At 41.1% G+C, this 54,791-nt stretch overlaps 3 protein-coding genes across 3 annotated transcripts; all 3 read right to left on the minus strand.

Annotated features, from left to right (window-relative positions):
- Positions 1–2,255: 2,255 nt before the first annotated feature.
- IFIT1 (interferon induced protein with tetratricopeptide repeats 1) lies at positions 2,256–13,830 on the minus strand. Its single transcript, XM_003255202.4, has 2 exons — positions 13,472–13,830; positions 2,256–3,973 (listed from the first exon to the last, which is right to left on the minus strand). The coding sequence occupies exons 1-2, from the start codon at positions 13,474–13,476 to the stop codon at positions 2,539–2,541; spliced, it is 1,440 nt and encodes a 479-aa protein (XP_003255250.1). The 5' UTR covers positions 13,477–13,830; the 3' UTR covers positions 2,256–2,538.
- A 7,172-nt stretch (positions 13,831–21,002) lies between these two features.
- On the minus strand, positions 21,003–28,277 carry IFIT1B (interferon induced protein with tetratricopeptide repeats 1B). Its single transcript, XM_003255199.2, has 2 exons — positions 28,095–28,277; positions 21,003–22,889 (listed from the first exon to the last, which is right to left on the minus strand). Exons 1-2 carry the CDS (start codon positions 28,097–28,099, stop codon positions 21,470–21,472), a joined length of 1,425 nt encoding a protein of 474 aa, XP_003255247.1. The 5' UTR covers positions 28,100–28,277; the 3' UTR covers positions 21,003–21,469.
- Positions 28,278–42,856: 14,579 nt separating this feature from the next.
- On the minus strand, positions 42,857–43,630 carry LOC105739486 (interferon-induced protein with tetratricopeptide repeats 1B-like). Its single transcript, XM_030804320.1, has one exon. The coding sequence runs from the start codon at positions 43,628–43,630 to the stop codon at positions 43,205–43,207; it is 426 nt and encodes a 141-aa protein (XP_030660180.1). The 3' UTR covers positions 42,857–43,204.
- Between the last annotated feature and the right edge of the window lie 11,161 nt (positions 43,631–54,791).

A 54,791-nucleotide genomic window follows, 5' to 3' on the forward strand; every position in this document is an offset into this window, starting at 1 on the left:
AGCCCAGCCGGCTTCACCTCTCAATGGGATGATCTGTTGGTGATGGGATGATCTGTTCAGCAAACCACCATGGCACATGTTTACCTATGTAACAAACCTGAACATCCTGCACATGTACCCTTGAATTTAAAATAAAAGTTGAAGCAAAAAATGTATTTCCAACGAAAATTTACCATTTGATGTGAGATGTGCCATAATCTCTGTCCTACCTTCTTAAGGACACTGGATGAAATCAATATCTACTGGAAAGAGTAAAAATATTAAATAATTGAAGCAAAATGGATTGGAAGCCCAAAATTTGGAGATTTTCTTGGAGTGCTCTGTGGTAGTAAGAATAATGCCCCCCCCCCCCCCACATCGTATCCATGGCCAAGTCTCCAGAACCTATGAACATGCTACTTTACATAGCAAAAGGGACTTTGCAGATGTTATTAAGTCAAGGATTTGGGGATGGGGCGATTATTCTGGATTATGCAGGGGGACCTGGTGCGTCCTTAGAAGAAAGAGGCGAAAGAGTCAGAGGAGAGAAGGAGATGTGAAGAAGGAAGCAGAGAGAGAGCTTTGAGGCTACTACACTGTTGGTTTTTAAGATGGATGAAATTCAGGCAGCCTCTGGAAGCTGGAAAAGGCTATCTGCCTAGAGCCTCCAGAGGAGTGTAGCTGCATCAATACCTTGACTTTGGCTCATTGAAACCCATTTCAGACTTCTGACCTCCAGAACTGTAAGAAAATAAATCTGTGAAATTTTAAGTCACCAAGTTTGTGGTAATTTGTTACAGCCACTAAAGGAAACTAGTATATTCTCCCCTAAAACATATACAAGAATGAAAGATCAATAACATTGCTTCTTTATTTTTTCCTTCTTATAATATTATTTGTTGTGCCTTGCCTTTCAATAAAATGTGATTATTCATAATCAAAGGTGATTGTTACCCATGATCTCTGATTTAGCAACATTTTCATGTAATATTTCTTGATTTAACTAGATTAATATCAGCAAATGACTTAGTAAATAGTGTTTCAAATGAAATGGCATAAAACAAGATAAACTCCTTGGAACCCTTTCACATTGAATTAAACTTAAAACATCTTCATGAAAAAAACTAACCTTTAATTGACTGTGTACTGCTATCTGTGTCTCTCGCTAGATTGTAAACTGCATGAAGTTTGGGAAGAATATTTGCCTGTTTATTACAGTATTTTTGGTTTCTTGCACGGGAAGCTATTTATTGATAGTGTTGACATAAAATCACAAGCTGTATACATTTGGAGAGAACTTTTTTTTTTTGAGACAGGGTCTCATTCTATCACCCAGAATGGAATGCAGTGGCAAGATCTCAACACTGCAGCCTCGAACTCCCTGGCTCCAGCAATCCACTCACCTCAGCCTCCTGAGTAGCTGGAACTGAAGCTACAGGTGCATGCCACCACACCCAGCTAAGTTTTTGCATTTTTTGTAGAGATGGTTGATTTTGCCATTGCCCAGGCTGCTCTTGAACTCGTGGTTTCAGGTGATCTGCCTGCCTCGTCCCCTCGAAGTGCTGAGATTACAGGCATGAGCCACTGCAGCCTCCTCTCCCGCAACCTGCAGCTTGGGAAGTAGAGCCTACCACAGCAACCAAAAGCAGGCTCTTGGAGGAAGGGAGGGTATTACAGAAGTTTTATGGTTGGTGGATTGGCTAGACACACATATTTAACAGGTTATGGGGGGCTATGAATATTCATGAGGGGCAGTCACACAATAGTGGTATGTAAACATGTATGTTACATGCATTCTGTGTTCACTTTGTGGTGGAGACTTAACATTAAAATGCAGGAAAATTAGGCTTTCTATGTCAAAAGGTGAAACAAAGGACATAGAGGCACCCTGTGTGCAGCCTCCATGGACTGGTCAGAACCAGTCTGTGGGCGATGGTCACTTATCAGGAGGGAAGGCTGATCAGTTGTCATGTGGAAACTGCAAGGGGGAGGGGAGTCTGGCCGTGGCATTAGGTGGAGTGAGCCAGGTGAAGTCAGCCAAGGAATGAGTCTTTCTTCTTTGTTTTCCATGGGTTTCTGTTTAACTCAGTGGAAAAAGTCCAATGGCAGTTAGCAAGGGAGGGAATATAATGAGGTGTGAATTATCTCTCATCTTATCATGGTTGGGAAACAGGTTTTAAGGTTTCTGGGGTCTCCTTGGCCAAGAGGGTCTGTTCAGTTGGTGGAGGAGCTAAGGATTTTATTTTTATTTCACAATAAAATGAATGAATTAAACATTTAGTGTAAGTCCAACGTTTTATTTCTTGCAAAGTTACCTAACGTTTTTTCTCTACTACATAGCACTCATACAAATGATTTCTCTCTTTCTTGCATGCACACACACATTCTGTTTCACTAATTGTTGAACGCAACTAATATTTTATCAGATTTGAGTAATTATTCAAGAATTACATCATTACAGTGAATTATAATGTTTCTGAAAACAGTAAGCAGAAAAGATGATTAGTAAATGTTAGCATAAAATGAAATGAAATGTGAAAGTGGCTGATATCTGGGTGCCTAAGGACCTTGTCTCACAGAGTTCTCAAAGTCAGCAGCAGCCAGTCTCAGGGCCCGCTCATAGTACTCCAGGGCTTCATTCATATTTCCTTTCAATTTGTAGACGAACCCAAGGAGGCTCAAACTTTCCAGATCTAATGCATTTCTCTGAAGTTTCCTTAAAACCAATTTCTTCAAAGAATTGATACTTTTATCCCTTGCTAATGTTGCCTGTTCCATTTTTATAGCTTTTAAATAATGGATAATTGCATTGACATCAGATTTCTTTTGAAATTCCTGAAACCGACCATAGTGGAAATGTATGTCTTGCATTGTTTCTTCTACCACTGGTTTCATGCATAACACTTTTTGAAAAGTCTCTTCAGCTTTTCTGTGATTGCCTGCTTCTATATACATTCTTGCCAGGTCTAGATGAGCCACCTCAAATGTGGGCTTTTTTTCCACTGCAGATTCAAAATGAAATATGGCTGATCTTATCATTTTGTCTAGCTTTTCTCTATTCTGCCCTCTAGGCTGCCCTTTTGTAGCCTCCTTGATTTGGATCATTTGTGCCCTGTAGCAAAGCCCTATCTGGTGATGCAATAAGACAGAAGTGGGTGTTTCCTGCAAGGCCTTTTTTAATAACTCAAGGGCTTTATCCACTGAGCCTTTTCTTCGGTAAAACTTGGCTGCATATCGAAAGACATAGGTATGTGAGGACATGTTGGCCAGAGCTTCTTCAATGTACTTTTCTCCTTCAGCTTCCTGTCCTTCATCCTGAAGCTTCAGGGCAAGGAGAACCTTAATATATCCATTGTCTGGATTTAAACGGACAGCCTGCCTTAGGGGAAGCAAAGAAAATGGCTTGTAATATTTTGTGGCTAATTTAAAGCCATCCAGGCGATAGGCAGAGATTGCGTACCCAGCGCTGGATTCAGGGTTTTCAGGGTCCTCTTCAAGCACCTTTTCAAAGCAGGCCTTGGCCCGTTCATAATTCTTTCCTCCACACTTCAGCAAGGCCCATCCTTCCTCACAGTCTATTTCTGGACACTCCATTCTATAGCGGAAGGGATTTGAAAGCTTCTTGCAAATGTTCTCCACCTTGTCCAGGTAAGTCTGGGCTTCTGCCAGTCTGCCCATGTGGTAATACACCCAGGCAAAGTTGCCCCAGGTCACCAGACTCCTCACATTTGCTTGGTTGTCATGTTCTTTCTGCATTAAGTCTTCAGCTTCTTTTAAGCTCTTCAGGGCTTCCTCATTCTGGCCTTTCAGGTGTTTCACATAGGCTAGTAGGTTGTGTATTCCCACGGTGTATTTGGTGTCTAGGAATTCAATCTGATCTAAGACTCTGTTTTCTAAATCAGGCATTTCATCATCATCAATGGATAACTTCCATGTAAAGTGACATCTCAATTGCTCCAGACTATCCTTGACCTGATGATCATCACCATTTGTACTGTAAGAACAAAAACAGATTTTCTTTGTTAGGTGAGGAAGAGCTAAAAGAAAAAAGTCAGATAAAATACTTTGTATTTTAGTGCTTATCCTTGAAAGGATCAACTTACTTAGGTTTCATTAAAGTTAATGTATTTTTAAGTTATTCATGGACTGTCGATATTGTTTGCTTGGCTTCATATGCTGGCTAGAGCAATTTCCAGCCAAGTAACTATTCTGTACTTGTGAGTCCTATTTATAGAATGGAGATAATGATAGTATTTATCACACTGGGTTTGGTGAGGATTAATAAACTTATATGTGTAAAGCACTTAGAGCATATTATATGCTATATAAGAGTTTCTTATTTTAATATTAAGATAATTAGGACAGAGGTCAGTTAGAAATGCAGAACCTTAGGAAACATTGACTTTAGGACCTTACTATGCATGTAATGCAACAAATTAAGACCACATGAAAGAGATAATATTTGACCAGGGTTTTTTTTTTTGTCATTTTTTTACTTGGAAATAATTATAGATTCACAGAAAGTTGCAAAGACAGTACAGAGATCCAGTGTATCCTTCACCCAATTTCTCCAATGATTATATCTTACACAACTATAATACAGTAGTTCAAGACTAGAAAATTGACATTGGTACAACAATGCTTTTGTATAGTGCTATGTCATTTTTTTCACGTGAGCCTATGAGACCACCACTTTGATAAAGAAACGAAACTACTCTTCACTACCACGTCTCCCTCATATTACCCCTTTATGGTCACATCTGTCAACTCCTCACCTGTACTCCCCTAACCCTTGGTAACCACTAATTTGTTCTTCATCTCTGTAATTTTGTCATTTCAAGAATGTCATATAGGCTGGGTGCGGTGGCTCACACCTGTAATCCCAGCACTATGGGAGGCCAAGGCAGGCAGATCATTTGAGGGCAGGAGTTTGAGACCAGCTGCCCAACATGGTGAAATCCTATCTCTACTAAAAATACAAAAAAAAAAATTAGGTGGGCATGGTGGTGCCTGCCTGTAGTCCCAGCTACTTGGGAGGCTGAGGCAGGAGAATTGCTTGTGCCTGAGAGGCAGAGGTTGCAGTGAGCTGAGATCGCGCCACTGCACTCTGGCCTAGGTAACAGAGAGAAACTCAGTCTCAAAAAAAAAAAAGTCATCTAAATGGAGACTTTCATATAAAAGGATAGTTCAATATACAAAAATTAATCAACATGATATACCACATTAACAGAATGAAGGGAAAAAATACATGACCGTCTCAATTGATGCAGGAAAAGCATTTGACAAAATTCAACACCCTTTATGAAAAAAACAACAGACTACAGACTACTAATACAGGGGAGCTATCTCAGCACAATTAAAGCCATATATGAAAAACCTACAGCTAGTATCATATTCAGTGGTGAAAAAGGGAAAGCTTTTTCTCCACGATCAGGAATGAGGTAAGATGCTCCTTTCACCACTTCTATTCAACATGGTACTGGAAGTTCTAGTCAGAGCAATTAGGAATGAAAAAGAAATACAAGACATCCAAGTTGGAAAGGAAGAAGTAAGATTATCTCTGTTCACAAATGGCATAATTTTATATGTAGAAAATTCTAAGGATTCTACACATTAACAAATAAATTCAGCAAAATTGCAGGATACAAAATCTACATGAAAAATCAGTCATATTTCTATACAGTAACAATTTAAAAATACCAAAAGGAAATTAAGAAAACAATCCCATTTACAATAGCATCAAAAAGAATATAATATTTAGCAATAAACTTAATCGAGGAGGCAAAAGACTTGTACACTGGAAACTATAAGACTGCTGAAAGAAATTAAAGAAGCAATAAATAAATGGAAGGACATCCTTTGTTCGTGGATTAGAAGACATAATAGTAAGGTGTCAATACTACCCAAAGTGATCTACAAATTCAACGCAATCTTAATAAAAATCCCAATGACATTTTTTGCAGAAATAGAAAAATTCAACCTAAAATTCATATGAAATGTCAAGGGATCTCAAATAGCTAAAGCAATCTTGAAAAAGAAAAAGTTGGATGTCTCACACTTTCTGATTTCAAAACTTACTACAAAGCTACAGTAATCACAACATTACAGCATTGGTATAAGGACAGATGTATAGACCAGTGAAATAGAACAGAAAGCCCTGAAAAAAACCCTTACTTATCTGGCTGTATTAGTTAGCTCAGAATGTCATAACTCAATATAACAAAGTGGGTATCTTAAACAACAGAAATTTATTTTCTTACAGTTCTGGAGGCTAGAAGTCCTAGATGAAGGTGACAACCAATTTGGTTCCTGGCAAGGAATTTCTTCCTGGATTGCAGATGGCTCCTTCTTCCTGCATCCTTAAGTGGCCTTTCCTCAGTGGCAGAGAGAGAGAGAGTGAGCTTTGGTGTCTAAGGACACCAGCTCTGTTGGATTAAGGCCTCGCTCTTACGATTTTATTTAACCTTTATTATCTCTTTTTAGACTCTATCTCCAAATAACAGTTCAACATAAGAGGGTTAAGACTTCAACATAAGAATTTGGGGCAGGAGTGGGTGGGGAGTGCACAATTTAGTCCATAACAATGGTGGAATGATTTTCAATAAGAATGACAAGACCATCTAATGGAGAAAGGATGGTCTTTTCAACAAACGGTGTGGGAAAGCTGGATATACGATGAAAAAGGGTAAAGTTGGACCCTTACTTTATGCCATATACAAAAATTAACTCAAAATGGATGAAAGACCTAAATGTAAGACCTAAAATTATAAAACTCAGAAGAAAGGAAAAAGCTTCACAACATTGGATTTGGCAATTGGCAATGATTTGTTAGATATGATACCAAAATCACAGGCAATAACAGTAAAAATAGTTAAGCTGGACTTCACCAAAATTAAAAACTTTTATGCATGGAAGGATACTATCAACAGAGTGATAAGACAAATCACAGAATGAAGGAAAATATTTGCAAATTATATATCTGATAAGGGATTAATATACAGAATAGATAAAGAACCTCTACAATTCAGCAATAAAAAACAAACAACTGATTAAAAAATGGGCAAAGGACTTAAATAGACATTTCCCAAAAGAAAATATACAAATGGCCAACAAACATATGCAAAGATGCTCACTATCACTAATCAGTGAAATGCAAATAAAAACCACAATGAGATACCACTTCATGTCTGTTAGGTTGGCTATTATTAAAAAAAAAAACAGGAAATAACAAATATTGGTGAGAATCTGGAGAAATGTGCACTGCTAGTAGGAATGTAAAAGGGGGCAAGTGCTGTGAAAAATGGTAGGGTAATTCCTCAGAAAAATTAACCATAGAATTACCATTTCATCCAGCAATTCCACTTTTGGTTTTATACTCAAAAAGAAGTGAAAGCAGAGACTCAAGTAGATATTTATTTGTCCATATTCATAGCAGCATTATTCACATAGCAAAAGGTGGGAACAACTTAAGTGTTCATTGATGGATGAATGGATAAACAAAATGTGGTATATACACACAATGGAATATTCAGCCTTAAAAAAGAAAAGACATTGTGATACATGTTACAACATGGATAAACTTTGAAGGTATTATGTTAAGTGAAATAAGCCAGTCACAAAAGGACAATATTGTATGATTCAATTTATATAGGCTACCTAGAGTAGGTACATTCATAAAGACAGAAAGTAGAATAGTGATTTACAGGGACTCGGGTGCCAGGTCTGTCCCATAGACCCTGGCTGATGGATGAAATGAGTACTCAGACACAGGTATGCAGTGTAAGAGCAGCTAGGTGACTGCCTGGTTCTAGTGGCCAGAGAACTTCCCCGAGAAGCTGGAGCTGCTTACTTTTATTCAGTGCAGGCACAATGCCGAAAACCTGGAGCCAACACAACCTGTAGGGAATTAACATATATTGTTCCCCTTTCAGGGAACATCACGAATGTGGATGATCAAAGGTCAGTTCCTGGTCAACATAAATAAACAAGCCTGTTTAAGATACATTCCCCCACACTCCCTTGTACCTACTCCTTGCCCTCTGCCTCAGGGTTATAGAACAGCTGCCTTCAGCTATTCTCCCCCAGGGCTCTGCAGAACCTTCTGACCTTTCAGAAGGCTTGCATTCTTTCCCTATAGTTTTTCCCATCACTCTGACTGATCCTCCACACTGGGGGAGGAAGGAATAGGAAATTATTGTTTAATGAGTACTGAGTTTCAGTTTAGGAAGATGAAAAATTTCTGGAGATGGATGGTGGTCATGGTTGCACAATAAAGTGAATGTATTTAATGTCATAGAACTGTACACTTAAAAATGGTTAAAATGGTGGATTTTATGTTATATATGTTTTACCATAATAAAACAATTTATGATTTATTTATGGCAAAGGTGCTCCAAACAAAGTAAATAGAAAAATAATAAAAACGTGGAAAATGTTTGTAATACAGAGAAGATTCTCATCTGTAATATACAAAGTGTTTTTGTAAATTGATATAGTTCAACAGACCACTGGAAATCTATATGAATAGATAATTTGTAGAAGAGCAAATATAAATGGCCAATAAATATGAAAAAAATGCTCTGGATCAAGACAATGACTCATGCCTATAATCTTAGCACTTTGGGAGGCCAAGGCAGGAGATTTGCTTGAGGCCAGAAGTTTAAGATCAGTCTGGGCAACATAGTAAGACCCTGTCTCTATAAAAAGAAAAAAGATGCCCTAAGCCTCTAGCCATTAGAGAAATGCAAATTAAAGAAGCAATAATTTATAACTTTATTCCACTCAGATTGGCAAGAGTTTAAATGGATGAGGACACAATTTCTGAAGCCATCAATTATTATGGCCTTCAAGATCAATCTGATGAGTCATGAAAATTGATAGTAATTAAAATTAAAATTTTAATTTTAAAATCAAAATTAAAATTAATGATAGTCATTAAAATTACATTTCCTTCAACAAAGGAATTCCACTCCTCAGAATCTATCTCCCAGAAAAAAATAACCAGTACATAAGGATGTATGCTCAAGAATATTCATTACCAACACTGTATATATTAGCAACAAACTGGAAATATTAATAGGGAATGGTTAAATAAATTAAGGTATATCTATACCATAGAATATTATGTAGCCACTAGACTACATGAATTAGATCAAAACTAGTTGAGTTTGATGGACTTTCATAATATACAGTTAATCAAGAAAAGTGAATTGTAAAGAAGTGTCTAAAACACGACCCTATTTTATGAAGAACCAAATCCTTATATATTTGTATGTATGTGATTACTCATGTATGGAGAAATCCATATAAGTATACTTACAGCTCATCAACAAAAAGATAAGCAACCCAACTTAAAAATGGGCAAAGGACTTGAGTAGACAATTCTCCAAAGAAGAATCACAAAGGACTAGCAAACACATGAAAAGATGCTCAACATCAGTAGCCACTAGAAAAATGCTAACCAAAACCATGAGATATCACTTCTCACCCAGTAAGTTGGCCACAATAATAATTTTAAAAAAGGAGAATAGGTGAACAAGTATTGACAAGTGCTATGGTTTGGATAGTTTGATTGTCCCCACCAAATCTCCTACTGAAATTTGATCTCTAGTGTCACAATTTTGGAGGTAGGGCCTAGTGGGATGTGTTTGGATCATAGAGGTATGTCTCTCATGAATGATCTCGTGCCATTCTAGTAGTAGTGAGTGAATTCTCATTGTTGTGAGACTGGATTGGTTCTTGGGGGAATGGATTAATCCTTTGAGAATGGGTTGTTTATAAGGTCAGGATGCCCCCTGGGTTTAGACCCTGTTTGTATGTGCTTCCCCTTTGACCTTCTCCAGTGTGTTTTGACACAGCACCAAAACCCTCACCAGAAGCTGAGAAGTTGCCAGCACCATACTTCTTGTATGGCCTGTGGAACTGTGAGCTAAATAAGCCTTTTTTCTTTAGAAATTGCCCAGCCTCAGGTATTCTTCTATAGCAACACAAAAAGGACTAAGACAATAAGGATGTGGAGAAATTGAAACCTTCATACATTGCTGGTGGGAATGTAAAATGATGCAGCTGCTGTGGAAAACAATGTGGTGGTCCCTCAATAAGTTAAACATAATATTACCATATGACACATTCCTGGGTATACAATCCTGGATGTTCCACATCTGGATATATACTTAAGATACTTAAAAACAGGTGTTCAAATAAAAACTTGCACACACATGTTCATGGCAGCACTATTCATAATGGCCAAAAAATGGAAACAACCCAAATGTTCACCAACTGATGGATAGAAAAATGTAATATATCCATAAAGTGGAATATTATGTAGCCATAAAAAGGAATGAAGTACTGATACATGACACAACATGGATAAACCTTGACAACACTACACTAAATGAAAAAAACTGATCCAAAAGGTCACTGTTGTATTTTTTTTTTCCTAATTTGGTCTTGAGGTCTCTCTTATAAGAGTGGCTACAATCTACAGCCCTGCCTTGAAAGAGCTCCAGGATATTTGGTCATGGATATTTACAATGTGCCTTTCTTGGGATACTTCTTTATTTTGATGAACAGCCTAATGCCTAAGCATCTGATCTATGTCTAGGTTTCCCCTTTTATAGGAAACTTGTTTATAGTGGGCAGATGCCCTTGTGGCTCTTGCCTGACCTGTGTTTAGTTTATTTCTACTGAGACAGCCACTCTCTCAGAAAGCCATGACCAGTAAAGAAGTTGGGTTTGAGTGTGTTGGTCAGGTGAAATACAAAGGAGGCAATTGAAAAAAATAGTATGTGAAATAACAGAAGCAGCTTATTACTTACAGATCCAGAGAGAAGAGGGCAATATGCCTTGCTGGGCCAATGGGAAAGGGGGAGCCATTGAGGACATGCCTTCTCAACCAGCGAGTGGGGAATGTGGGCCCAAGCCTTTACGGGACGCCAGGGCGTTACCTAGGTGGGTTTCCTGTGGAGAGTTCTATTTGGTGGGTTTAGAGCAAGCAGGTGCAAGTTTTGCCAAGGGGTCATGCCGTGACTGAGAGGTGGTCACTGCAGCACATCTGCCTGGTCCATGTGGGGTGGGGGTGGGGTCAGTGGGGGCAAGTCAAATAGGTCATACCCTGCTATGCTATAGGGAAGTGGTCACCAGGAGGTAGTTATATAAAGCAGATATCTGGATCAATCACATTGAGGAACTGGAAAAAGGTGGAGAAGTAGAAACTGTCTCAAGGGTGACTGAGCCCTGCTTCTGGAATGAGAAAGTCCAACTTAATATTCAAAAAGGGATGCTTAGGAAATATAAAATTATAAAAATTCATTATAGCCACATAGTATGTGTTTCCAATTATATGAAATATCCACAATAGGCAAATCCATAGAGACAGAAAGCAGATTAACAGTTGCTGGGGCCTGGGGAAAGAGGCAAGTAGGGAGTGACTGCTTAATGGCTATGGAGTTTCTCCACATAGCGAGAAAAATGTTCTTGAACTAGATAGTGATGATGATTGCATAGTAGTATCATGAATATACTAAATACTACTAAATTGTATACTTTAAAGTAATTAAAATGATAAATTTTATTTTACATGCATTTTATCACAATAAAAAATCACACTGCTAACCTGAATAAAATTCTACAAATTATATATATATATATATTTTTCTGTAGTACATGTTGACATAAACATAAAAGCAAATGAGTTTGCCATATGAAATAATCACATAAGCCAACACTGGCACCTTTTGGGAAACATTGATTTAAAGGTTTAATGAAATATCATTGAATGTAGAGATCCTGGTCCATATTCAAAGCTACCACTTATTGTCTGTGTGATCTTAACATTTCTAAATCTAATATTCCTTATTGTAAAATCAGGATCATACAGCCATGCGCTGCATAATGATATTTTAGTCCACAAAGGACCACATATTTGGTGGTGGTCCTATAAGATTTTAATGCCACATTTTTGCTGTACCATTTCTATGTTTCAATATGTTTAGATAAACAAATACTTGCCATTGTGTTGCAGCTGCCTACAGTATTCAGTACAGTAACATGCTGCACAGGTTTATAGCCTAGGTGTGTAGTAGGCTATACTGTCTAGGTTTGATGTTTGCATAATGATGAAATTGCCTAACAGCTAAATTTCTCAGAGTGTATCCCCATTGTTACACGATGCATGACTGTGTAAGTACCTGCCTCATAAGTATCTTTTGAGAATTAAATGGAATAATTTACATAACACTTTTAGAAGCCAGGCTGGCACTTAATAAGAATTCAGGAAGTGATAACTACCTTTATAACATTTAATATTATTATTATTTTAATTATCAGTACCAACTCCATCTGTTTACAGAGGAGGGTTCATCATAGGCCTGTAATGTGCATTTTCTGGAATTTTTACCCTTCAAAATTTTGCCCACTGGAGCACTGAGGGAAAAATTTACAAATCAGTATTAAGTAATGGTTTTTTTTTTTTTTTTTGAGACAGACGTCCTACTCTGTTGCCCAGGCTGGAGTGCAGTGGTGCAATCTCAGCTCACTGCAACTTCCGCCTCCCGGGTTCAAGCGATTCTCCTGCCTCAGCCTCCCGAGTAGCTGGGACTACAGGCATGTGCTACCATGCCCAAATTTTTGTATTTTTAGTAGAGATGGGGTTTCACCATGTTGGCCAGGATGGTCTCCAACTCCTGACCTCAGGTGATCTGCTCACCTTGGCCTCCCAAAGTGCTGGGATTACAAGCGTGAGCCACCTCTCCCAGCCTAAGTAATGGTTTTTAAATCAGCTGAGAAATTCCCACATTACGCCCTTTAGGTAAGGAAGATACGGATCTTCCCAAGCAGATGTGGATCATCTTCAGTCAAGGATGTACCAAGAGCCTGGAGTTTCCAGGGAAGAGGCAATCTGTTTATCTTAAGCTCAGTCTGATTGAGAAAACCTGTTGTAAGAGGCCAGCAGTGCAGAAAGTGAGACCAGAAGCCTATGGAGGAAGGCTGTGAGCTTTTCCTACCACATCTCCACTCTATTACCCACAAGACATCAGAGAGGCTGCAAGACTGAGGCTTTCACATTCTTGTGGGTCCTGCTTTTTCTCTGGCAAAGAACCCGCAGAAAGCAATGCCTCTACTCAGACAAGCTGTCCATTCCTTCCCCAGATCAGACAGAAGTGAATCTGATGGGAAAGAATCTCTCAGATTGGGATCATTTTCTCTCTTCCTGCAAAACTCTTTTCCCATTTCCCTCCCCTTCTTTGGGCTATAGCATGAGGTAAGCTTCCTCAAGTTCATGCTAACAAACATAAAAATGCATTAATTAAACAATTTATGTATGTGTGAACGTGCACACACATGCATGCACACATTCAGTCCATATGCAGATACTCAAATTGAGGAATTAGAAAACCTGACCTCACTGAGACCTAACCTGTTGAAATAGTATTTAATTACCATTTTTTCAAAAACTTTAGACATTATGGCAGAGAAGCAAAGAAATCCTTACCTCATGGTTGCTGTGAATTAGGCAGCCTTTCTGCAGGGTTTTGCTTAGCCAGGCTCCTCCGAGATCTGGCTATTCTGTCTTGTGGATTTTCAGTTACGTTTAAACCCCAAGACAGGGTTATATAAGGGAGCTAGACAGCAGCCAATGGTGTAAGCTGTGGGTGTGTCCTTGCAAGTTGGAAACCTCGGGAAACCGAAAGGAGAAAGTGAAACTAAAGCTAGCTGAATTCCTGCTGGGGGTGGGGGGCGGGGAATGAAACTTTCTTTCTATTTTGATAAAACAGATAAACTGCAGACCTGCAACCATAGATGTTTCTAGTGCTGCAGAAACCCAATGACTGGCCAGCATTTGGAACCAGATTCGCGTCCTCCCTAAAGAACATCAGTCCATTGTTGCCTATTGTGGCAGTTGGTGGCTGGATTCTGGATGAATACACAGAAAAAGGAGAATTGAAGGAGATAGCTCTATTTTCAGTTTCTGTATTTAGAAGGAACCTACTATCAAATATAAAAATCTACTCTTAATTAATTGAGTAACAAGGCTTTTGGTTGCTACTTTTGGTTTCAGCTTGACGGCAATAAGCAACCAATCTGGTTTAGGAATGAAGGAAAGAGGCCAATACCTAGAAAGCCTTCTAACCCCTGATGACTTAAGCAGGAGGTAAAAGCAAGGAGGTATGGTTTGAAATAGCCCTCTATTGCTCCAGCATGGACACTGTCATTCTGAATCAAATTCCAGTACAACCTCAACTACAGTTCATGGAATTTGAGTTTAAATAGTTAGCAACTACCTGGCACATAGAAGCATGCAAATAAGTGGTGACTATTATTATTATTATTATTTTCAGTCATCAAGTTAAAAATAATGATTCTTGGCTGGGCGCGGTGGCTTATGCCTGTAATCCCAGCACTTTGGGAGGCCGAGGTGGGCGGATGAGGAGGTCAGGAGATGGAGACCATCCTGGCCAACATGGTGAAACCCCGTCTCTACTAAAATACAAAAAATTAGCCGGGCATGGTGGTGCGCGCCTGTAATCCCACCTACTGGAGAGGCTGAGGCAGGGGAATTGCTTGAACCTGGGAGGCAGAGGTTGCAGTGAGCCAAGATCGCACAACTGCACTCCAGTCTGGCGACAGAGCAAGACTCTGTCTAAAAAAAATAAATAAATAAAAAATAAAAAATTGTTGTCCAGGTGCATTGGCTCAGGCCTGTAAGTCCCAGTATTTTGGAAGGCGAGGTGGGAGGATCACTTGAGCCCAGGAATGGTAGACCAGCCTGGACAACATAGTGAGACCCCAACTCTACAAAAAAACAAACAAACAAAAAAAACTGGGTGTGGTGGTGTGTGTCTGTGGTTGGTCTCAGCTACTCAGGAGGCTGAGTTGGGAGGCTCACTTGAGCCCAGGAGGTAGAGGCTGCAGTGAGCCATGGTTACACCACTGCCCTCAAGCCTGGGCAACAGAGTGAGCCCCTGTCTCAAATAATCATAACAACAACAATATATAAAAACAATGCTTCCTTTAAAAAAAGCTACCTACTTTGTCTTTTAAAATAAGAAGCAGAAGAGGAGCAGATGCAAGAGAATTTTCCTTTTGGAAACACTTAACTGGGCACACTGCCAGATCTAAACAGTTTCTGCTCAACTGCCTGCCATACTTATCTCCCATGTCAGCTCTCACCAATTCTGTAAGCTTCCACAGAGAGTTCAACAACTAGTTAGAAAGTTCTACACAAATAAGAATTTCTGAATTAATAGGACAGGTTTTGTCATGCACTCAGATACATGATCAGGCCATAAGCAAATGCTGAAATAGATGAATTAGAAAACATCTCCTTTTGGGGAGCAAGATGTCTTTGGAATTCTTATGGGAAAAAATGGGTTTTCAATTTGCCAATGCACTAGATAGCATGCAGAGATATGAACAAAAAGTTTGTCTTGCCATTGCTGTGAATTGTCAGCAGTCTTGGTTCTATGGGGCTCTGGCCCAGGCTGATTAGGTATTCAGAATCTTGCTTAGTGTCTCTTTGGGATAAACAAACCCATGAGGGACACAGGATAGAACAGCATTAAGGAAAGAAAAGTCAATCGTGTGCGCGCGCGTGTGTGTGTGTTTACAGATAAAAAAGAAAATGGGAACCAGAGAGAATCAAACATTTAGAAAATGAAATTTCAGCACTAGGTTGTGAGTTCATTCCCAGGAGTCTAGGCTGGCTCTGCAAGGGACTGACCAGTTATGATAAACTGCTTCACCTCTATGAATCTCAATTTCCTCAGCTGATAAGTCATTTGGAATAGGTTGGCAGATCTCAACCCTCACTGCACATTAGAATCAGCCAGGTAAATCTCAAAAATAATGCTAACTACGCCCATTCCAGAACAATTGAACATATCCTTAGGTACAGGCCCTTGGCTCAGTATTAAAAAGAAATCTTCAGCCTGGGCACAGTGTCTTACGCCTGTAATCCCAGCATTTTGGGAGTCCAAGACGGGCAGATCACCTGAGGTTGGGAGTTCGAGGCCAGCCTGACTAACATGGAGAAACCCCGTCTCTACTAAAAATACATAATTAGCCTGGCATGGTGACACACGCCTGTAATCCCAGCTACTTGGGAGGCTGAGGCAGGAGAATCGCTTGAACCCGGGAGGTGGAGGTTGTGGTGAGCCGAGATCGTGCCATTTCATTGCACTCCAGCCTGGGCAACAAGAGCAAAACTCCATCTCAAAAAAAAAAAAAAAAGAAAGAAAGAAATCTTCAGGTGATTTTTAGACCTGTGCCCTGCGCCGGGAACCAGGGCCTCAATTATCCCTAATGTCTATTGTATGTCTGAAATTCTCTAACTGAGAGATATGGGACTCAATCCCTGGACCCACTTCCTGTTCTGTGAGGCCCAGATTCAGTATTTTACTACTCAATGCCTTGTTTCCTCACCTACACAATGGGTAATGAATTCCTCAGTCTCCTCTTCATTCACAGGATGATATGGAAAAAGAATGTTATTCTGAGTGTATTTTTTAAAAATTATAATATGGACAAATGCTAAGCCATTTCTGCTGAAGGGTCCCAAATATCCAATCACAACTTATTAAGGAATGGGCTCCACAGAAGTTTCCCCTATCTTTTCCAAGGTCATCTCTTGTAGTCTAAAATCTCTTATTAGCTTGCTAATGGCCAGGTAGAATAGGATCTAGTGACCTGGTTACCTAATGAAAAGCTGATTTCTTATGAGAAACAAATTCAGCCCCTAGGTGGTACTACTTCCTTGGGCTTCTCTGTCTCCTCAGCAGTCCTTTCCATCAGTTTGTACTGCAGAACTTGCTACTGTACTTGTTTTTTGGTAATCATAGTTAAATGAAGGCATTGTAGTGACATGAAAGACACACAAGATGCTTTCATGCTAGAATCATAAAAACCAAAGGCTTAACTGAAGCGATCAATCCGTTTCCATTTTCCTGCATCTTTGATTTTCCTTAAATTTTTCACTTAATCATAAAAGTCAGGTTTCTAGATATTTCTCTTTTTAATTTATAATTTGACATTTAACAATTGGAATATCTCTGCTAATTACATGTTATATACTCTTTCAAATGTATTCAATCACAAAGATATTTTTAGCTATATCCTATTTTCTGAGGAATGTAATTCTCAGTGTTCTGACCATTGTATGAAAACTATTTTCTTGGTTTCTGAGATTTTTCCTAAACTACTTCCAGTCGCATCCATGGAGAGAGGACTTGGACACCAGAAATTCTTCATTGTAAATGATTTGATGACTTACATATCTTCTCATGAAACTTCAAGAGACCTCTCAGCCCATGATACCACTCAGCCCACCTTGACCCACAGTTTGGTTTACTGCAACCTATTCAAGTACTACTAGAATTTTTATCAGCTCATTTTTTTTTTTTTTTTTTTTTTACATTTCAGGCATATTTTGAAACAACTATAGACACAAATTTCAGAAAAGATCCTGTGTACTTTTCATCTAAATTCCCCAAATAGTGACATCTTACATAACTGTAGTACAATATTAAAACCAGGAAAATGACATGGATACTGTGTATATATTTTGAAGATAAAATATGACATGAATCTTACAAACTCAGGTACACTGGATTTTTTTACTTAACATAAAAAATCTTACATATGTATTTTTCCTCCCAAACTAAACATTCCTTTTCTAAGTGATACCAACTTAATTATTCATGTGATCTATTATATAATACACCAACAACCATCTCTCAATAACAAAATTAACAAAATACCTCCAGAATGGTGCTAAGTAGAGTTTAAGAATTTTTTTCGGCCAGGCGCGGTGACTCACACCTGTAATCCCAGCACTGTGGGAGGCCAAGATGGGCGGATCACCTGAGGTCAGGGGTTCGAGACCAGGCTGGCCAACATGGCAAAACCCTGTCTCTACTAAAAATACAAAAATTGGCTTGGTGTGGTGGCACCCACCTGTAATCCCAGCTACTCAGGAGGCGGAGGCAGGTTCAATCACTTGAACCCAGGAGGCGGAGATTGCAACGAGCTGAGGTCACGCCACTGCACTCTAGCCTGGGTGACAGAGCGAGACGCTGTCTCAAAAAAAAAAAAAAAGATTTTTTTTCCGTGTTAGTTTTGTCTATAAGCTATATCCTATTAAAAATGTAGAGTCAAATTACAGTGCATTTAAAAATCACTTGGAATCCTTCCTTCCTATGTGATTTTATCCACCATTCCCTACATATTTTGGATCATTTGTCTCAGTTTGCTGTACTTTTTAGATACTGCTATTTGCCCTTTTTATCCAAACGTTTTATTATTATACATGGTCAATCAGAGAGAAAAGTTGAGAGTATTTTACAATGAACATTTGTATAACTAGATTCTACAGTTAACATTTTACTATATTTACCTTATTACATATCTATTCATCCACTCATTTATCTATCCACCCATCCATATATTTTATATTTTCTTTTGCATAAAAGGGCCTTCAGTACAATTAATTGATAAAACATTTAGCATACATATGCAGATTGCTTTTCTAAATATAAATTTGGTTTTATAATTAGGCAAAATATTGACAAGGTTGCAAAAACAAACAGAGAAGTCTGGTTCCTATTGCTGTCCCTTTCCTTTTTCCTCTCTTTCTTATTGGTAACCATTACAAAATTTCATTTATCCATCCACTGTTTTCATTTTAATACAAGCAGGTAGATATAAGTTTTATATACCCTCCAGTTTTTTCTCTCTTCTTCACTGGCCCATATTGCATGTAGAAGCCACTGATAAAAGCAGCACTTTAGATGATATTCAGCCAACGAATCCATAATTGTTCATTGATTCCCTCTTACGTTCCCAGGGCATGGTGAATTGATGTTGTTAAAAATATATATATATATATATATATATATATTTTTTTTTTTTTTGAGACGGAGTCTTGCTCTGTCACCCAGACTGGAGTACAGTGGCGCGATCTCGGCTCACTGCAAGCTCCGCCTCCTGGGTTCACGCCATTGTCCTGCCTCAGCCTCCTGAGTAGCTGGGACTACAGGCGCCTGCCACCACGCCCGGCTAATTTTTTGTATTTTTAGTAGAGGCGGGGTTTCACTGTGTTAGCCAGGATAGTCTTGATCTCCTGACCCCGTGATCCGCCTGCCTCAGCCTCCCAAAGTGCTGGGATTACAGGCGTGAGTCACTGTGCCCAGCCTAAAATAGTTTTAAGACTTACTTGGTGCTCATCCAAACACATACACACAACACACACAAACACACACACACTCTCTCACACACACACACTCATATACCCACACACTCGTAAACTCTATTAAGTAGATTCAGTTGCAAAAGGTTTTGGTTCCAGTACCTGGAGTGGTGGGAAGGTTTCAATATTAATTAATGAGTGAATTTGATTCAATAAAACCTAATTTCCTGACAACTTACTAACTAGCTGAGTAATTTTATTTCATTTGTGATGAATTCAGCCAAGAGGACTGTAAATCTCTTGTTACTTCTTTTTGCCAAGAGTAACCAGTAGCTAAGGAGCAAATAGCTGTCAGTTTACTAACAATTACAGAACTGAACCAAACCAAAAGCTTAGAGCTGTCCAGTTAGAAAAACATTGTCTCTGTGTTTTCTAATTAGTAGAGATATGTCCTTAGATGTCTCATTTAGTTTAATTCCATGAGTGGAGGCAAATCTCCCCTACAAGAAGCTCTGTGGCAGTTACAAGTAAGGAATTCAGGGGCCAGGTGAGCCTGAATCACACCTTGTTTACAGGGAAAAGTTAATAGTAGTTTCCTCTGGTTAAATTGAATAAGTATGTTCTTTGTTTAGCATCAACAAAGTTGAAAAAGGTGTTACTCCTGTGCTTTCCAGGTATCATCTAAATGACTCCACTCCCCTGCCTCCCCACTCTCCCAAGTTTCCATGATTGGTCAATCCCCACTCTCAAGGATCCAAGTAACATAAGTCAATCTTAAAATTCCATGGCCTGTAGTAGTAAATGCCTCCCTAGTTTTTTTTTTAAATTCTTGGTAGGAAGTGGTACATGGTGGCATGCACTTATGGTTTTGGCTACTCAGGTGGCCGAGGAGGGAAGATCTCTTGAGGCCAGGAGTTTAAGGCTACAGCGTGCTATGACTGTGCTTACAAATAGCCACTGAACTCCAGCCTGAGCGACATCACAAGACCTTGCCTCTAATAAATAAATAAAAACTATAAAAATTCTTGGTCAGGTTTCTATTCCCATCACTTCCTCTGCTTCAGGCCTCCTAATGCTGTGTAAGTTGGTTCTGCATTTTTCTATTTGAAACCAAACACAAAATACACATGTTTTTGAATATCACCAATAAAATACACTCCAAGAATTTGTGATCTTAGCAAAGCTCTTAGGTGTGATCTTAGATGTGTGATTTTAGGTGTGATCTCAGGTGTAAATAAATGTCCAGCAATGTGTTTGGGTCGCGTAGATCCCTTGTGCGATTGCCAGCAACTGGACACATGTAAACAAAAATTTGAATTTATTATAAGGTTATAGGCTTGGCTCATTGACCAGCAGGTCCTGGCTACAGTAGGGCCTTGGGAAATAGAACTCCAGCTAGAATGCTGTAGAACTCCTGAAATTCCCTCCTTTCTAACTCTTGTCTTTGCTCATTTATTTTACTCTTAGGTTTTGTTGCAGGTCAGTGCCCCTGGCCACATGGAATAGAAACCTTCCCTGTTTAGGTCTCCTTTGTTTGGGAGACTGAGGATGAAAACTGCTAATTCCAAAGGCAAAATTTTAAGGAAAATGATTCTTATTGTCCCAGCAGATGTAGGTGCCTAAAACAGCATTAATAAGCCTTGGTCAATGAATGCAGGGATGTGTTGTGGAAGAATAGATGCTCCCGCTGCAGACACGTGGATTGAAGAGGAAAAAACGAGGGGGGTGGCCAGGCAATAGAGTATGTGTTATACTAAAGTATTTTGTATTTCATCAGGTTATTGAAGGCAGCAATTGGGAAAGACTGTTGTCTCAATCTCAAATAATGGAATTCAGAAACTATGATTAAGTGTAGAGTTTATTTGAGCACAAAGGTTGAGGGTAACCACTCAGGAAACACAGACACCTAATGATTGGAGTCAGCATTCCAAAGTGGGGAAGTTAAGGTTTCACTTACATAGGCAGTAAACAGGGTTGCAGCATTTTCCATATAAGGTCAGTACATACATTGTAGCAATTTGATCAGTTACTACTTGCTACATTCCAAGAAAGATTGCTTTACCATTCCATCAGGAGGGATGATACTTTCAGGGGGTCTTATGTCTGGTGCCACAAGGCCTTTCCTGATCATTTACAGGAAAAAGCAGAAGTTGCAGTTGCATGCTACATAACTCAGGCCACACAGCCACATTCCTCTCAAGGCTCAAAATAAGGTAAAGTTTCGACAGCTTTAAGTTTGCATTATTTAATTTCATCGTTGTTCTATTTAGTTGTAAGACCATTAAATGGGTAATGGTGACCTCTATGTTAAAACATAGGGTTCAGGTCAGCAGCCAGCCTCAGAGCCCTCTCATAGCACAGCAAGGCCTCACTTACTTCTCCTTTCAATTTGTGGATGAGCCCAAGGAGGCTGACACTTTCCACAACCCGTACATTCTGGTGAACACATCTTTTAGCCAATTTCTCTAAAGCATTGAGAAGTTTTTCCCTGGAATGGGACATTTTTTCTATTTTCAAACCTTTTAAATAATGGGTAATTGCTTTATCTTCAGATTTCCCATGATGCTCTTGGAAACAGCCATAGCGGTAATGAATCTCTTGCTTTAGCTGATCTTCAAAGATCTTCATGCGTAATGCTTTCTGAAAATGTTCCTCAGCCTTTCTGTGATGGCCTATTTCTGCATACATTTCAGCCAGGTCAACGTAGGCCATCTCAAATGTTGGCCTTAACATTATAGTCTTTTCAAATTTGCATATAGCCAGTTGAACCAATCTGTCCACAGTTTCCCTATCTTGCCCTCTAGGCTGCCAGTTTGTAGCTTTCTTGATTTGGATCATTTGTGCCCTGTAGCAAAGCCCCATTTGGTAATGCAGGAAGGCAGAAGTGGGTGTTGTCTCCAAGGCCATTTTTAAGAGCTCAAGAGCTTTGTCCACAGACCCTTTTCTTCGATAAAACTTGGCTGCATATCGAAAGACATAGGTCTGTGAAGATATACTGGTCAGAGCTTCTTCAATATACTTTTCTCCTTCAGCTTCCTGTCCTTCATCCTGAAGCTTCAGGGCAAGGAGAACCCTAATATATACATCATCTGGATTTAGCCTGACAGCTCGTTTTAGGACGTGCAGAGAAAATGCCTCATTCCTCCCTGATGCTGTGTTAAAGTTATCCAGGCGATAGACAGTGATTGCGTACCCAGTATTGAATTCAGGGTTTTCAGGGTTCCCTTCCAGAGCCTTTTCAAAGCAGGTCTTGGCCCGTTCATAATTCTTTCCTCCACACTTCACCAAGGCCCATCCTTCCTCACAGTCCATCTCTGGACACTCCATTCTATAGCGGGAAGGATTTGCAAACTTCTTGCAAGTATTCTCCACCTTGTCCAGGTAAGTCTGGGCTTCTGCCAATCTGCCCATGTGGTAATACACCCAGGCAAAGTTGCCCCAGGTCACCAGACTTCTCATATCTGCTGGATTGGCATGTTCTTTCTGGATTAAGTCTTCAGCCTTTTTCAAGCTCACCAGGGCTTCCTCATTCTGGCCCTTCAGGTGTTTCACATAGGCTAGTAGGTTGTGTATTCCCACATTGTATTTGGTATCCAGGAACTGAATCTCTTCCCAGATCCTGTTTTCTAAATCAGGAATTTCAGGGGCTTCAATTAGCAACTTCCATGTAAAGTGACATCTCAGCTGAATCAGGCTGTCTTCAGTAAGCTTTCCATCAGATTCTTCACTGTAAAAATAGGCACCAATTAATTACATTTTTAGAAAGTATGCAGTCCACTGAAAATGAAGCCAGCACTTCAAATAGTCAAATATTCTCTATCCTAATATCCCTGCCTCCATTATCTGGTGCCTTTCTGGGTTCTACGGTCATGTCATTAGGAAAGAGAACAGGTTGACATAAAAACCATAGGGAAATGCTAATCATCTCGTAGTGCCAACAGATAGGTTACATGAAATCTAAAAGTCAACTCAAAAGAGGTTAATTCTGCTAACATCAAAATAATCTCAGCACCACCCTCAATACTGCAAAAGCTGTCTTCTTTCTGCTTCCTCCTGACTTTGCAGTGCATGACTAATGCTGTCAGAAGAAATGTGGAGAGAGGGTTCACAGAAAGGTGGGTTCCTTACTCATCTTTTTCATGTTCTCAACACGTAAATACATTTTGGTTTTTTCTCCTCCCATGAAGGGTTCTGAGTAAAATATGAGAGCCAAATATGGTTTCAAATGCTGGACTTCATGAACGCTCAAGCCAGGTTGGAGAATGTGGTAGGGTTTCCTATCTCCTTTGCCTGTGTGAACTTACTTAACCAATCCTAAATAGACTGGTTCCAAATGGGTGGAGCCACCTCACAATGGCAGCCTTACTGATGGGGACAGAAGGAGAGGCATGAATGAACATTACATAGGTAAGATGTGTCTCTTTGAAGAAGTGGCAAGTCCCACTTTTGTAAGTCAGTGTTCCTGACGTCAGGTAACCCTGGAGCCTAGTGGAGGACAGGCTATCAAAATCTCAACAATTATAGTAATCTCTGAGCCACCCATGAGGAGGAGAGAATAATATGAAATCAGTGGGACCAGAAGGGTTTTTTCCCCAATAGTTCACGCTCCTCTGAAGTGGAACTGAAGTCCTAGTCTCCCTATAAGAACATGAAGGAAGAAAAAGAAATTTTGTCCTTAATAGTTGAAAAAGTGGTCCTCACGTCCTATGTAAGTATATTTGCCTCTGTGTTCTCAACTAATTACCTTACAGTCTATACTTGACATGTTTTCTGTCCATTAGGCCCAAGGAATGATCCCAGAGAGGACCATTGTGAAATTTTCTTTTAGTCTCTATGTGGCAATGTATAGCAACAACAATTTTTATATAAATCCCGACTCAATATAACCATAATATAATATAATATAACCATAATCTAATCACAAAAAACGGACTGTGAAACATTCTTTTTTTGAAAATAAAGGGAAAGAAAAAGTTCACGGCCAGGTGTGGTGGCTCACACCTGTAATCCTAGCATTTTGGGAGGCCGAGGTAGGCAGATTGCCTGAGCTCAGGAGTTCAAAACTAGCCTGGGCAACATGGTGAAACCCCGTCTCTACTAAAAATACAAAAAAATTAGCCAGCCTCATGGCACACACTTGTAGTCCCAGCTACTCTGGAGGCTGAGACACAAGAATTGCTTGAATCTGGAAAGCGGAGGTTGCAGTGAGCTGAGATCATGCCACTGCACTCCAGGCTGGGCAACAGAGCCAGACTGTCTTAAAAAAATAATAATAATAAAGAAAAGAAAGGAAAGGAAAGAAAGGAAGAAAGGAAAGGATTCACAAGATAATGAATAGCACCACAAAGTCAGGCAGAGGATCCTCAGGCTTATGACTGCTGCTTCGAGCACAGCTGGCAGCTCAATACAGCCCTCACTTTTCCCTCAGAGTCTCTATCTAAAAAACTCCCTACTATGCTTAGAACTTCCTTGAGTGCATTCCGGCCCACAATCCCAAGCCATCTTCTCCATCCTTGAGTCTGTGGAATATGAGAGTCCTGGCACTCTCTGTTCTTGTTTTAGGATAGGACTGTGTAGTTGACTGCTGAGATGAGGAGTTCCAGAAATCTTCCTTCCAGTGTGGCCCAGGAAGATTACCCAATGAAACCTGTGTGTGGGACATATGCTGGGTGAGGTAGGGTCAGGAGTAAGTAAAATCAATATTGTGCTTAAGAATGCTCACTGAAAATAGTCACCACCCCTAAAGAAGGTGGAATCAGGAAGAGTTTTTGACCCAAATCCTCCACTCGTGCCCAGTGTAGCCTGTGCTATGATGAGAACAGACACTACCCAGGGAAAATAATCCACACAGACTTCCATTACTCTAGAGCTGCTGGAATATTTGAAGATAAGCTCTTCCAAGCTTTCTAAATATGTACCCAATCTCAGCATCTCAGCTGCTGGCCCACCCAGCACATTTGTGAGCAGTAGAAAGAGATCAGTCTTCCGCTGAGTGATCTAATCACGGCCATGCGTTGATAGGTGGAAAAAAGTATACTAGATTTTGGATTTCACTGAGATTGTAGAATTTCAAGTGCACAACTTACACAACCTTACAAGGCTGCCCTGCCAAGTTCCAGAAGAGAATTATTGCTCTTTCTTATAGGTGGTTGTTCATCAACATGTGTCTTCTTGACTTGGGCCCTGGGAAGACTACGGAGTAGAATATCACCCTAGAGGTGTCCTCACTCTCTAAAATAGAAATGCTGAGAGCCTAAAGTCCTCCTTTTACCTGGTGAGCATACAGAAAGTGCTGTTATTAGTAGTATACATATTATCATCAAATTAGGCCCCAGTGTGGTGGCTAATGCCTGTAATCCCAACACTTTGAGAGTCCAAGGCAGGTGAATTGCTTGAGCCCAGGAGTTCATGACCAGCATGGGCAACATAGCGAAACCAATGTCTCTCAAAAAAATTCAAAAATTAGCCGGGCCTGGCGATGCACACCAGTAGTCCCAGAGACTTGGGCTGAGGTGGGAGGATCACCTGAGCCCAGGGAGGTGGAGGCTGCAGTGAGCTGTGATCATGCCACTGCACTCCAGACTGGGTGACAGAGGGAGGCCCTGTCTGAAAAAAAAAAAAAAAAAAAAAAAAAAAAGATGAGTTTGTGCATGTATGTAGTGACCTAATCCCTGTATACATATGGCAGACAGGGACTTGTCACCATATTTTGTCTGGCATTTCCCTGGATCTTGTCCACTTAAGCTGTCTTGATCAATAAGCATGAATGGAAGGAGGAGCTCAATCTGCTCCTCTGTCCCTGAACCAGTGGGATCAGGAGTATTTTGATGTGGGCATTATTCAGTCTGGGATAGTCCAGATTCCCCTTGGGCCACCTCAGGTCAGTGGCTTCTAGAAACATACGCACAGGCCATTGCAAAACCTCTCACGTAGACTAGCTACCAAGGCAGTGGGGAATGAAAGGCTTGCTATCTGTCAACTCCACAGATGCAGACACAACTAACACGTTTTTCTTTCTTTTTTTTTTTTTTTTTGAGACGGAGTCTCACTCTGTTGCCCAGGCTGGAGTGCAGTGGCGCAATCTTGACTCACTTCAAGCTCCGCCTCCCAGGTTCACGCCATTCTCCTGCCTCAGCCTCCTGAGTAGCTGGGAATACAGGCACCCGCCACCACGCCCGGCTAATTTTTTGTGTTTTTTAGTAGAGGCGGGGTTTCACCTTGTTAGTCAGGATGGTCTTGATCTCCTGACCTCGTGATCCGCCCGCCTTGGCCTCCCAAAGTGCTGGGATTACAAGCGTGAGCCACCGTGCCCAGCCACAACTAACATCTTATGACCAGGAGCTCATTATATTAAAAAGAGAAACTTGGGTACTCTTGTGGTGAATTTTTTTGCAATCCTTCACTTATAATTTCTTCTCAAGACAGGTCTACATGTTTGCTAGAAAGGGATCTCAAAAGAGCAGCCCCTTTTTCTGTAAGTTCTTCCTCTCCCACTGACTGCAACATCAGATGGGAGAACTCTAGCAGGTCAGAATACTTTTGAGTGAAAGCATTTTCCGCAGGTCACCAGTTCTAACTACACCAGGAAAAAAAGAAATATATATTTTGTGGAACAAACATATCACAACGCCTACAAAATTTCTTATTTTCTAACATCTAGTATAGTAGTTTTTCAAATTTTAGCAAGCAACATGATCACCTGGAAAACTTACAACACAGAGATTGATGGGCGCCACCCTAGAGTTTCTGAGTCAGCAGGTTTAGGGTAGGGCCTGAGAATTTGCATTTCTGCTACCTTCCCAGGTGATGCTGATGCTACTAGTCAGGGGACCACACTTCGAGAACAGTTAATTCAGTGAAAAGCAAATTTCATAGTAATCACAATTTCATAGTTTCACAGTAATCACAAAATTTGACTTGGTATCAAAAACAAACAAACAACAGAAAAACGGCCATCTCTGAAAGTAGCTTCTTTTTCCCACCTGAATTTAACCAAATCATCAAATAAAAGAAAAATAGCTGCTTCTTCTCACCTGGATGCCTGAAAGAGTATTTTGTATATTAAAAGGATCTCAATGCTCTTGCCCTGACTGGTCCCCATGCCGGTCTCCTCTCTAGGCTCAGGCCTCTGTTCCCTGGTGAACAGTCTTTAAGTGTTGCCTGGGTAATTGTCCCTCTATTAGAAAGTGCTACAGAAATGACATCTTTGGAAATAAGATTGCTTTCTCGTTTATTTCCTTAAGAGCATTGCTGCTTTTATTAAGCCAGCAACCCTTACTAAGCGAGCTCTGTAACAGGAGTTAGGAAACTTGCCTCTACATATATTCTCATCTTGCCCCTCTGGATCTACTTTCCTACATTCTTCACCATGCTCTGTGCTTGGAAGCTGACTCTATGGACTTTATTAACTCCAAAACTCTTTTATTTTTTACTTTCTTCTGGGGTTGGCCCACTGGGGAGCACCAGCCAGATATTACATTGCAGGAGGAGGTGAAGGTCGTGGAATTAATTCCTAAGCTCTCACTGTGCTCTGCTTGAGGTTGTCAGTGATTTTTTCACCAAAGGCCTCTTGAGAAGCCCCTCCCCTACAGCTATAGCTTAGAGTCTCCTTGGGTCTGGTTCTCTCCTGTTGCTCCTGTAGGCCCAGGGTTATCACGTTACCACTGTTGTAAACCAACACGCCTCTTCCCGCTGCCCTGCAACCAACAAGCACCATTTCCTGTTTATTTCCCTAAACTTTGCCCATATCGTCTTAAATAGCCCCCTTATTAAACTCTTCTCAGTTATCTTGTTGAGAGTGACTATCAGGGTCAGAACCACCAGTGGGACAACTCCCTTAGGAGAAGGCCTGTCAAAAAACTGGCCCTTAAGGGAAGTTTTAGAATTTCAAAGTGTGCAGAAATAAGGTCAGTGAAGCAGAGAAAGCCTTTACCTCATGGTGCTATGAAGATAGCAGGTGCTCTGTAGTGCTTTGGTTCAGGCTTGGAGGCTCCTTCAAGGTTCGTCCACAGAGTTCTGGGGCTTCTCAGATAAGCACGGTGCTTATATATGGGAGGTATATCCAGGCAGTTTTTTACACCCTTGATGCCCAGTGAATTGGCAGGGTGAAAATGACACAGAGAAATAGGGCTGTCTCTGCTTTGATTACAAATACATGCTGAGTTTTGGCAGCTAAGAGGATGGATGTGTGAGAAGCAGTTTTGACATGCAAATTCCCTTGCTGGGGTCAATGTGGTGTAGGAGATAGAGGATAACTGGACTTTATGATGACATTCAGTGTTGTGGGAAAACCAGTGGCAGACAGGAATGTATATTTTTGTGAATCATGTCAGACTCTGTTGTCAAACTTGTTACTATCACATGTATCCAGCCAGGTGGTTCCAGGGACGTCTACAATGGAAGCTCCTTAGACCAGAGTCAGTGGTTTGTGCCTAAAAGAATACTGTAGAAAGTCATTGTCAATCTGTGGAAGAATGAGGTTGCAGATGGTTAGGTCTTCTTCTGTGGGGCTGTGTTAGGCAAAACAACTCCTCAATGTTGAGATATTGGTCTGTAAGAAGGGTCCCATACTGGTTACATCCTCCAGCAACATTTGCATTACTGCCAACCCTGGCTATAGTGGAGCCTACTCAAGCATATTGACTGTTTTGATGATCTTTACTGTTCACCATCAGTGGTTCAAACAACAATGTTTGAGCTGGTCAGTAGAGAAACATATGCAATATAGTCAGAGAATGTGATGGGGTCATGGGGGTTAAAAATCTAAATCCAAATTCACATAGTTCTTCTGAGTTGTCCTTATGTTTCTTCTGTTTCTACTATTTTGAAGGTTATCTGTTACAAAGCAACAACCATCAGAGAGTCAATCAAACAATGTTCACCTGTTTAATGAAAAATGTATATGATACCAAGGCTGATGTAATTGCCCACACAATTAGCAAGGAAAAAGGAAAATTTGGAAAGCTGCTATTCTGAATTCCTCTTGTGAATTGTTACAATGTCATCCTGTAAATTTCTGGATCTTGGTTTTGTAGGGGTAGTGCACCAAGATAAGCAAAAGGGCAAAGACTGAGAGCGATTTCCCTTTGAGTGAGCATTTCAAGGTAGGGTTATTAACTTCATTACAGTCTTCTCATAATTACCAAATGAAACTGTAGCCTGGCTGTGCTGTTTCTTCTTTGTCCTGGGCCTGTAACTAGACTATATTTCCCAGGCTCCCATGTGGTAAGGTGTGGTCATGGGCATGGGATGGGAGGCTGTCAGGAAGCGGAAATGATTCTATAATTGGGTATCTTAAATTGTGTCTGGAAAAAGAGAAGACTAGACCAAGGAGACAGATGTAATTTGAAAGGAAGCAGCAGTCACTCGTATTGGCCAGTTTAAGGGGCTGCTTGATTATTTTTGAATCCATTTGGAAAATATTCACATTTTTGTCTGCACTCAGACCTGATTACAGAGTGGCCTTGTATTTTGTCTTGACCCATCATGGTCACAGGTGTTAATGATGTTAATAATGTTCTGTGAAATTGTTTACATGCTACAGAACACCAGACTAGCTCTCAGATGTCTGGGGCAGCTCTTCTCTTTCTTTTCAGGGAACTTCTGTGTTACTGCTCCCATTAATGCTCCTGATCTTTCTAAAGCCAAAAATTATATAGACAAGAAGGACTACCCAGAAAAGGAGCGTCAAATAAGATTTTATGCATTCACAGTTGAAATGAGAGCAGATATCTTAGGAAAAGAATACGCTTAAGAAAGAGTACAGTATATAATCTCTCTCTCTATGTGAATTAAAAACCCATCTCCACGTCTATTCAAGGAAGGATTTAGGCAACTTGAGATAGACCACATCTCCCCATTCTCATGAGACAAGTTCCTAGAAGAATGTGCTGGACCTCTTGACTTTTTTTTTTTTTTTTTAAGATAGAGTCTCACTGTATCACCCAGGCTGTAATACAGTGGCACTATCTCTGCTCACTGCAACCTCCACCTCCCAGGTTCAAGCGATTCTCCTGCCTCAGCCTCCAGAGTAGCTGGCACTACAGGTGTGCACCACCACACCCAGCTAATTTTTTGTATTTTTAGTAGAGACCGGGTTTCACCATGTTGGCCATCCTGGTTTTGAACTCCTGACCTCAGGTGATGCATCTGTATTGGCCTCCCAAAGTGCTGGGATTACAGGTGTGAGCCACTGCACCTGGCCCGTCTTGACATCTTACAAGCACAGGATATCATTTAGATCCATGTATTCTTCCATAAACCCACCAAATCTCAACATTACTTAAGTAATGAGAATCCCCATTTTATTCCTTGAGTATACTCTAATAATAAAAGTAGGCAGAAAAATTCTCTAAGCATAATGACAGCACAGAAATGGAGGTTAGAACCATTCAGGGGAATGAGGGAAAGGAAACTAGGCCCATGTAGCCCTGCTGTGGAAGACCAAGTTTGCTGAAAGGGAAGAATGATTGTTAGTCAAACATTGTTTCATCTAGGGTTGAGCAAACCTAGGCCATTAGAAAAAACCTTCTACACCTGTCAGGTGACCTGATGTAGGGGGTTCCTCGCAGATATTTGCCATCTTGTTAATTTTGGGGCTGTGTGCTCTGAGTACAAGACAATAGCGCCCCATCATAGAACAACCATTATTCTATATTTGGGGCCAATGGGATGTTTTCTTCTGAGGTTTCCTTTCTTGCTCTGCAGCTTGGGCATAATGAGAAATATTAAAACCCTTTACCTTTACTTGTCTTTGTGCACACAAGATGATGTTGCTCAGTAGTGAAGGCCACCTGGAATCAGACCACCTGGGGTCATTAATGGACTTTGCTGTTTACTGGACGTGTGATCTTGGGATAGCTAGTTCACATTTCTAAGCCACATTTACTTACCCATGGAATCAGAATAGCACTAGGACTTTCGTCATGGGGTTATGTTGAGATGAAGTGGGATATTGCATGGAAAGCATGTCTTATTTAACAGCATTCAGTAATTGTGAGTGTTGCTTTCACAGTGTGGGACAAGTCCCCTTATCTGTGCAGTCTGTGCTGACCATTAGCTGGAGCCCTTCCCCGACTACAATTTTTCCCAGTGGGCACTGAGGGAGAGGTGTCTCATGTCATATCTGACTGTGTAGCTGCTGAGATAGGGGTGTCCTGTTCTGAGCTTCAGGCCAGGGCAATCTAGATATTCCCATCTCAGGCTCAGGTCAGGGAGCCCTGGCCATATCTACACATAGAGCCCAGCAGTACCTCTTGGGCAGCAGGCATTCAACCCCTCCCTAGTGAGGATGGACCTGTGTAGGGGGAGAAGAGATTTTGGAATGGGACTCATTTCCTCTCAGCTCTCTCTCCAGTTCTGTATCAGATGGGAAGCTTCTGGGAGGCCAATTGTGTTTTCAGATACAAATGTCTTCTGTAAGGCACTAGCCCTGACTCAACTCTAAAAGGGATAGAAACATAAGCAAATACTGAAATGAACATTAGGAGAGCTGCTTACACTGAGAGTAGTATGACTTTGGAATTTTCATGCATTAAATTATTGCTTAGTAGCAGTGTGTCAGATAAACAGAGTGAGTGTTTGTCATGTGGTCACTGAATTTGGCAGCAGTCCTGGTTCTGTGAGGCTCTGGCTCAACTGATTAGTATTCAGGATCTGGCCCAGTGTGTCCTTGGATAAATACAGCCATGAACCACACAGGACAGAGCAGCAATAAGGAAACAGCCAACACATTGTGTAAGAGAGAGAGAGAGCGTGAGTGAGAGAGAGAGAGTGTGTGTTTGTGTGTGTGTGTGTCTACAAATAGGAAAAAAACAATGGAAACTAGAGAGGGAAACTCATTTCTAATGGGCAGGATGCCTACTTGTAGAAATGAAACTTAAGCATTGGAGAAATGAAACTTAACCACTATCAACATTCTAGAACCAGCTCTGTGTTCGGCTAACTAGCAGAGAGAACATGATTTCACTTAAACTCTGAGTTTCCTCATCAGGTATAGAAAAAGGTTGGCATTGAACCGTGGTTTACAACCTTGGGCTGCAAACTATAAAATTCCTTGGAAATCTTTTAAAAATGCAGATGCCTGAGCCAATCTCCAGCCCAATCAATCAGAATCTCTGGAAGTGAAGCCCAGGCATGAGTATTATCAGCAAGTTTTCTGAAAAAAGTAATCCCAAAGTGATTTTTTTGTGCATGGTTTAAAACCACTAGACTAGATTTTTGCTACTCAGGATATGGTCTGTTACAGTGGCATCATCATCTACTAAAAGCCTAGAAATTCAGAATATCAGGCCCCTCCACAGATCTCCTGAATGAGAACTTGCCTTTTAACATGCCCAGATGATTTGTTGGTACTTTGAAGTTTCACAGATACTTTTCCAAATGATCCCTGGATCCCTTTCAGGTCCAAATGCTTTGGATCAGGGACTCATTCCTAATAAATACCTATCTGTCTATGAGGTGCTGAGTCTAGAACTTTATTTTTCTATGCTTTGGTTTCCCCTTTTGCACCTTAATAATCCATGCAATACCAGAAAGGATGTAGGTCAAAGTGCATTGACCTCTACAGAGAGTGTTTGATGTTTGCTTTTGAGAATACTCATATTTGCAAACTTGCACCAATCATGTCCACAGAGAAAATACTCAGCTACTAGGAACTTCTCTGCTCTGAAAATCCTGGTAATCTTCATACCACCTCAGGGATCTTGATGGCTATCTTTGGGCTACTCTGATTTGCTTTTCTGGCTGACTCCCATGTGTTCCAGTTTTAACTGAATTTCTGTGCTTTCATTGTTTTACATGTCAAACATTCATTCACCTGGAATTGTCTATATACATTGTAGGAAACATTTACATCACTGAACTAGACTCAAGATATTTCATAGATCCTATAATGTCTATTGGAAAAGTCCTCAGGTTCCTGGAAAACAAGTTGTTTTTAGACTGTCTGAAGTATCTTGGGACTTGAAAAGTCCATGTTTATAAAGGAAATGAGAAGAGGTGAAGACGCTTTCTAGATGCAATTGAAATTTAGGATTATAAATTGAGCTGAAAAAACAAGTTCTAACAGTTGTGCCCTTCCCGTGGTTCTGGGAAACCCAAAGAGGTTTAAGGAACCTGTGATCCAAACATTGTTAGCATGGCCAAGGCAGACTTCATTGCTCTAAGCTCCTTGTCCATTTCTAAAATCAGCAAGCTATGAATTATCATTAGGTACAGGCCAGGTACTCTGCTGGGACACATAGGGCATGTTTCCTCTTCTCAAGTGACCTGTCATGTAGCAGGAGACAGATTGATAAGCACTTAATTTGCTTTTAATAAAAACAGTACACATTGGTTGCTTTGAAATAACAGAGAATTGGATGTTTATCTCTTCCTGAGGTTCATGAAAAACTTCCTTGGTTAACTTTTGGTCTTTAACCTGAAGTGTTTGGCAAAATCATAATCCCGTTGTCTCCTCCACTGGAAGAATACTCCCAAGACTGTCTAGTCTGTGAGCAAGTCTGACCCCAAAGGGTCCCCGTGGCTACTCTTGCAGTGTGCAACGATGCTGGCTGCACACACTAGGGGAAAGGCTTTGGACTAGGACCATAAACCTGGTCTTGTATCTCAAGTCATGGTAATCCTGCAAAAGCAGATAAGAAGGAATGTGCAACGGTGAAACTGCCAGCTGACTACCAAATTAGTACACTGGAGACGGGAAGTTTTATGTGATAGGGGCCTCTCTGAGGGGCTTCCTCGTGCCCTCTACCCTCAAGTAGATCCCATATTTGTGTTGTTCCCTTCTTTGTGTCCATATGTACTCAGTGTTTAGCTCCCACTGGTGAGTGAGAACATGCAGTATCTTGTTTTCTGTTCCTGTGTTAGTTCGCCTAGGATAATGGCCTCAAGCTCCATCCATGTTGCTGCAAAGGACATGATCTTGTTCTTTGGCTGCGTAGTATTCATGCAACCAAAATTTAGAATCTTAAATTAGATAGGCTAAAAAGAACATAGATCAACACCCATGTTATTCTTATAGATCTGAGAATTCCAAGGATGTTTAAGGTTCCAACAGTAAAAATAATTGGTCAGATGGTAGGCGATCTTCACAAGTAGTACTCACAAGCCTCCAAAGCAGCATTCATTGTCAGGGGCTTCTCGTCAGTTCAAACGTTCGGCAAACCAGTAATTCTTACCTGTGTTATGCCTGGCATTCTGAGAACACCAGTTGGTAAAACGATGGAGATGCCTCTTCTTCCCCTCCATCACTAGTGGTTTGCTGTCTCGTGGGAGACAGAGACAGATTAGAACATATTTGATTTTATTGTACTAAAACATGTATAGTTTAGATGCTGTGTAAGCACGGAGAAAAGGAAAACTACTTTGTGAGGCTCATAGGAGACATTTTGGATCATGTTATTGATCTCCAGCCCTAAGGTAAATAAAGAGTTATAGTTCTGATGTGAACTAAAATGGAGAGTCATGGAATTATCAAGATTCCCCATCTGTAAGCAGGCCACAAACTTAGCCTTATTAACCCATATGTCTTAAGCCATATGCATTAAGATCATGAAGTGGCAGTGGCACATGATGTAGGAGTGGCTGGTCTTTCATTAGATACTCTTACCCACCAACTTAACCAGGCTGTCTGGATGAGTTCTGTGATATCTCCTTTTGGTGGGATCTGGCCAATCCCTACTTGGGCTGATTACTGCTTTAAATGAACAGTTCTCAAATGGGGGCAGTTTTGCCCCTGTGGGCATCTGGCAATACTTGGAGAAACTTTTATTCTTTTTCTTTTTTTTTTTTTTGAGACAGAGTCTCGCTCTGTCGCCCAGGCTGGAGTGCAGTGGTGCGATTTCGGTTCCCTGCAGTCTCTGCCTCCCAGGTTCAAGCAATTTTCCTGTCTCAGTCTCCGGAGTAGCTGGGAGTACAGGTGCCCACCAGCATGCCCAGCTAATTTTTGTACTTTTTCAGTAGAGATGGGGTTTTCCATGTTGGCCAGGCTAGTCTTGAACTCCTGACCTCAGGTGACCTGCCTGCCTCGGCCTCCCAAAGTGCTGGATTACAGGCATGAGCCACCACACCTGGCCCCTGGAGACACTTTGGATGATCACAACTGGAGATGTGGGTGCTACAACTGGAGATGTGGGTGCTACAACTGGAGATGTTTGCTGATGCTAAACATCCTATAATGTACAGAACAGCTCCTCACAGCAAAGAGTTATCTGGCCCCAAATGGCAATAGTGCTTAGACTGAAAAACCCTACATTAGTTCCAAAAGGACTTTCTACAATGTTAAAAATGTTCTAGGCTGGGTTGGGTGGCTCACACCTGTAATCCCAGCACTTTGCAAGGCCACATTGGGAAGATCACTTGAGCGTGGGAGTTTGAGACCAGCCTGGGCAACATGGAGAGACCCTGTCTCTACAAAAAATAAAATTAAAAAAAAAAAAAAACTTAGCCCCATGTGGTGGTGTGAGCCTGTAGTCCTAGTTAGTTGGAAGGCTGAGGCAGGAGGATTGCTTGAACCCAGGAGTTTGAGGCTGCAGTGAGCCATGACTGTGTTGCAGCACTCCAGCCTGGGCAACAGAGACAGATCCTGTCTCAAAAAACAAACAAACAAACAAAAAAAAAAACACAAACAAAAAAAAATTCTAAATCTGTGCCACCACTAGCTATATATTACTATTGAGCACTGCAAGTGTAACTAGTGCATCTGAGGAACTGAGTTTTAGATTTTATTTTAATTAATTTAAATATAAATTGAAATAGCTGCATAGCGGCTTCATGTCAGACCACCCAGCTCTGCATAAAAGCTTGCAGTGTCAGATGCTAGGGGTTCCCCCACATACCTGATGGAAGCAGCACTTGCCTTCGGTAGCACATACCAGTTTCCTGAGCTGCAGCTTTTATAGCTTTAATATAGTTCATTAAGAAACTTCCTACATTTTCTGGGCACAGTGATCTTTGGCTGTATGTGGGGAATACAGTATGCATTCCTGCTCCAGAGGAGACTAGGAATGCCATTCTCTCTGCCTTTCCTTCCATCCATATATACTGATGAATCTCCTTTTTAAAAAACTCAAAAGATCTGTGTGCTAGTATCTAAGACTTTATATTCAGGGGATAATTTGCTGAGAAGTAGCAGCTGAAGGCAGTAGAGGGCGCAAATCCCTCTATATAGGCAACGTTTCTATTTAGGAAAAACTCATTAAAAAGCATTCTCTGTTGTCCATAGAATATTCTTTTATGACTCTCTTCATTAATCTCCCTCCTTCAGCTTTTTCATGAACTTTCTGAAGTTTCTTGATAAAGATAACTCCAACATACCAGTTTTCAGAACTTAGCTCAATGGCTTGGTTCCCAGGGTGGAGAGAAACCGCTTCTTGGCTGCTCACTGCCATCCCCTCCCCAGCTGCCTGAAATGAAAGGGCACAGCGATGACTTTTAATCAGTGTCCAGTAGAATAGGCACAGTCCAGGAGCCCATCCTGGCAATTGAATCTGGAAGCTTGCAGAGGGAAGACGTGGTCTGTGGTCAGTGGTTTCCTCAGCCCAGTGTCCTATTTACCAAGCACTAGTTGGAAGGGCACTTAAGAGACATTCTGGGGCCCCAGAAAGGCAGGAGACTGAGTTTCTCTTCCCTGAGCTTGGAGTGAATGCTTCTTTTGTATGCACAAGAAGAATGTACAAGTAGAATGCTTCTGTTGTGTATACAAGTCATTCTAAGGAGTTTTTCCTTTGCCGTAGACTGTGGAGAAGGCCGTGGAGTCAGCACTGTCCATGGAAAAAAATTGACATTGAGCTCACTGAATATAATCCAGTCTCTGTGGTAGACACCTGGCAGCTCCAAAGAATTCCAGAGCTGGGGAGAGCAGATTCAGATGCCTTCTAATCATGTGTGTGTGTGTGTGTGTGTGTGTGTGTGTGTGTGTGTGTTTTGTGTTTGTGTGTGAGTTTGTATGTGTTTGTAAGTTTGTATGTTTGTGTGTAGTTAAAGTGATGCTCTGGGGGCATATCTTTCTCTGTCTACTTTGGATTCCTCCAGATTTTTTTTCTCCATCCTTAGCAACTTGAACCTGAGTTATAACTAGCACCAAGCCAGGGCCAGAGCAGGAAAAGTGGACAACTTACCTAATGTGTTAGACCTGGCTATTCCTTTTTTCTCTCACCATCTTAATTTTAATTTGCTTTTTGTCACCATGTTTATATCTTACATACATTGACAGCTCAATAAGTACATTTTAAAGCAAATATTAAATATGTATCTATTTTCCTATAACGCACTTAAGACAATGGTCCCAAGAGAGCAGTAAGCCCATGAAATCCATCAGCAGAAGAGAGAGCAGAGTTGGTGGGTGGAGGGGTTGGAGAGGAAGAAGGTGATGAATGTTTGCTGAGCATGTTTATGGAAGTCCTCTTTGGAATGCTTGAGACAGCTGGGGACCCTTTCTGGTATTCTGATCCGTTTGGGCTAAAGCTATCATAATTTAGGCCTAACACAAAAATGTAATGAAGCCAAAGGCTTGTGAGGTGTGGTGCATATAGATTATACATAGAAGCGTAGCCAGAGTTTACAATAGGATCACTGGGGAAGTTTTCTTAATAGCTCTGTGCTAGTGGAATATGAATTCACAAGTTCACCACACTGTTTTCATTCTTCCCTCCTTTCCTCCAGGTCGTGTGCCCCATAGAAAGCACCCATATGCAGCCCAACGTCAACAGAGTCAATCGATGACACTTCAAAGTAAACTTTGTTTGTTTAATGTTTTCTTCCCAGAGCTTTGACAGGCCAAGGCAGGAGGACCGCTTGAGGCCAGGAGTTTGAGACTAGCCTGGGCAACATAGTGAGACCTAACTCTACAAAAAAATAAAAAAACAAAAAAATCAGCCAGCCATGGTGGTGCACACCTGTAGTTCTAGCTAATTGGAAGGCTGGGGTGGAATGATTGCTTGAACCCAAGAGTTTGAGGCTGCACTGAGCTATGATCATGCCACTGCAGTCCAGCTTTGGTGACAGAGCGAGGCCCTGTTTCTGAAAAAAAAAAAAAAAAAAAGTTTCTGTTTCTGGCACAAGTAAAGTTCATGCTGTACTGAAAACCTTAGTCAGCAGTAATTACCCAAATACACATACAAATGCTCGAAACTCAGTCACAGTTCTCTCACACATAATAGGTGCTGGTTACTAGGGAAACCAGCTTTGGTTTCCAGCACCAGGGGAAGGTGTGAAGGAGCACAAAGAGATTCAAACTCTCCCTATCAGATTTATGTGAATGAACTTGCCTGTTAGCCAACTTCTGTAAATAATGCAATCTAACTTCTAGTAAATTTTCTATGTAACTTTTAACCAAGAAGGAACAATATGTCCTTTGGTTTCTATATGCGTAGATGAGCCAGTAATAGGAAACTATAGCCATCTTGTTTACGAGAATAAGAAGCAGTTTAGAAACAATTGCAGGACAGAGCTAGAAGCCAGAAGCTAAGAGCTGTCTGATTGGAGAAGTGTTGTCTTTATAATCTCTAATCAGCAGATCTCTGTCTTTTTTTTTTTTAATTATTATACTTAAGTTCTAGGGTACATGTGCGCAATGTGCAGGTTTGTTACATATGCCACGTTGGTGTGTTGCACTAATTAACTTGTCATTACATTAGGTTTATCTCCTAATGCTATCCCTCCCCCTCCCCCCACCCCATGACAGGCCCCAGTGTGTGATGTTCCCCTTCCTGTGTTCAAGTGTTCTCATTGTTCAATTCCCACCTATGAGTGAGAACATGCGGTGTTTGCTTTTTTTTTCCTTGAGATAGTTTGCTGAGAATGATGGTTTCCAGCTTCATCCATGTCCCTACAAAGGACATGAACTCATCCTTTTTTATGGCTGCATAGTATTCCATGGTGTATATGTGCCACATTTTCTTAATCCAGTCTATTATTGATGGACATTTGGATTGGTTCCAAGTCTTTGCTATTGTGAAGAGTGCTGCAATAAACATGTGTGCATGTGTCTTTATTGCAGCATGATTTATAATCCTTTGGGTGTATATGCAGTAATGAGATGGCTGGGTCAAATGGTATTTCTAATTCTAGATCCTTGAGGAATCGCCACACTGTCTTCCACAATGGTTGAACTGGTTTACAGTCCCATCAACAGTGTAAAAGTGTTCCTATTTCTCCACATCCTCTCCAGCACCTGTTGTTTCCTGACTTTTTAATGATGGCCATTGTAACTGGTGTGAGATGGTATCTCATTGTGGTTTTGATTTGCATTTCTCTGATGGCCAGTGATGATGAGCATTTTTTCATGTGTCTGTTGGCTGTATAAATGTCTTCTTTTGAGAAGTGTGTGTTCATATCCTTTGACTACTTTTTGATGGGGTTGTTTGTTTTTTCTCTCGTAAATTTGTAAAAAAATTTTTCTTATAAATTTGTAAAAAGTTCTGGCCAGGGCAATCAGGCAGGAGAAAGAAATAAAGGGTATTCAATTAGGAAAAGAGGAAGTCAAATTGTCCCTGTTTGCAGATGACATGATTGTATATTTAGAAAACCCCATTGTCTCAGCCCAAAAGCTCCTTAAGCTGATAAGCAACTTCAGCAAAGTCTCAGGATACAAAATCAATGTGCAAAAATCACAAGCATTCCTATACACCAGTAACAGACAAACAGAGAGCCAAATCATGAGTGAACTCCCATTCACAATTGCTTCAAAGAGAATAAAATACTCAGGAATCCAACTTACAAGGATGTGAAGGACCTCTTCAAGGAGAACTACAAACCACTGCTCAACGAAATAAAAGAGGACACAAACAAATGGAAGAACATTCCATGCTCATGGATAGGAAGAATCAGTATCATGAAAATGGCCATGCTGCCCACGGTAATTTATAGATTCAGTGCATCCCCATCAAGCTACCAATGACTTTCTTCACAGAATTGGAAAAAAATACTTTAAAGTTCATGTGGAACCAAAAAAGAGCCCGCATTGCCAAGTCAATCCTAAGCCAAAAGAACAAAGCTGGAGCCTTCATGCTACCTGACTTCAAACTATACTACAAGGCTACAGTAACCAAAACAACATGGTACTTGTACCAAAACAGAGATATAGACCAATGGAACAGAACAGAGCCCTCAGAAATAATACCACACATCTACAACCATCTAATCTTTGACAAACCTGACAAAAAACAAGCAATGGGGAAAGGATTCCCTATTTAATAAATAGTGCTGGGAAAACTGGCTAGCCATATGTAGAAAGCTGAAACTGGATCCCTTCCTTACACCTTATACAAAAATTAATTCAAGATGGATCAAAGACTTAAATGTTAGCCCTAAAACCATAAAAACCCTAGAAGAAAACCTAGGCAATAGCATTCAGGACATAGGCATGGGCAAGGATTTCATGTCTAAAACACCAAAAACAATGGCAACAAAAGCCAAAATTGACAAATGGGATCTAATTAAACTAAAGAGCTTCTGCACAGCAAAAGAAACTACCATCAGAATGAACAGGCAACCTACAGAATGGGAGAAAAGTTTTGCAATTACTCATCTGACAAAGGGCTAATATCCAGAATCTACAAAGAACTCAAACGAATTTAGAAGGTCTCTGTCTCTAGATTTTATCTTTAGCTGTGTTCCAGAAGGAAAGTCAAATCTGCCCCTGCACAGAGGTCTGTAGTGGTAGTAGGTAAGGAATTCAAGGAGAGGCCAGGAGAGCGCCTTGGAAACCCCATCCACTGGTAATAAATCTCCTCACCAAAATTAGAAAGGAATTCTTCACCCATGTCAGCTACATGAAGCGCTCCATATCCTTTCCCAGCCCTTAAATATCTGTGAAATTTGTTGACAGTCTCCAATTCTGTGCAATTCATGGAAGGCTAAATGCTTCCTTGATGTGTCTTTTATTTGTAGGTAGATGTTATGGCTTCTTTTGCCTCTTATTTCTGCATAGGCAGTTTTAGTTTTCTTGCTTCCCACTCAGACATGTAAATTCACAGCTTCTTAGAGTTAGCAACAATTTAAAATTCTACTCACAAATTTGTTATCTTGGTTAATTTTACTATAGATTTTTGGATACAGAGAAAGAGCAAAGAGTATATTACACACGACCTAGCACTACTTGTGCATCTCAAATAGGGGGACTTTTTTCACTTTCTCTTTTTGTTATGCACCTTAACTTCCCTTAGGTCAGAATGACTGACTAATTATATATATAATATATATATACACATATATATTATATATAATATATATAATATATATATACACATATATATTATATATAATATATATAATATATATACACATATATATTATATATATTATATATAATATATATATACACATATATATTATATATAATATATATAATATATATATACACATATATATTATATATAATATATATTATATATATACAATATATTATATATATACATATACACATATATATTATATATAATATATATATACACATATATATTATATATATACATATGTATGAGTACTTTAGAACTATTTGGCTTTCAAGGACTGAGAACTATCTTAAACAAAGGATTGGATTTGTTATACAGCTATAATAATTTATATTATAAGGTATCTCAATAGTCTGAAAGTATAGGAGAGAGATGGGCCTTAAGAAGTTAAAATGGAGCTGAGATGCTATGGTGAACACAAGAATCTTTTCTCTCTTTCTGCCCATGTGCTTTGTTTGTAGATCTTCTTGTGGGTCAACATCTTTGCCCATATGAAAAAGTTGACTTCCTATACTCCCTGAATATAAATCTCCTTTGAACAGCTGACCTAGTAGACTGAAAATGGAAGTTGTCAATTCCAACTGCAAATTCGCAGGAGTCTGATTGGTCTGGCAGGTGACAAGTACCTAACGCAACACAAATCAAGAGTGACAAAGGGGTGCAGTGATAAAGGAGAAGTGCTGATATTGCAGCCACAACCATGTGGATAGGTGTTCATTAGCCAAAATGTGGGAGTTGAGCTGATGATGCGATGTGTGCCACCAGTTTTGTGTTGCTTCCTGTCATACCTTTTTGAAGGCAGCTATCAGGGAAGATTTATCTGATATTTGGATTTCGATATGATAACATTTAACATCTCAAAAGATAGGGTTCAGGCCAGCAGCCAGTCTCAGGCTGTCTCATAGGATAGCACAGCTTCATTTTCTTTTCCCCTTTCAATGTGTGAAGGAGCACAATGAGATTCAAACTCTCCCCATCAGATTTAAGCAAATGAACTTGCCTGTTTGCCAATTCAATAAAGAACTAACATTTTTTTCCTCTAGCACTTGATTCAATTTCTATATTTAGCCTCCCCCACCTTTTTTTTTTGATGGAGTCTCGCTCTGTTGCCCAGGCTGGAGTGCAGTGGCATGATCTCAGCTCACTGCAAGCTCCACCTCTCGGGTTCACGGCATTCTCCTGCCTCAGCCTCCTGAGTAGCTGGGACTACAGGCACCTGCCACCACGCCCAGCTAATTTTTTGTATTTTTAGTAGGGACGGGGTTTCACTGTCTTGGCCAGGATGATCTCGATCTCCTGACCTTGTGATCCTCCCGTCTTGGCCTCCCAAAGTGCTGGGATTACAGGCGTGAGCCACCGTGCCCAGCCCAGCTCTTTTTAATATTAGGCAATTGTATTAGCTTCAGACTTCCCATGACATTCCTGAAAGGGGCCATAACAATAATAAATCTCTTGCAACAGCTTTTATTAATATCATGCAGGCTGAGTGCTTTCTGATAAATGTCCTCAACTTTTTGGTATTCACCTCCCTCTGCATACATGTTGGCTAGGTCCACATAAACCATTGCAAATGTGGGCCTTTGCTCTACAGCAAATTCAACATGAGATAAAACTAATCTTATTGTTTTGTCTACAGTTTCTCTATCCTGCCTTTAGCTGTTTTTGTCTGTTTCCTGCAGCAAAGCCCTATCTGGTGATGCAGGAAGGCAGAAGAGGGTGTTCCCTGCAAGGCCATTTTTAAGAGCAGAAGAGCTTTATCTATACTGCCTTTTCTTTGACAAAACTGGGCTGCATATCGAAAAACATAGGTCTATGAAGACATACTGATCAGAGCTTTTTCAATGTGCTTTTCTCCTTCAGCTTCCTGTCCTTCATCCTGAAGCTTCAGGGCAAGGAGAACCTTAATGTATGCATCTTTTGGATTTAGACTGACAGCCCATTTTAGGCAGTGCAGAGAAAATGTCTCATTACTCTCTGTTGTGTTAAAACCGACCAGGCAATAGGCAGTGATCACATACCCAGTGCTGAATTCAGGATTTTCAGGGCCCACCTCTAGAGCCTTTTCAAAGCAGGCCTTGGCCCGTTCGTAATTCTTTCCTCCACATTTCGCCAAGGCCCATCCTTCCTCACAGTTCATCTCAGGACACTCCATTCTGCAGTGGGAAGCATTTGCAAACTTCTTGCAAATGTTCTCTACCTTATCCAGGTAAGTCTGGGCTTCTGCCAGTCTGCCCATGTGGTGATATACCCAGGCAAAGTTGCCCCAGGTCACCTGCCCTTGTGATGATACTGGTCACTCATGTCTGCTTGGTTGGTGTGTTCTCATTCAGCTTCTTTCTCTAGTGCTTCCTCATTCTGGCCTTTCCAGTGTTTCACATAAGCTAGTAGGTTGTGCATTCCCACACTGTATTTTGTGTCCACAAACTGAATCTCTTCCAAGACCCTGTTTTCTAAATCAGGAATTTCAAGGGCTTCAATTAGCAACCGCCATGTAAAGTGACATCTCAACTGCTCAAGCCTATCCTTGACTCAATGATAATCAGCATTTTGACTGTGAAAATAAACGGGAAGTATTTGCGTGATTTTCTGATGGAAATGGAATGCTATCTAATGAAAAGATAGGTAGGAACATTGTTAAATAGTTGGGCACAGTGGCTCACACCTGCAATCCTAGTACTTTGGGAGGCCAAGGTGGGCAGATAGCCTGAGCTTAAGAGTTCAAGATCTGCCTGGGCAACATGGTAAAACTCTAGCTCTACAAAAAATGCAAAAAAAATTTTTCTAGGCATGGTGGCACACACCTGTAGTCCCAGCTACTCAGGGAGGCTGAGGTAGGAGGATTGCTTGAGCCCAGGAGGTTGAGGCTGCAGTGAGCTGTGATCATACCACTGCCCTCCAGCCAGTGTGACACAATGAGATCCTGTTTCAAAAAAAAAAAAAAAAAAAAAGGCGGGTGGAGGATAGGGGGTGGATTTTTTTTTTTTTTTTTCACCATAGCTGTTTTCCAGGAGCATGGGGCTTAGGTAAAGTTTAACATTGTCAACGTCATTCCATATTGCCAAGTGTTTGGTGCTGCCCCTGCAATATCCTAAGGAGGAACCATACTAGGCTGTGAAGCCTTAGTTAAAAATTATCAATATCATGATATCAGCAAATGCATTTTTGTCTGCTTGAATACTGGCTGAAAGGGATTAAATCTGCCAGTGACTTATATTAGTTTGAAAACTAATGCAGTTAAATAGGTTTTGAACTCCTCAATGCTATATGACACTTTCATTTCTCAGGATGCCATAGCAGAAGACATGCATCAAAAAATGAATAATGCTGTCTGGAGAAATGAACCTGGGGCAAGGAGAAGCTCTTTCTCACCTTTCTCTAGGTTTCCAACTTGGTCCATTAAGATTTGAAAACAACTGCTTCTTTCCCCAAGGCAGAAATAGTGAAATAAACATTTCTAGTTTTATTCTTCCCCCCTAAAACAAGACAGTGGGCAAAGTGACTCTTCTGAATAAACTCAGTGTCAGGCATGGTATTCTCCTTTTTCTTACAAAGAATTATTTCTTAGAGTCATCAACATGCCAAAAGAGAATTGGTTAGGAGCAGCTTTTGAGCCAACTACTCCTTTTTGCCCAGTCCTATCTATGAAATATTGGAGGGTCTTGTGGGTTGAATTGTGTCCACCAAAAAGATGCTCTGAAGTCCTAGCCCCCAGTACCTGTAAATGTGACCTTATTTGGAAATAGGGTCTTTGAAGATATAATCAAGTTAAGATGAGCACATTGGGAGGACGCTAACCCAATGTAACTGATGTCCTTATAAGGAAAGGAAATGAGACAGAGTCAGGCACACACAGAGGGAAGATATAAAAACACAAGGAAGGATGCCATGTGAAGAGAGAGCATGGCACCTAAGAGGAGGCAAGGAAGGATGCTGCGGGGAGTTTCAAAGGGAGCATAGCTCTGCTGATACCTTGATTTTAGACTCTTGAGCTCCAAAACTGAGAGAGAACAAATTTCTGTTGTTTTAAGCCACCCAATTTGTGGTACTATGTTATGGCAGCCCTAGGAAATTAATACACAGAGAAAACATTGAAGCAGGAAAGATCATTTAGATTGACTGCTGTGACCTTAGGGAATCCCCATGTTTGATGGGGAACGAGCCAGGTGGGGTGGCTCATGCCTTGGGAGGCCGAGGCAGGTGGATCACCTGAGGTTGGGAGTTCGAGACCAGCCTGACCAACATGGAGAAAACCTGTCTCTACTAAAAATCCAATTTTTTTTAAACCATCACTCTTAGCCTCACATGCACCACTTCCAGTCTCTATGGTGCTTGTGAAAATTAGAAAAGAGTGCCCTTTTCTGTGAGTATATGTGTCCCTTGCCAGGACACTTATCTTGGTGAGCCAAATGCAGACTGGGTTTCATTCTCTTCCCTTACCCCTTTGGCTAATGAATAATCTGAACAATAATGCTTGGCTGCCTTGGCGACAAGCAGGAGAGATTTTTCCATTGTGTTGATTATGGGTGTGTCCTCCCCGACATGGGCCATCTTTTCCTCTCTAGATTGTGAGCCACAGGCACATTCTGGGGTGAAATGTTATTAAACAGTAGTTGTTACTCTCTAAATAGATGCTAGGTACTTAAAATCCTCCAGGTTCCTATTTCTTTTAAAAACTGAGCAAATAAAGGGCAGTAAGATAGTTCATTCTCATATGTTTTATGATTAGGAAGCAGAGAGTCAGGGAACCTGGTTAACAACCCAATTCTGCCCCACTTAGTGCATGTGTGATTTTAAGTAATTAACTTCAATTTCCAAATACTTCATTTGCAAAATGACCCAGTAAGAGTTATAATCATTCCTAGTTATAGAACTATAGTGAGAATGCTGAGGTAACGCAGTAAGAGATCAAGGCAGAGTGAGCTAATTACCAAGCAGAACATAGAACTTAGTCATTAGGACTTTTACTGTTAACACAACTTTATTTTCTTTCTGGGTCTGTGTCTGTTAACAAGAAAGCATAATAGAAGAGTTAGAAAGTTTGCCTTTCTTAGGAGGAGTCTGCAGGGAAATTTGCATTCAAGAAAAATACAGGAATTTAAAAATATGCTAGAAACAAAAGTCCAGGAGCACCAAGAGGTTGACTTCATAGTTTCTGTGAGAGACACAGTTGCTACGTAGTGCTTGGTTCCAGCTGAGAGGCTCCTCAGGTTTGTCCTGTGTCCTTTGGTGCTTCTTAGGCAAGTGAGGAGTTTCTATTCAGGGAGGATTGCCTGGTGATCTTGTTTCCCATGTAAATAGAACTGCTATGGTATAATACGAAATATCTCCTTAGCCTTTGTTCCTGGTTCCTGTCACAGAGCTTTTAAATTCCTTGGAATTTCCAACACTGATAGGAAGCATGTTTTCTTATTCATAACAGACCCCTTTCAACCATGCCTGAGTTTATGTTAATGAAGTCACACTTTTGGGGGCCCCTAGATAGTTCATTATAGGGGCTGGTTGCCAGAAAGACCAAGGCATGATTAGAGGGTTGGAACTTTCAGCCCCATCCCCCAACCTCTGGGGAGGGAAGAAGGGCTGGAAAGTGAGTTCAATCGCCAGTGGCCAGTGATTCAATCAGTCATCAAAATCTTACCTATATATTGTGAACCTCCATAAAAACCCCTCAAGCAGCAATCCCCAACCTTTTTGGCACCAGGGACTGGTTTTGTGGAAGTCAGTTTTTCCACAGACTGGGCAGGGATGGTTTCAGGATGATTCAAGCACATTACATTTATTGTGCACTTTATTTCTATTATTATTACATTGTAATATAAACAAAATAATTATACAACTCACTATAATGTAGAATCAGTGGGAGCCCTGAGCTTGTTTTCCTGCAACTAGATGGTCCCATCTGGGGGTGATGGGAGACAGTGGCAGATCAGCAGCCATTAGATTCTCATAAGGAATGCGCAACCTAGGTTCATCGCATGGAGAGTTCACAATAGGGTTTGTACTCCTTTGAGAATCTAATGCCTCTGTAGATCTGACAGGAGGTGAGCTCAGACAGTAATGTGAGTGATGGGGAGCAGCTGTTAATACAGAGGAAGCTTTGATTGCTCGCCTGCTGCTCACCTCCTGCTGTACAGCCCAGTTCCTAACAGGCCTTGGACTGGTACCAGTCTGTAGCCCGGGGATTAGGGACACTTGCTCTAAAGGATGGGGTTCTGAGAGGTTTTGAGTTGGTGAACACATTGAGGTGCTGGAAGAGTAGCATCCCAAGCAAAAGCATGGAAGCTCCGTGCCCACCCTTCCTCCCCCTACTCACCCCATACCTTGCCCTATGCAACTCTTCCATTTGGTTGTTCCTTAGTTGTGTTACAGGAAAGGGGTCCCAATACAGACTCAAAAAGGGGGTTCTTGGAGCTCACACAAGAAAGAATTCAGGGCAAGTCCACAGAGTAAAGTGAAAGGAAGTTTATTAAGAAAGTAAAGGAATAAAAGAAAGGCTACTCCATAGGCAGAGCAGCAGCATGGGCTGTTCAACTGTATATACTTAAAGTTATTTCTTGATTATATGCTAAACAAGGGATGGATTATTCATGAGTATTCTGGGAAAAGGGCAGGCAATTCCCAGAATTGAGGATTCCTCCCACTTTTAGACCATATAGGTTAACTTCTGAATGTTGCCATGGCATTTATAAACTGCCATGGCGCTGATGGAAGTGTCTTTTAGCATGCTAATGCTAAATTATAATGCTAAATTTAGCATTATAATTAGCATATAATGAGCAGTGAGGATGACCAGAGGTCATTTTCATCACCATCTTGGTTTTAGCTGGCTTCTTTACCTCATCCTGTTTCATCAGCTGGGCCTTTTTGACCTGCATCTTGTCCTGACGTCCTATGTCATCCTATGACTAAGAATGCCTAAGCTCTTGGGAGTGCAGCCCAGTAGGTCTCAGCCTTATTTCACCCAGCCCCTATTCAAGATGGAGTTTCACTGGTTCAAATGTCTCTAATAGTTGTATCCTTTATAATTTCAACTGAAGAATAACAAACTTCATAAACTTTGAAAGGAGAGCTTTATTTCTCATAAGGGGATTGCAGCCTTCAGGCTGAAACCATCTTTGCAAAAATTGTATCAGTGAGAAAATTATGAGAGGGAATGAGATCTGAGCTAACTCACCAACCCCCATCTTGCCTTTCCCATAATTATTTCTGGGCTATTGTGTTGCGCTAACTTTGGAAGACATTTAGGTTATAGTTTAAATGGTGATAGGCTGTCCCCCAAACTCAACCACTTTTGTAAAGCTAATGAGAGTCCCTCAGGCTGCGGGGAGGAGCGGAGCCTGAATCCTACTAGGGGGCAGACATAAAAGATTGATAGCCATTATTCCTGAGGTTAAACAATACACAACTTCCCCAATTACTCCTGCAAATAACACCACTATTGTAGGACCCTAAAATTGGCCTTTTGACACATCTTTTCAGGTTTTTTGCATGTCTGATACCCATGGCTCCACCTGGACCCACCTGAACCCACCAATCCTCCTCCTGTGGCCCCATCCAGAAGCAATTCAGCATGCAGGAGGACAGCTTCAACTGTCTATGATTTTGTCTTTGCCCAACCAGTCAGCAGCAAGCCTAGCCACCTCCACACTTTGAAAACCTTCTAACTTATGCCAGGCGTGGTGGTGCACACCTGTGATCCCAGCACTTTGGGAGGCCAAGGTGGGTGGATCACAAGGTCAGGAGTTCAAGATCAGCCTGGCCAAGATGGTGAAACCCCATGTCTACTAAAAATACAAAAATTAGCAGGGCATGGTGGTGGGTGCCTGTAATTCCAGCTACTTGGGAGGCTGAGGCAGTAGAATTGCTTGAACCTGAGAGGCAGAGGTTGCAGTGAGCCGAGATTGCACCACTGCACTCCAACTTGGGCGACACAGTCAGACTCTGTCTCAGAAAAAACAAAAACAAAAACAAAACTTCTAACTTGTGAGCTTTGAAGGAGAATGACTTGAATACGAACGCCATCTCCTACATGGCATGACTAGTCTTGTGTCTGTCAATGAAAAGAGTCAAACTCTAAAATATTTGAAGAGATTTATTCTGAGCCAAATATGAGTGACCAATGGCCCATGACATTGCCCTTAGGAGATCCTGAGGACATGTGCCCAAGGTAGGGCACAGCTTGGTTTTATACATTTTAGGAAGACATGAGACATCAATCAATACATGTAAGATGTACATTGATTTGGTTCAGAAAGGTGGCACAACTCAAAGTGGGAGCTTCCAGGTAATAGGTGGGTAAGAGACAAAAGGTTGCATTCTTTTGGATCTTTGATCAGCCTTTCACTGAATACACAATTTATGTATGATGGTGGGGTAGAGTAATAGTCATTTGCTTAGCAGCAGCAAATCCATACAATTCTGCAGCAACCTTAGTTCTTACCTCCTTAGAAGAAAGAATTCGACTGAGGGGAAAAGGCAAAGACAGAGATTGAGGCAAGTTTCAGAACAGGAGAGAAAGTTTATTAAAAAGTTTTAGAGCAGGAACAAGGGGAAGTGAAGTACTTGAATGCACTTTATATTCTTTTTTTTTTTTGAGATGGAGTCTCGCTCTGTCACCCAGGCTAGAGTGCAGTGGCGTGATCTCGGCTCACTACAAGCTCTGCCTGCCTGGTTCACACCATTCTCCTGCCTCAGCCTCCCCAGCAGCTGGGACTACAGGTGCACACCACCACACCCGGCTAATGTTTTTGTATTTTTAGTAGAGACAGGTTTTCACCATGTTAGCCAGGATGGTCTCCATCTTCTGACCGCATGATCTGCCCGCCTTGGCCTCCCAGTGTGCTTTATATTCTTGACCTTGAAAGAGGGTCAAGTGGGTAACTTAAGAGATTCAAGTGCATGGTTTAACTTTTGACTTGGGGTTTGCAAGTTGGCATGCTTCTAGGGTCTTTCGTTATTTCTCCCCTGTTTCTTCCCTTGGCTTGGGCTGTCCACGTGTGCAGGGATCTGCGAGCACTTGGGAGGGGCTGCATGCTCAGTGTGTTTACTGAAATTGTGCACATGCTCACTTGAGGCATTGTTTCCCTACCAGTCGAGTGTTCCTAGAAGAAGTTCATATGCCAGTTAAACTGCCATTTTGCCTCTTAATGCACATGCTTGAGCCCACTTGTCCAGCTCCTGAGATCTTACTTGGAAGGTGCTGATTACCAATTTCAGGTATTTCTATTGGGAGATGGCCCTTCCCCGGCATTGGCTTCAACCAATTATCATTTTAGGGACGGTTTAACAACTGCCTGACCATCACCTGATGGTTGCCTGGTAGGAGAGGGGGCCCTCTCCTGCCCTGTTCATGTCTGACTAACTACCTGCTCTAACAATTTATGCCTTAGTCTGTCTCAGTGAATCTGCAGTTTTACATGAATGATAGGGCAGAGGAAGCAACCAGATAGGCATTTGTCTCAGGCGAGCGGAGTTATGACTTTCTGTCCTGTACTGGTGAAGACAAGCTATCAGTTTATGTTGCTAGGGTAAAATTCAACAGAACTATTTTGAGGGCAAAGATATTGAGGCCCACAAGGAATTTCCTTGTGGGCAAATTGTGAAGGAGGTATGTAGCTTTTTTTTTTTTTTTTTTTTTTTTTTTTATCTTTGTAGTTATCTCATTTAAGAACAAAATGGGAGCAGGTTTGCCTGATGCAGTTCCCAGCTTGACTTTTCCCTGTGGGTTAGTGACTTGGGGGTCCCAAGATTTATTTTCCTTCCATGTCCCTATTAAAATTTTCTCTACCACAATGCCATGGTCTTTGTGCAGTGGGCAGGAAAAAACTCTTGGGCAGTTACAAAGCTAGCAATTCTGACAGGCTGGAAAGCATAGCCTCCAACCAGAAGCCACAGGCACTTTGTGGGAGGGAAGACTAAGACAAAAATTGTTGCTGAATGAGGTGTCCAAATACACATATTCGATAAGCTATAGGAGGAGTCATGTCATGAATATTCATGAAAGGGAAAATATGCACATGTGCAGTTGAGCCTTGTGCCTTTTCATGAATCATATGTACAAAAAATGGTGGTGTTAGCGTGATCCATGGGTGGAGTTTTTGGCCTTCTCATGTCAAAAGGTGAAGTAGAGGACATGAAAACCCACACTGCCCTTCCTCTGTGATTGGGCTAAAACTGGACTGGAGATAGAGGTCAATTTTTAGAAAGGGTTGCCTTGTGAAATTGGCGAGCTGTCACATTGAAACTGCAAAGAGGGAGGGGGAGTCAAGCAGTGGCCTCAGATGATTGGCTAAAGGCAATAAAGGAATGTGTCCTCTATTTCTTGTTTTCTAGAGCTGGTTTCTGCTTACTCCTTAGGAAAGAATTCTGGTTAAAGATTAATAAGGAAGGGGTGTGTCTGACTTTACGTTCCATCATGGCTGGGCACTCAGTTTTTAAGGTTTCACTGGGGTCCCTGTGGCCAAGAGGGGTGTGGTATGTTCAGTTGCTTGTGGGGCTTAGGATTTTATTTTTATTTCTCAGAGATTGTCTCCAGATGGAGACACACTGAGTTTGAAAAATCAATTTTTAGTTGCTAGAGAGCCCTTGTAATGTCAGATGTCTGACTCTTTAAGGCTGAAGATGTTCCAGGCTGATGTGCATATTTTTTGAGTGGGTCAATTAAGACTCTAAGCCTGACAAAATAAAAAGGGCCTGGGAAAGCATTTCTTGTCCCTTGGACTTGGACCATGGCTCTCTGACCCTAGAGTATCCTGGTTTTGTTGCTGCAGGAAGAAAAGAAGCTGGCTTCTTTGAAATCCAGAATTCACATATTCTAATTGCCTGTTCTGACTCTAAGCTGAAACCTGTGGCTGCCTGCTGTTAGGCTGTTTCAGCCTTAGTTTGTGCTGTGCTGAACTGAAAGCAGACATATGCTCCGTGGACAGAACTCAGATTCTGGGATCCTTGCAAATCACTGCTCTGTGGAGCCCTAATTTATAAAATCATCATGGATACTTTTTGTTTTTTTCTGGGCTAGTTGGATTTTTCTCTGATTAGGCCATCTGAAGTCCAGTTGCTGATTGCATATTTGTGATTGTAGGAGAGGAAAAAAACCATTCTGTGCGTTAAAGATTTTTATTCAGACAGGGTTTCTGCTCTGTTGCCCAGGCTGGAGTGCAGTGGCATGATCACAGCTGACTGTAGCCTCAACCTCCTGGGCTCAAGCCATCTTCCTACCTCAGCCTCCTGAGTAGCTGGGACTATAGGCATGTGCCACCACACCTCGCTAGTTTTTGTATTTTTTATGGAGACATGGTTTTGTCATGTTGCCCAGGCTGGTCTCAAACTCCTGGGCTCAAGTGATCCGCCCACTTCAGCCTCCCAAAGTTCTGGGATTACAGGCGTGAGCCACCGCGCCTGGCTCAGCAAACATTATTTCCTCTTCCCATCTTAGATTCATAGGCTGGGGCCCTACTGAAACAGGAATTAAAAGAAATTAAAGAGTGTTTAAGCAAAAACTCAGTTGTATGTAAGAAAACCCAACTCCCCCTGAGAAAGAGAAAGAACTGGAGTCCTTTAAAAAATTAACTGCCTGTTTTTCTGTGGCTAGTAAGCCTTATCTCTCCTCCCTTCCCAGGCATTGTGAAGACCCTGTTTCCCTAGCTGTGCAGCTGCAAGGTCACTAGACAGATAAACTCAAGTCGCAAAACATGCTTTTCCTTAAAAAGTAAGAAATGATGTAATGCATGTCTCAATTGAATAACTGCCTTTGTTTCTGTCTTCTGTAGTATGCTTCCCCCTGCACAGATCTCCCCCCAACCCCCTGCAAGAAATGCTTAAAATGTAACTTCAGTCCAGGCACGGTGGCTCACCCCTATAATCCCAGCAATTTGGGAGGCTGAAGTGGGTGGATCATGAGGTCTGGAGTTTGAGACCATCCTGGGCAACATGGTGAAACCCCTTCTCTACTAAAAATACAAAAAATGAGCTGGACCTGGTGGCACGCGCCTGTAGTCCCAGCTACTTGGGAGGCTGAGGCAGGAGAATCGCTTGAACCTGGGAGGTGGAGCTTGCAGTGAGCTGAGATTGCGCCACTGCACTCCAGCCTGGCCACAGAGCAAGACTCCATCTTAAAAAAAAAAGGTAACTTCACTCTTAGTTCAGGGCTCAGTCCTTTAGATGTTAATCTGACTGGGCCGGTGCACCTAAATAATTAATAAATATCTTATTCTCCTGAACCCCATAGGTCTCTTCACACCAGAGGACTCAGTGATGAGCAAGTGAAAGAAGTGGCTAGAACTTGAGACTTATTGAGCATCTTAACAAAAGAACAATACATTTGTAGGCAAGTGGCCAGACAAAAAAGAAGGAGCTTCGAGCTTTGAGGGGTGTCAAATTGTGCAAAGACAAATATTTGGGGAAACTAATGGTAGATGAGGGCTAGTTACTAAGATTTGTTTGTGTAGACTTTGTCCAGTGATAAGGTTGTTATCCCCTTTCTTGAATGGAAGTAGGGGTTGGGGATGCCATCACAAGAGACATTTATGTTCTGCTTTCAGGCAGACAGAAGTAGGGAAGACAGCTCCTCCTGTGTCTGCTTTTTTTCAATTCCCTTTAACTCAAAATAATTCTTATGTCAAAATGGCATGTTTTGGGGTGGCATAGTCTGAGCCCCTTCATGATACAGAGGCTAATTGCATTACTGATTTATAATCCCTGTTGAAAGCTGTAAGTTGGAGGAGGACACATCACAGGGAGTGTGACCCCTCCAAGCATTCCTGACAGATTGGACTCTCCCCATCTTGAGACTATCTCATTGCTGTTAACTTGCTGTTTTCAACTTTCCCAATTAGTTTCAATCTGTGAAAATGGACTGACAGCCTGAATCTACATCTTTCACCTTTGTCCTAACACACACACACCTTAGTAAGGTAGGGGGAGGGCACATTTTCCCCATATCTTTTGAGGGCTTGATAATTGAATCTATGAAATAAACTGAAAACTGGCAGATTAACAGAAGTATAGAAACTCATTACGTGCATGGGGCATCATATGAAAGGAAAGTTAATGCCTCCAACCCAGAGAGATCTAGAAGCTTATATACCCTCTTTTTAAAGGAGAGGGGAGGGGAGATGTAGGCAACTTACTTAGGGGGAGTAAATTGTTTTGATGAAAAATGAATGGGCCCTCAGAAGAATATGTGACAGCCTGTGACAAAGTCTGTCTGGACACGGGGTCAACCTCCAGTGTCCTTTCCAGTGATCCAAGTTTAATCTTCCTGGTTGATAAGATTCCCTGGGAAGGGATTCATGACATCTGAGTTCCTTTTGGAGGGTCTATCTTTATGCAGATAAAGGAAGCTCAGAGAAACTCCTGTCTTGCATTTGCTATTTCTCAAGGGCCTTCATTTTGAAGTCCAA

Source organism: Nomascus leucogenys, chromosome 3 (genome assembly GCF_006542625.1).
Source record: "Nomascus leucogenys isolate Asia chromosome 3, Asia_NLE_v1, whole genome shotgun sequence".
Classification (NCBI taxonomy): domain Eukaryota; kingdom Metazoa; phylum Chordata; class Mammalia; order Primates; family Hylobatidae; genus Nomascus; species Nomascus leucogenys.

Bases quoted from the DNA above. Each gene is read 5' to 3' on its own strand.
- LOC105739486 (XM_030804320.1), bottom strand. From the start codon at position 43,630: ATGGGCAGACTGGCAGAAGCCCAGACTTACCTGGATAAGGTAGAGAAC.